Here is a 58,723-nt window from a genome sequence, read left to right as displayed (position 1 = left end):
TCTTGTTTTATTAAAAAAAACAACACAGAATATGAGATATTTCCCACATAATACATGATGGACGGATGTGACATTGTTTTATATCAGAGTCTTTTATATCAAGACATTTCTCAAAACCAGAATATGATCAAGGTGACTTTTGAACACTGGAAATAAATCATGTACTCATCCTGGCAGTAGCCCCCGTGGCACTCAAAATTTCCCTGGAATTTTCTGGTTTCATTTATCATTCCATATAAGAATTATCATACGATTATTGACATTTTGTTTGGTTTTGATTTGAATTATTTAGTTTAGACACCACACACACAAACAAATGATAACAGGATCCTTATGCCCGTCTGTCCTATATTTCAATGAACAAACTACAGCGTTCTAGATTTGGTCATAACATAATATATATGGAGAATTAAGGACAGGATCCATCACAAATGTTTTTTCTCTCTGGGAAAAGGAAAGAGAAGAGAGGTGTTGTGTCATGGTTTGCTATGGCAGACACCTTTTGTTAGTTTTGTTTGGAGTTTTTGCACTTCCTGTTTTATTTTGTAATTTGTTTCCTGTGTCAGTGTTTTGCTTCCTGTCTTGGTCCTGTGTCTGTGTGTTGATTGTCTGCCCCGCCCTAATGTGTTTCACCTGTGTTCAATCACCCTTGCCTCCTTTGTCTATATAGTCCTTGTGCTCCCCTTTGTCTGTTTAGTTCAGGGTTTGTTCGTGTCGTCTTTTCATGTCTGTATTTTGGTTAATAAGCCTGTCTGCACCGTTCCCCAAAGTGTTGGCTGCATTTGGGTCCTACTTGCCTCTAAACCCTTGACTGAACCAACGAACCAAGAAATGGACCCAGCGGCCTACGCCAGCTTCATGGCTTTTTTGGGGATGCGTCGATCCTCCCAGCCAGCGCCCCTGTCGGTTTCCAGGCCCCTTTGTACGCTAGCTGATCCTTTTTCTGACTCTGACCTGGAGGACTCTGACCTGGAGGACCCTGACGAGTCCCCTTTCTGGGGAACTCGCCTTGCTATTTTCAGGGGATTTCGTGGAGGCCACAGGCGAGGAGATCATGCTTCCCGTCGCCATGGGGAGGCTCGGCCTCGGCCCCAGCCCCAGGTCCCCAGTGTCATGGTTTGCTATGGCAGACACCTTTTTGTTAGTTTTGTTTGGAGTTTTTGTCTTTGTTGGTTTGTCTGTTTAGTTCAGGGTTTGTTCGCGTCGTCTTTTCATCTCTGTATTTTTGTTAATAAGCCTGTCTGCACCGTTCCCCCCTGGTCCTGTGTCTGTGTGGTGATTGTCTGCCCCACCCTAATGTGTTTCACCTGTGTTCAATCACCCTTGCCTCCTTTGTGTATATAGTCCTTGTGCTCTCCTTTGTCTGTGTTGGTTCGTCTGTTTAGTTCAGGGTTTGTTCGCGTCGTCTTTTCATCTCTGTATTTTTGTTAATAAGCCTGTCTGCACCATTCCCCAAAGTGTTGGCTGCATTTGGGTCCTACTTACCTCTAAACCCTTGACATGTTGTTTGACAGGAAAGCCAGATGAGATATTACACAGGGACAATAAATGACAAAGAAACTGACATTGATTACTAAACCTTGTGGCCCAAACAGCACTACAAGGGGCACGGGCACAGGAAAAAATAAAGTGGGTGGTCAATATGTTGAATAAGTTTGGTGTAGAGTTGTATGTGAATTTGTAGTTATGGAAACTAAACTACTAAATAAATTTCAATTGAGTGTTTTAGCCCAATTCAAAACTGGGTCATTGCTGTGTGTATGGAAATCACATGCAAACATCTCATTTCTGTATGGCACATGGAGACAGTGCAGCATCCTGCAGGAAAGGATGTAAATAAGATGTGAGCAAAACAAGCCCCAACAGTGAACACCTGACCCAATCTGTGACCTGAGCGTACACCAGATCATGGTCCAGGCTTAAAAAACTACTGGAATAATCATAACATAAACCATGGAATACAGATCTTTCATTATTTCATCCTGGAATATACAAGGTCTGAGGCTGACTGCTTTTGCTGTAGAGCAGAATCCCAGACATTACCAAAGTTGCAAACTCTGACATCATTGTTCAACAAGAATATGTAAAACTGCATGTAAGACTCAGCACTTCACATTGTGTATGATGCTGGTGTCAAGTCCATTAAGTTCATCTACACCACTGCTCCTGAAAGGTGTAATAACTGTCAAGACCAAGCTGTCAGCCATCTTGAAAATCTACTACACCATTCAGGATCTGCTTATTTCAGATTCATGTGTAAAACAGGGTCAGAATTCATACTTGTAACTACAGCATCACACACCGTGAGTGTGGAAACCGTGAGTGCTGAGTTTAACACACACTCTGCTTTTTATCTTTACACAGATCTATCTTTGTCTTACCTCGCCAGTGATATCATTTGTTCATAGTTTTGAATCACATGCAATCTAATTTTTTAATAATTTTTCACATATGCATGCTGTTAAAATAATTTGCATTTTCATTTTCACATACTTGTATTTGTGTGTAGGACCATATGAAAATGAAATTTCTGTTCATTTATATAATATACATAGTCCACACTCCAGCCCAGTAGGTGGCGGTAATACACCTAATTGTTAGATGTCAAGAGCCTTACAGAAGAAGAACGTGTTTACGTCACACGGGGGAGCTCATGATGGCGGTTGATTTGACTCCTCGGTTCAGAAGACTGAACAGCCAAACAAGAAGTTTTCGTGAAAATATACAACCTGGTAAGGTGACGCTTAGTCAGTGTGAAGTTAGCTCATGTCCTTTATCTCAGTACAACCAGACAAACACATTTCCGTGCTGTACAAAAGAATTGGCTCTATCTCTAGAGTGTACCATTGACAGAGGAATGCGTTAGCCCTCGCCGCCCTGTTGTTGCTGTTAATTCTGGGAGAAATGTCTTAATGTTTAAAATGTTTTTGGAGACGCTGACACTCAGGGACTTTGCTTTATGAGTTCGCATATAGATTCTACAAACCTAAAAGTAGCATTATTCCTGATGCTGAAGTGCTCCCTGAGAGTGTTACACCATTATATATAGTATTATTGAATTATTATAATGTATGGAGTTTATCGAGGTGGAGCTGCTTTGAGCTACTTTATATACTGTTGGGTAGTTTAATATTTTATCTCATATTACAAATGCATAATGTTTTATGAGCTCATCTTATGTTTTGGGTGTAACATCTTAATTTGTAAAGTAACTAGCGCTATAGCTGTCATCAATACAGAAAAAAGTGAAAAGTAGCAAAAAAAATAAAAATGTAAATATTCAAGTAAAGTTAAAGTAACTCAAATTTGTATTTTGTTCAATACTTGAGTATTGACCCAATATTAATGTTAAAGCTTTCATGTGTACACCTTCAATAATGTCATGCAGTAAAATAAACACAACTGAAGTAGAGACCCCTGGACAATTCTTTTTCTCTGTTTTTACACAAGTTAGAGGTCTTATTTTTCACCGTGCACCGTTCTCTGTGATTCATGTTCACCATTGACTTGGGACTGAACATGTTTACTACTAATCTGTATAAATACTTTTTTCAAGGTACACAAATGAGCTGAATGAAGTCCAGAACATTTAAATTCTGACATGATCTCTTATTAGGTTTCTCAGGGCCCTTTGGTGCCACTCAGCTGTGGCACAACATCATCCAGGCCCTGCAAACCCAGGTGGAGGTGCGCCGCTGTAGGAGGCATCTACGTGTTCATGCCGAATGTTTCACAGGCTCAGACGCTGTGGATGCCGTCCTCAGTTACTTGATGCAGAATGTGGTGTTTTGCACAAGTGAAGTATCTCGCCTCAAAGCTGCTCGACTCTGCCAGGCTCTGATGGAGGCAAAGGTGTTTGAAACGGTGGGCACAAAGCTGTTTCGCAGAGACAAGGAAGTGGCCTTTGAGGACAGCAGCTGTAGCCTTTACCGTTTTCTGGAATATAAAGTGTTACCCGGCTCCTCCATGAAGGAGTGCAGAAGTGACACAGAAAACATGCCACCAGATGAGCCAGAGATTAAGAGGAAAAAGAGCTCCAGGTTGGTTGTACATTTCATCACTAATTCTGCTCAGTATGGAGGACTTGTTGCAAAATGCTAAATCTGTCCATTGGTGAATATTCAGATACAAAGCAGAGCAGAGAAATACACAGATATTCAAAATATTTTCCCATTTTTGTTCATGTTTGAGTGAAAATTAGGTTTGATTTTTTGTTGAGTGTTTAATAATCACCAAAATGATTCTCTCTGCAGGCTGAATGAATTGAGAACAATTTCCAATCCTCTTGCTGTTGGACCATCAGACCGGAGGGTTGAGAGGCTGCTGAGGACCATCAACCTGCGACCTTCTGTGTCACCAGCTTTAAACACAGCCTCAACCTCTTCTGCCTTTCTGTCCAAGGCTGGTAAGACTGAGCTAGTCTCTCAGTATCTGCCAGTACGATGGGTTCCCTATACAGTAGAATAACCTGTACAACATTTACAAGATTGATTTGGTTCCTTCTTTGACAGTGGTGGACGAGGTCTGGAAGCAGCAGACACTGCTGCAGTTGCTGCAGATTGTGGAGTTGCCAATGCTGGACTGTATCCTGACATCTCCTTCCAGGGTTCAGCCTCAGGCCTGCAGAGCTCCTCTGGCCACCCAGGACCTGGTTATCTCTAACACATGTCTGGAGAGAGAGCTGCCCAACACCCTTAACTTGCCCCAGTTAGTGCTATGATTAATACTTAAAAGATTTTTTCCCATTGGACATAAACTCATCCTGCTAAAATGCACTTGCAAAAATTATGGAGAAAATAAAATTAGATTATGCTCTGCAGTTCAGATAACAAATGTTTATATATTATGTATGTCTTGTATTCCTACTGTGACAGTGAAGTGACATTTTCTTCTCTTTCATCACCTTTTCATTTCAGGTTGGATGGTTGGCTGTTGGCAGCAGCAGACTGCTTGGAGCTTTTCCCCGACCAGCTGATTGTGGTTGCAGGGGAACAGCTCAGCCAACAAGCCCCTGTAGAGGATGGCAACGCAGAGCAAATGGCAAGCCAGAAGAGGCTGCTCTTTGACACTATTTCCAAGTACTACAGTGGACAGGAAAAAGCTCCACTCCTCTCAAGACGCTACCTAGATATACATGCTGCGATTCTGAATCTATTGGGTCAGAGTTGAAAAGTTTTATAGTGATTTTATGATTTATATGTGTGTCATCTTGAAAGTTTAGGAGATACATTTGAGAACACATTCTGGTATACTTTACTGGCACAGTTTTGTTCCAGTCATTCATGAAGGTCAGTACTTTTTCTCTGTCGGTGAGAATCTTACCTGTTTGTCTTGTTTCTTCTTAGATGAAGGGAAGGTGCAGGATGCCATCAGAGCATCTCAGTTGTGCTTGCGGCTACTGGAGACAAGCGTGAGAGATGAACTGCGGAGGCTACTGGCCCTCATGGCAACAGCAGCTCACCCAGATGCCTGCCGTCTACAGAAACAAGTAGCTCGCTAGTCATCTTCTCCAAAACACACCATCAGCTCCAGCTTTTTCTCTACACTTTTAGAATGATAAAAAAGAAATAAAAGTTATTGAAAATAATTGAAAAAGCATATATGTTGCTTATACTTTCACTGAGTTTGTAGATTAGAGTGTAGCGCTATTTGTAGTATTACAACCACTGTGAATAAGTGGTTAACATGTTGGGATCTATCATTGATTTTCTGGTATGTTTCCTTTCAGATTGATAACAGGGCCTTGGTCTGCCGCACTTTTCAGAAAGCAATTGTCCAGAATCACGAGCTGACTCGATCCCAGAGCGAAACCCTGGTACTGTTCCTAATGGACAATCACACTGAGCTCTTCAAGGTACACTTCTGCTCTTTCAGAATCATTTTGGAATTTCGGTATCACAAACATGCATTCTTAAAGACAGTGGAGAACTTGTACTTATTCTGTAATCTTTGATGGAAAAATGAATTAGTGCTCCACTTTATGTCAAGCTCTTTATGTACTATAGGCTGTAGGCCTACAGGCAGTTAATGATAGGTCGATTTAATTCTTCACAAGTTTGGATTCGACCTTTTTATATTCCTTTCTCCCTCTTACTTCCTGTTATGAATACAGACTCCTACATGTCTTATTGAAGCCGTGAGGAGAACACTGACGACTATGCAGCAGGGAAAAGACCCTGATTCGATTGCCAGTAAGTCAAATACAATTACAACTGAATATACACACTCTGATGGATGTTACATGTTACACTATCATTGTCTAACAACTCAGAAATGATACATCTATACAGAACCACTCAAAATGTAACGTGTTTGTCCACATGGAGGCACTGTTGCTCCACACCAAAAACCAATCACTTCTTCGATCAGTGTGTGTTATGCTCCACTCAGTCACCCTCTTCACTGTGCTTTGCAGCATTCACCTTCTGCCAGCAGGTGACACCACAGGAGTACGAGGACCAGCGTGAGGCTACCACCCTGGAGAGTCTCAAACAGCTTCTCCATGACATTTCCTCCAGCAAGCGCATGCCTGTCAAGGAGAGGAGGAGGCTGCTCAAAGAGTTTGAAAAACATCACCCTGTGGTTTTCCTCCAGCATTTCTCCAGGACCTTCTGAAACACAGTTAGGGGGTATTGGTTTGACTTCCAAGGTGCACTTCACAAAGCCAGTCTGAGATGGCAAAGCGCTTACACTGACGAATGATACTACTTAAATGCACATTGTAGATCTAATAAAACCCAGTGACCATATAATTCAGGATGATTTAAAAACTGGAACACAGCCACGCCTCTAATCTCACATAATGTCTAGTATGTATAGATGGAGAGACACTGCGGCTATTCCTATAATAAATATAAATGGTGTTGCATGCCTGTCCAAAGTAATTTAAATCTCAAGGGGCTAAAGTAGTTGAGGTTTGATTGTAGTTAAGCTGTTATCTTTTTTATGTCCCATAGCACTGGGTCTATTATCTGACTGATGAACTGTTTGAGATATAGGTCTATTTGTTGAAGGAAACGGGCTTAACTGTAGCTGTGACTGGTTTTGCACTAGTTTATAAACAATGACTTGTCAGTTCATCTGAGATACCAAGTGTTTAAATAGGGAGTAGTCTGTGAGCTGTGTAAACTCTAGCTGTTAGTAGCAGCTGACATTTGTTGTAGATTTTTTTTTCAGTTCAACACTGGTGACACTGATTTTATGTTCTAGAAATGAATAATGTTTAAAGGATTGTTGCATTGTTCTGAAATTACCATGAAATAAGAGTAAGTTATAAAAATGATAAAAGGGATCACTGGAATAAAATAGTGTTGAGTTTCTTCAGCCATTTAGCTAGCTGTATTCAATGTACAGATAATGTTCTAATTAATTTACTTGTTGCAGGTATTTGGATAGAGCTAATACTTAATTATCCTAATTACCCTTATGAGTTCTAATTTAAGTGAGGTTGATTGGGGCTTTGGAAATGGAATTGTTTTCAGAAGTAATGCTGTGCACTTGATCAGGCATTAATATTTCTACATATAAAATGAAGAAAAACAATATTATAGCTACCATTTTGTTTCTTGTTTTGGGTTTTCAGTTTTACTGTAGCATGCTATAGTATTGTCGAAGAAAAATACTGAGTATACACAACACTAATGCAGCTGAATGAAGTGAAACAGTATGTAATGTGTTTTTGTTTGAGATGAAGCACAAAGTTTGTTTGTTTTTTTTTTTGGTGAAAAGTTTAACTTGAAATTAAATATGAAATGAAAGTAGAAAGGGTACAAAAGTGTGCTAGGCTAACCATAGCTCAGGTTAATATATTTTGATTTTATGGGTATTAAATGCTTTTAGTGGCAGTAACTTGGTCAAATATCTTTTAGCTGTAACTTTTTAGGATTTTACTTGAAAAAGGCATAAAAGATACTAATTTAATCTGTGGTAAAGCACAGTGCTCCAGTTGGATTTTATTCTTTTAACTGACGAAACTGGTCAAACAAAAAGTAATTTGCAGTCAAGTCTCATGTCTGTCAGCATCTTTTGTTTTTTCCAAACACTGAAATCATGTTAGATTGCACTTTATGATGCTGAACCATGCTTTACTTTCTGTTGAAATAACACGCCTAATAAAAGTTTAATTGATCTTAAGCAAAATGTTCGTGTTCATATTCTTTAGTGTGTGCATATCCTCCTAGGGGAGTCCATACACCTTCAGGTGTCCTTGAAGTGGTTATAAGGAGTGCACAAACCTGAGAAACAGTTTGGTCACACATTTCATGCCATGTTAGACCAAATTATGCAACCCACTGATTACGACTATCAGCTAAATAACAAATGCAAATCATTTCATCATACTTTACACATGTACACATAAATCATTTTTGTATGTTACAAAATGGTGCATATTTTTAAGATGGTGATTTTGTACTTTTTGTATTTGTGTGCTGCTGACAGACCTAAACACTACAGTTTCTACATTTGCATGTATTACTAAATACTAAATAAGTAGGGTGCACAAACTTATGCAAATGCCCTAATTACTGTTGTGTCTTTTTATTTGTAACATCCTGAAATAAAAAGTAACTGTACTAGCATTTCTAAAGTCGGTTTTCTGCAGGGCCTGTATTGACTGTTTTTCACTTCAAACACCAACATAACATGTAATTTAACCAAGGATCCACAAAAATTTGCATACAACTATAATTGTAATTTTATAATGAAGAAATTTGATGTGCAGTTTATTTTTGAATACTGTAGAGTGGTTGCAAGTGTGTAAAAAAAAAAAACACTCAGATGACGTTGATGCACCTGACGGCATTAAAAAACCCGGAAGTTGGGTTGTTCGTTCACTAGCGTACTAAGCTAACTCATTTCGTATGCTACTGGAAGACATGGGGGCTGTGTTTCACAGCCATTACTGACAGTGCGTCTGCTGAGAGTCCACATATCACAAGAAATAAAACGGAGAGCCCTTTTCATATCAAGGTAAGTAGCTGGATGGTGTCGGAGTGAAAGTTTTGGATTGAAACAAACGGTCTTTGACTATAATAACAGCGGTGACAGTAACGTCACTGTCTAGTTGCGCGTTGTTGGCTAGTTAGCTTGGGTATGTGACTACCGTGATCTGTCTGTGGAAAAAAGCCATTCATGGATTACAACGATGATGTCAGTGTTCTGACCTACAAAGGTAGATAATAGGTTAAAAGAAGGTTTGGAAAGATAGTTGTTAACGGCTAACGACAGTGTCACGGTGCTGTGCTAGTTTTGATGTGTGCGTACAGGCTAAACCATACGGTTAACTGAGCTAACATCAAGGTATTTCCCAACCAGACATGATGAGAGTCATGCGAAGCGACAAATATAACATTAAAATACTTCAATCCAGAGCAAAGATATGCTTTAATATTCTGACGTGAATATTGCGTCAAAATAAAGTTATAAAACTGGTATTAATAAACTGTTTGGTATCTGGCGGCTAACATGCTAATGACTGTGCTAGGCTAGGTGGGCTCTGTGGTGCAGGTGGTTTGGTGAGGTGAATGTCCAAAACACTGCACTCACAGTTTACCTCTTTTCATCTGGCCACTAGCTGGCAACTGGTGTCGATAGATGTCAGTTCGTGTAAAGTAAATTGACTGCCATCGAAAGATAACATTAAAGCAATGTCGGTACTTCTTCGTAAAAAGCCTTCAAACTTGTTGCCGACAAAAGCTTTTTTGGCTCACCCTAGGGGAAATATTTAACACAATATTGTTTAATAATTAAGACTCATGGCCGTAGAGCTGCATCTGGTATATACTGATCCCTCTGGCTTTGTTGCTGTAGCCCTTGTGTCCATCACGAAATGAATAATGAGCAATGACACAGTTATGCTACAGTGTTGACTGCTGGTTCCCCCATAGCTGAGTAAATCAGGCCAGAAATAACTGCTATGTCTATGAGCGCAGTTGCACATCTTCTAATGAGGCTACATTGTTTTGGGTGAGGCACAAGTAGATCTGGCTGTTCCAGAAAATGTACAAAATTAGGGAGACAAGGGGACTGAGAAAGCCTGCCACACTGATATAAACATCAACAAAGCTGACAGCATCAGATCCAGCCATGCTAATTGATAGACTCAGTAGTTTTATGTACCCTTTATTTGGCTGGTCACATATTGTTACAGCAGTTGGCACTGGCTGAGCTTACACAAACTTAAGGGAGGTACTGTATAGTACTGCATTGTAACATTATATATACAGTACAAGCAGGGGTTCTTATTAACTGAATTGGTCAGTGTGGGTGTTGACAAGAACCTACAAATTTGGATATGTATTCAATGTGCTTTGATCCATTTTGTACTGACGGCTAACTTTTTATGCAGGTATCTGTACAGCATTAATTATGCAAACTGTACAGTGTGCATCTTGTTGTATATAATAATGATATATATCTATATTGGTATATATTATAAAGCTTACTCAGCTGTGTTTCAGTGCAGTGAAATAAACATCAAAGTACCAGAAGCCCACTCAAGACAGATAAAAAAGGATGAAGAAGCAGTTCATTATTATTTGGCCATATTACTGTCGGCCATGTTCTTTTGTCTGACTTCCTGTTGCCTAACATGCTTTCAAGTCACTGAAGTATTTTGAAAGAGAGCCTAACTAGTGTGCTTGAGTTTGCTCTGAGTCGTGTTATATTTCTGGGAACAGCTTGGGCTATTATGGTGCTTACTCTCCTCAGCCAGCACAGACCAGACGCTGGTGCCACTTTGATGTGCAAATTTTCAAGCAGGTGCATTAGAGTGCATGTCTAATGGATTGTTGAAGGCTTTTGCTTAGCTAGAAAGGGTTAGGCTACAGCTGTCTCTTTCAGTGATAGCAAAAACTTATTGTCTTACTGGTCTAGGTCTATAACTCTTAGTTAAAACCTGTATATAAATGCTTACCTGTCCTGGACAGTCTCTCATCTGCCACTGTCACCTTAGCTGCCAGGTCAGGCCTGAACATGGAATCCATGCTGAACAAGCTAAAAAGCACTGTCACTAAGGTGACAGCAGATGTCACCAGCGCTGTCATGGGCAACCCGGTGACACGGGAGTTTGAGGTTGGACGACATATTGCCAGCGGGGGTCCTGGCATGTGCTGGAGGATCTACAATGGCACCAAGAAGTCCACCAAACAGGTGTGTGTAAATATCCACTCAATCCCTGATCAGACCAACTCCAATTCAAGTTCAGACTTAGATGGATAAATAACTGATGGTGCTTCTGCTGTTGATGAAGTCAGCTGAGGACTTTCCACACTAGAACTAACTGTCGCACTTGATATAGCTAATTTCAGCACCTTGTTTGTCTTTAATCCTCCAGGAAGTGGCGGTGTTTGTGTTTGATAAGAAGATGATTGACAAGTATCAGAAATTTGAGAAGGACCAAATCATTGATTCACTGAAAAGAGGAGTGCAACAGCTGACCAGACTGCGTCACCCCCGTCTCCTGACTGTGCAGCATCCTCTGGAAGAGTCACGGTGATTAACACACATATACAAACACACACTCACAAATACACACAAACACTTATATCAAGGGCAAATTGAATGAGTCATACCTCTGAGAGGGGGCTTGACATTCAAGAGAAAAAAATTGATAACAAATCTGTTTGTCTGCCTCTGTGTGTGCATATGTGAGCAGAAGCTTGTCATGATCAAAAGAGTCTATAGATTATTCCATGAATAATGTACGGCCCCTGGCAAAATAAGGTTGAGGCTTTCTTGTGCTTCCCTTTTTTTATACTACTGTTTTTTTGTTATTGTTGTTGTTGTTTTTTTGCTTCCACCCAGGGCAGTTCTCACTTCACAGTACTTTTCTGTCTCTGTTTTTGCCTATCGTCATGTTGATAATCGGCTCTTTCTGTTCAAGAATAACTTAACATTTAAAAAGCAGTTATTTGATGTTATTTCTTGTGTGTGGCCCTCAGAGACTGTCTGGCGTTCTGTACAGAGCCGGTGTTTGCAAGTCTGTCCAATGTGCTGGGCCAGTGGGACAACCTGCCCAGCCCCGTGCCCAACGACATCAAGGAGTACAAACTCTATGATGTCGAGACCAAGTATGGCTTGCTACAGGTGAGAGTGCAGACAGGTTAGGTTGCAACTAAGTATTTCTATTATTGATAAGTGACCACTTATTTTCTTGATTAATTCTTTGCTCTGTGAAAATGTCATATCTATGAATGTTTATAAAAATGCACATCACAATTTACCATATCACAGGTTGACATTTTAATTGCCTTGTGTTTCCCCGCCAACAGTCCAAAACCCAAAAAGAATCAGAACCTGTTGATTTTTAGGATTAGAAAAAGTTACAGAAATATGTTATCAAGCCGATTAGTTTTCGGGTTAGTCGACTAATCAATCATCAACTGTTTAAACTCAAGCTTGATGTGTCAGGAACTTTAAGATTCCTTTTACCAAAGGGCCTCTTTTGAAACCCAGTGGTCACACAACATACAATGCAGACACAGTAAAACACATAGGAAACTATAATAAAGAAAAACATTTGTATTTAGTGTATACATTATATAAAATTTTTTCACCCTTGTAAACCATCTTCTGTACACATTATCTATGACACAGTAATCACATTCATTGTCCAACACTAAGATAAATATTTCCAGCATGCATTCATTTGCTGTTGCTTCACAAAGTTAGTTTTACGTGCCCAATTCCACACCTCACCTTTCAGTGTCATGCTGTGGTTTGACATGCTGCAGTGTCAGTTAACTTTTTTGCCAGCCTGTATTTTACCCATCTCCCTCCTTTTTGTCCCTTTAACCCACATTGGTCGTAATTTCTGTTTAACTTACTTTTTCCATTGCTTGTATAAGTTATTTAAAGGAGGACATTTATAGCTGAGAGGCCTAGAAAATACCTGTAATGTTTATCATGGATTAGATAGGGTTATGGTTACACTATTTATTTTGTAATCCTATAATTATTACAGAATCATGGTCACCTTTTCATACGTCAGTTGAGACATGCCAGATCCAAACAAATTCCTGGCTGTAATGTGTTGACCCATTCACACTGATGGCAAATACAGGTTTATCCTGGGTGTTTGCCCTCGTTTGAAATGTGTATTGGTTTACTTTTGCTGCAGTGTTTGTCTATAATCCTGATCAAGCGAGTGAAGTGCCAAACTGTTTGCGCCTAAATACAAACAATGTGCTTGTATCTATCATACTTTAAATTTTTCCTGACATTTTCATTTTTCTATCTCTTCAGATCTCGGAGGGTTTGTCCTTTCTCCACAGTGGGGTGAAAATGGTCCATGGCAATCTGTGTCCAGAGAACATCATTCTCAACAAGAGTGGAGCATGGAAGATCATGGGCTTTGACTTCAGCATCTCCTCTACAAACCCCTCAGACGCAGAGGTATCTGCAGGAGTTTTGTTCCCTCAGTTCAGTCTGTCAGGCAGGGCTTCGACCCAAGCTTACGGCCTGCAAGAGGCTCTACCAAACTGATGTCTAGCAGTGCTGTCACATCTTTATGTTCTCATATCCTCTCATCCCCTTCAGCCCAAGTACACATGTAAAGAGTGGGAACCCAACCTCCCTCCACTCTGCCTCCCCAACCCTGAATACCTGGCACCTGAGTATATCCTGTCTGTCAGCTGTGACTCTGCCTCTGACATGTACTCGCTGGGTGTGGTCATGCATGCAATCTTCAACGAGGGCAAGCCTGTTTTCCAAGTCAACAAGCATGACATTTTTAAGAGCTTCAGCAGGCAGCTGGACCAGGTGAGTGGAGGTGTGCGAAATGTGGAAGCCTGAAAAATGACAGTGCAGGCAGATGTCTTGTCCAGAGTTGATTTGATTTTTGAAACAATTCTGATGACTATGATTTGACACACGCTCAGATCTGCCTCCCCAAGTAATGTGTAATTGATATTTTTTTCATAAATCAAGTCATTTGGCACATCACAGCTTCAGTAGAAATAAAAATTGTGTGCCATACCTCAAGAGTGTCAACCACTGATTTTTATTTTCTCTTCCTCTTATGTTCTACTCCATCATTTGTGTTTTTCAATTGTAGCTGAGCAGCATGAGTCCAGCACTGCTGAACAAGATCCCTGACGACGTGCGGGAGCATGTCAAAATGCTGCTCAGTGTCACGCCCAATGTCCGGCCTGATGCTGACCAGATGACCAAGGTTTGCACTGTTATTACATGCATGCAGATGCATTGAAATGATCTTGTTCACTGATATTGTTTTTGTGCATGTGTTGGAAATATTTTCTGGCTTTCGTTTGATGACGCATTTCTTTTTTTTTTCCCCATGTTTTGTGGAATTCAGATTCCATTTTTTGATGACGTGGGTGCTGTTACTCTTCAGTACTTTGACTCCCTCTTCCAAAGGGACAACCTACAGAAGTCTCAGTTCTACAAAGGCCTCCCCAAAGTCCTGCCCAAACTACCCAAGGTAAATGCCTGTAGATTTTGTAAAGGAAATGCAGTGTGCCCTGCAAATTTAGTCCTGAATGCACATGTACTGACAAACAAAGCTCTTAGTGTTCCCATATCAATTAGAACACAATTAGAAAAATGTTCATTTTTGTATAAACTTTAACACTAACTCTTACACACAGACTAACTATTGCGACACAATAGTTCTAGTACTGCTTCACGGAAAGATTTGCTTTTTCTCAGTTCTTTGTTGAACATGCAGTATTACAGTTTGAAGTCATCTTTAGCTGCTACTTCAACTCATTCTTATTTTGCGTTCTCACAGAGAGTGGTCGTGTATCGAATCTTGCCGGCGTTGACCTCTGAGTTTGTCAACCCGGACATGGTTCCTTTCGTGCTGCCCAACGTGCTGCTGATCGCCGAGGAGTGCACCAAGGAGGAATATGTTCGTCTCATCTTGCCTGACCTCTCACCTGTTTTCAAGCAGCAAGAGCCTATTCAGGTAGACAACCATGAAACACTTGGCATGTGCAGTAGGCTACCAACTGGTTGTTCTAGTGGCTGTACTATTATAATTAAAAGCATTTTTTGCTAAGCTAGCAATGCACTCAACGAGATATGTTCTCAGCTCATGTGTCTTTTAAATAATCCTCTGAAAAAAGTAGTTTTCTTTTCGCATGATGTTTTTTCTCCCCTGGCAGTTGTGTGATTGAGAGTTTGAAAGTGAGATTAACCAGTTAAATACAACTGAAGAGCATGCTGTTTGGGCTCAGTCTGTTACTTTATCAACACTTGTCTTTCTCTGTATCTTTCTTTCCATGCCTCCTCAGGCTAGTAATATGGTGAGTGGTCTTGCTGTGAATATGCTCCACTTACATTGGCTAGTGTATGCGTTGTGTTGTTGGTGTTGTACTACTAAAAGCTCTACTAAAGCCACTGCAATCACAGTCTGTGCTCATTTTCACTTACCACCGTACTCATGCGTAGACGATAGGATAGTACTCTCTTGCTTTTGACTCTTGTTTTTCTAACTGGGTCCCTGTGCTGTCCAGATCCTGCTGATCTTCCTGCAAAAGATGGACCTGCTGCTGACCAAAACACCGCCGGAGGACATTAAGAACAGCGTGTTGCCTATGGTCTACAGAGCTCTGGAAGCCCCTTCTGTACAGATCCAGGTACAGCTGCTCAATATTAACTCAATACGGTCAGTTGTAAATCCTTTACCAGGGAGGTGACCACCAGATCAACTGCAGATGGTGCAAAACTTTTCCAGTGGAAGTTGCCTTCATCATCATCATCATCATCACCATCATCAAATAAGTCATGACTGAAGGAGCTATTGCATACTTGATTTTTGACAAAGCCAGATGCTGGATCAAAAATATTTTTAGGCTTGTCTTAGACACCACCAGTTTGAAGCATAAGTAAATATTTTTAGCATTCCACTTGGAAACCTTAGAACATTTTTTTTTTTTTTTTTTTTTTGTCACCTGCTGATACTCTTCGTCTCTTTTTAGTGTTATCTTGAGAGAACAGTAAGAATGGATGCTGTATTTGGCATCATAAAAATGTCATATTTCATAACATCTTATCTGCGGCCGAGCAGGAGCTGTGCCTGAACATCATCCCGACATTTGCCAACCTGATTGACTACCCGTCCATGAAGAACTCCCTCATTCCTCGGATCAAATCAGCCTGCCTACAGACCTCCTCACTAGCTGTGAGTCTTTATCAGTTATTCTCTGCTCTCAGCTTGTACCCGCAAGCTATCTGCTTCCACTAAAGTTAGATTTTTCTTTAGTTATGTCTTTACTTTTGCCCTCCCCCTCTCTTACCTCATTTAAACAGTATATGTATTTTGACTTTGTCTATATATTTATTTTCCTTTGTCACTGTATAGGTACGAGTGAACTCTCTGGTGTGTCTGGGGAAGATTTTGGAGTATCTAGACAAGTGGTATGTCATTGATGAGATCCTGCCCTTCCTGCAACAGATCCCCTCTAGAGAACCAGCAGTTCTCATGGGCATTCTAGGTAAAGGAACTGGACTCTCTCTACTCCTCTCACCTCTTAAACAGTTGAGCTGCCTCTTGATTTGCTTAGTGATCGGTTATTTAACTTCCTTTATCCTCACTTTAGGAATCTATAAATGCACCTTCAGCCACAAGAAGCTGGGCATTCCCAAAGAGCACCTTGCCACCAAGAGCCTGCCCCACCTTGTCTCTCTTAGTATAGACAACAACCTCAACCTGAATCAGGTACTACGCGGCCAACACACCTTTTTTGAAATTACATCTCCCAGCAAATCGGTGAAAAACACATCTTATTTTCTTCATCTTTTTATACCGCATTGTGTTTTCGGGTTGTCCCTTCGTTCCATTCTCATCAACGTGATATCTCAGTACGCCTGGAGGGAATCTCTTCAGATTTGGGACAAACATTCACTTGGACTCAAAGTGAGCTGATCAGATTTTGGTGGTCAAGGTCACAGTGACCTATCAAAACACGTTGTTGCCAAAACGCACAAATTCATACACTAATTATGATGCAACTCAACATAAATGTCTAATAAAATAGAATGATTAAGTGATGATGTTTTATATCCAAATGGTCAAAGGACATCATAATATGAAATCATAATGTTCTGGAAAAACTCTTCGGGTCATTATTCAGCACTGACTCAAAAAGGGGAGATTGTGACCATATGTCCTGCAACTTGGCTGGAGGCATGAAAACTGTGAGGCGGTAATTGTAGTTTTTTGTGGTTAATGCATTTTGTATCATCTGCTTAATCGTATTTAAATTTCCTCTTATTTGCTATAATCTGATACATTCTGTGTTTCAGTTTAACTCGTTCATGGTGGTTATACGGGACATGCTGAGTCGCATGGAGAACGAACACAAGACCAAGCTGGAGCAGCTGCATGTCATGCAGGAGCAGCAGAGGTATCTGTGTTAATTGAATTCACCCTGTACAGTAGACTCTCACTTTGATTATTAATCAAGTAGACATAAATATTAATGTAAATTTTTAATACAAATTAGATAAGACGTCTGGGTTAATTGGATCTCCAATAGATAGCAATAATCAGTCGCTACTGGTCACATGAATATGATAATGGTATGACTAACCAGGTTTGCTTTTCATTGTCTCTTCTAACAGGAGTATAAACATTACAAACCCAGGGAACCAATCAGAGGAGACCAAAAGCCCGCCAAGCTCTGGCAACCAGGTGAGAGGTTTATTCTATGTCATCCGAGTAACAGATCAAAGATCATGGGCATACTTACTGTGAGAGAAATATCTTCTTTTGCTTTAAAAGATCCTGAAAAGGCTGAAAATGTTTAGCCATGTGTGCTGCAGTGCTTCCATTTTCCATCTTGTTTTTTCTTTCAGATTGACGATATCTTTGGCAGCACAGGGGTTAATGGGAAAGAGAATGGATCTGCAGCAGCAGCAACCTCACAGCCTAATAGAGTATGGGAATAATTTCACACCTCCTTTACACAAAATTTCACCTTTGCTTATTTAGCATGTAGTCCAGTCTGTTCACTGTCTCTCTTGCTTTGAACTGCCCTAGATGTCTCTGACTCTAGAGGAAAAACAGCGATTGGCTAAGGAGCAGGAGCAAGCAGCCAAACTGAGAAGCCAGCAGCCGTTAGCACCACAGACTCTCAAACCAGCCACCACCACCAACTCACAGGTAAAAACTGCATACTTCAGTGCACACAGGCACACAGTCATCCTCAAACACTAATGGCTTGTGAAGCTAAATCTCACCCTGTTTAATGTTGCAGACTAAGGATCTGACCAGCAGCCTTCTCAACAACATGACATCGCTAAACAGCCTGTCCTTGGCCAACACAGCACGACCAGCCCCAGTGCAGGGCACCACCATCTCTGCCTTCCCCTCCTCCAGCCCCATGGTTGGCCCCATGGGTGCCCCAGTCTCTAATGGCTTCAACCCACCCATGGGCTTCCACGCAGGAGGCATGGGGATGGGCATACGGCCCACAGGTCCTGGCCTCTATGGTGGCATGGCCACCACCACCAGCACCCCAAACTTTGGAGCACTCACACAGAATCAAGCACCCATTGGGCAGACAAATAAATCCCCCGACTTATCGGCCTTGGACAATCTTTTTACACCCAACAAGCCCAAAGTCACCCTCAACCAAATGGGTCCCACAGCCGCACCTGGACCCAACACCCCTTGGCTCAATCAGTTCGGTTCAGCCCAGAACGCTCAGACTCAGATGCAGGGTGCAACAGTAGGTATGGGAGGGGTACCAAGTGGGTTTGGGATGCAAGCAAACCCTTTTTTCAGCCCCCAAAACTTTTCTCAACCTGCCGCTGCCCCTAGCATGAACCAAAGTGGAATCAAACATAGTGCATCTGTCAACAATGATCTGAAAGACTTATTTGGCTAATTGTAAATGAAAAGATGCCAGGTTAAGTATATTCTTTTAATAACTTTGGACAGAAAAGCCTTCAATTCTCACAGAACAAGACACTGATTGAATGTGAAGATTTAAAAATCGTTTCAAGGATGTTGCAGTCTGTGTTTTTAATCTAACCTGGTTTAAATTGTGAATCTTGCTCAACATCAGCCGGCAAGTCATCCTGCACCTGAATTCCATTTCTACTTGACCAGAAGGACAAAAAGCTTTGGGAACTACTTCTTCTATGCTGTGTTCTTTAAATGTTGGGGGTTTCCTACTGTTTTGTACTTGACATTCTTGGGAGTCCCAAAGTCATGGGTTGAGGTGAATCCCAACTCGGTTTATTCAGGAAGGTTTTGTGTTCATATCATGAATGACTGAGTGGATTGAGTGTATTTCACTTCCTGAACAAGTTGCATCAGAATCACCCTTCAGAATTGGCAGAACAAAGGATGGAACAAAAAAAATGGCTTCCATGCCACGCATCTGCTCAGTTTCAGGCTTCTGTACCTTTATCCTTCCTCCCGACTATTTTAGGATTTGCTGCATGTCTAAAGTGATCAGAGGGTTGGCTTAAAAACAAATACTGCATACACCAAAATGTCTTGAGCCCCCTGGGAGATAGCTTGAAGTGTAGCACCGACAAGCCTGCAGTCACTGATCTGCATCCAGGAGGCTCCTCCGTGGAGACAGTCTGAAAGGGGGTGTGGAAAACCGACAGCCCAGCAGTTGCGGTTTTAGTGGGGCAAACAGAGTAACCCCTCTGCAGTCCGTCTCCATGGTAACTGTTCCTCTGCAGCACTTCCATTTTGAGAACAGAAATTGGACTTATGATCCAGTCTGGTCTTCATTGTTTCCCCCTTTGGACTCATTCTGTTAGTGTTTTCTTTTTTTTCTCCCATCACTTCATTTGACGTTTAAGCAAACATGTTGAAAACATAAGGGTTAGTTTTGTCTGGTCAAAGTTGCTGACAACCATTTCACCTCCTTTTAGTAACAAAAAATGATCAGTTTCTATAAATGCAGTATGAATGACTTGTGTCTGATAGTGGCTTAGGATGTGTGTAGTAGCTATTACAGCAGTGTCCTTTTTAACAAGACGCTAATGCTGAAGGGGTGAAAAAGGACCACATGCACTGCTTAGGCTATTGTGCCTTACATGGGTACATGTGTAAAGCCACAGACAGCTTTCATCTGTAACTCAAGTATTAATATTTTCCCTCTTAATCAGCTGTCTGAAGTATGCTTTTCAAATTACTTGCTTTATTGCATGTTACTGAACTTGACCACTTTTTTTCCCCCTAATGATTCCTAAATATTCCAGTGACCAATGATGTTTTATTTCACACATCCAGCTCCAGGATTGGCTCTGGTGAGGTTTGTGAAGGAGCTCTGAGTCCTACAGTGTACCATTTCTGTTGATCAATTTGTACAGTGAAGAAGATATCACTATATATTTTGATTTCAGCACTTTCCAGCTGTCAGAGGATCTGTGCTGGTGACATGTTATGAAGTGTAAATATATAGTTATTTAAAAAGCTATTGCTCTGTGAGGGCGTTGGCATTTCTATGTTCTTGTGATAATGGTTAAGAGGCCTTAGATGAGTCGTGTGCAATAATCCTTATTGGTTGTTGAGGGTGCATATCGATTGGTTTAAGCAGCTTTCGGTGTGTCCATACCTTCATCTCCACTGACTTACAATAACTAATAATAGGACTGTCAGATCTTCTAATCTGCTAAACATCGACGTGTACTCATTCTAAATCTTACATTTTTGAAGGAAATGACACCATTTTAGGGTTTTTAGATGCACCTTGGTCACACTGTTTCTGCTGACAATGATTGTTGTTAACATGCTGAAGTGTAACGTCTTTTACTGAACTAACTTTTGTTTCTGTGTAACAATGCCACCCATACAAGGTGAGCTTTCTCTCCGGCCGCATGGCAGTGTTAACGCGCTTGTGAATTTGGCTCTTCAGGTTCTGTTCACTTCCTCATTTATGTCACACGACTAGATGACTGTGATTGGATCTTTTTTTTAGTCTGTAGATCGACATATACTGTGTGGCAAGTTTTGATTTGGTCACAAAATGGGATGTGATCTTTGGAGCGTGTGTCACATATCCTGGCAGAACCCCAAAGCAGAAAACTAAATCTTATTCTTCTACAAGATTGTTTGTATACTACTGCTGTCATATATGTGTAGTGTGGCCCGTGTTTTATGTGTTAAGGTGCTGGTTTCTGAGGTGGTTCAATGAAAATCTGTACATATAAAGGAAAGTACACAATCTACTCTCGGAGCATGGTCATTATTTGTGCAACGATATACAAACACTACTTACAGAAAAGAAAAACAAGCCAAAGTGTGCTGATTACATGGCAGTATTAAGGGAACATTTTGATATTAACATGCACAATTTAATAGGCAGTATATCACATGAGACATCAAAGTTAACTTCCCTTTGGTTTTAGGTTTAAAGTGGTATCTTGTTGAAAGGTAAACATTGAAAACAGTTAAAGTGCACTGATCACTGACTGAATCTTTGGTTTGAGGTTAAAAATGAACGAAAAAATTAAGGGAAGAAATGCATTCACAACAATTTAGATCAGATGCTTTTGGAAAAGGACAAAGTGCATTATACTCACAGACACTGCTGAATTAAGATTTAAGTCTTCCCTGACACCTTTTAGTAAATATCCTGTTTAAATAACTGGTGTGTAAGATTGTCCAGACAGCAGACAGAGGAGGCAGCTTGTGAAAAACATTACTGAATGTTTCCAGTATGTGACCTGAGGCAAGCAATTGGTAAAATCAACATTAATTTATCCCGACCTCCGATTCTGTCACTGGTTAAGTCGTCGCACTGACCTGGCGGTGCATGTGGACAGGTTTCTCTGCATCATGGCTGCAAAAGACATGAAATATCAGTCTGAACCTCAGATCTACAGAACAATCCTTTACTGTAATATTGTGACTTATTGTGTCCCTGTTTTCAGCTCACCTGAGAAGTCCAGCTCATAGCTGAAGTTCTTGGCGGTGAATCTCATTATGCCTGATGGGTCCTGTTGGTACTGGAGCTCGATGTCCTGAGTGGAAATGCTGCAGTGACGATATCCCTGCACGACACAGAGAGCAACACCGAGGAAATGCACGTAAGAAACGTACCGTTAAAGTCTGGCTAGCTCACAAAATCAAGAACATAATAGCTGCTTACATGGCTGTCGACTCATATTCTTGTTAGTCTTTATCTTATTGACTGTTATTTACACATCAACAAAAGAAATTAGTGTCTTACTTTGGAGTAATCTTTCCATATTCCACCGATATCTTGGAACTGCCATCGCGGCATCGTGCTGGAACTGAAGAGCAGAAGAATGAAAGCTGAAAACACTTACAGTGGCATACGCATATTTTACAAGTACACTCTTCACACACTGCTGTTCAGTGAACTGAGCTGGCCAGGCTATGCAGATTTGGTGTAGAGCTGATAAAGATAATATATTGTATACTTTTATGTAGTAATCTGTTTCACATCAAGGTTTTTATTGAGGGGTTTGGCTTTTGCTTTTTAAGAACCCAATATATACCTTATTAACAAACTAAATTCATAATTAAGGGATTTGTGAGATGTTTGAAATTTAATTTGTAAAGCAGAGGGAAAGTCATGTACCCCTTAAATCATACTTAATTTGTTCATTAAGAGCTTTCTTAAGTAAGGTGCTTTTAAGGGCTTTGGTTTATGCCCATTCAAATAAATGGACAAATAAGGGATATTTTGCTACTGGTTAAGGTGTCTGGCATGTTTTCAGGAGTAAACTGAGGATTGCTGTGTTTTGTATATTCAAGTGTTCTGGTTTCATGGTGAAATGTTTCTCCTGACCTGCTGTTCTGTTGGTTGCCGTAGTTTAAAGTCCTCCTCACTGTTCTCGTAGTCCCGATTCGGTTATTGACTTGACACATTCCTATATATATAGAAAAAAAAAGAAAAAAAGTCTTGAGAATGTGTCCGTTTTGGTTCAGCAGAAGAGCAGCTTAGTAGTTGTCTGTGTGTGCGTGTGCGTGTGTGTGTGTCTGTGTGTGCGTGTGTGTGTGTGCGTGCGTTACTTGGAAAATCCAGCGTGTACGAGTATCTCTTGATCTTAAAGTGTAGCTGGCCCTGTGGGTTCAGCTGGTATTGTGTCTCAATGGCAGTGCTGTCAAACGAACATATCTACACACAAATACAAACAGGCACAAATAAATCCACTGTCGAGAGGAATACACATAAAATACACATCCCTGAGAATGAGATTGTGTGAGCCGGCTGAAAGCAGCTTCACCTCAACACACTTCATTCTGAATTCATTACAAAGAATTAATCATCTTAGAGGTATTTTCAATTTGACCACTAGATGCCACTGCTGACTCTGACATTATTTACCAAGAGACAAAAAGGAAGAATGAAAGTTGAATATCTTTATGAGACAAAGTTAAGTTTCTGCTTCGACTACTTGAAACAGTTGGATGCCCTACTTACATGTGCTTGGTATTCTGTCCATTCCCCCTCATCTCCCATGAATTCCCACTTGTAGCTTCCATCAGCGAGCTGGGAGGAGGAAGCTGAGGGTAAGACTAAAGTCGAGTACAGGCTGCAGAGAAATGAAGACACCATCACGCATGTTCAAACCGACATAGAGGGGCTTTTAAGGGGCTTTTAAGGGGCTTTTAAGGGGCTTATCTGCAGTGAGGCTCCATGAGGATTCGTATATTGCTCAGAGGTTTTTTTACTTTCCTAACTACCGTCTATTCATCTAGCCTCTATATACTGACTTAAAATTCTGTTTGCTGAGGGTGTTTATCAGTGGACAGCTCAGTAGATTAAGGCTGATCTATTTGGGGTACAGAAGATGCAAACAGTTGATGCAGGGAAGAAACATTTTTAGAATCCTCTTACCTCCCGGTGCTGGAAGTGAATTTTGGTCGCCTGCGTACATTCCTGCACAAACCTGTGATGCAGTTTGTTTGGGTCATGGCTGCAGAGTCAAACACCATCAGTTAGATTTAGCTCGGTAAAGACACATTCATGGAAATTAACTAGCTCACACAAGCAAATTGCATACTGGAGAAGTCGAGTCTGTAGCTTGTAGAGCCCACTGTGAAGGTGAAGGCTCCCTGAGGGTTGAGAGTGAACTGATGCTCAACGTCTCTACTGCTGATTGATGACGACAACATGGTGGAGCCCTGAGGAAGAGGAGAAAGGGGAGGAAGACTAATCAAGAATGCACATGGAGAATTTGTCAAAAAGCTAGACCATCAAATGAACCTGAGGCTTCATGCCAAAGATGCTCCTCACCTGAGATCCATATTCACGCCACAGCTGGTCGTCTCTGAAGTACCAACCCACGTCCTGTGTTTGGCCCTGAGGTACGAAGCTCAGTCTATGAACGTTTAGACCTGTGTTGTGAGTCTGCAACTTATCAAAGTCAATGAACACCGGCCTGTGAAGACACACGATTCAGTTTCAGACGTTTTTTAGCGGCGTCAGTGATGTAATAACTGACATTAGCCAAACCTTATCTGCAGCTTTACGATCCAATATTTCCACATTATACCTAAGTGCTTCCTGAATACAATACCTGAACTTTAAAGTGATTTTTAAAGTTAAAATCACATCACTGACCCATGGCTAGTGTTGATGGTGATTCCTTTAGCTCCAGGTTGGCAGTAGTGCGTCTCGATCACATGGTCATTATCAATTTTGAGCCACTGATGTCCATCTGACAGCTGCCACTCATAATGTTTCCCACTGACTGTAAAATAGAGGAACAAAAGTTCTTGTTATAGATGTGTGTTCTCTAAAAAAAAAAAAAAACCCCTGACAAACACAGGTGTCCAGCTGTAATCCAGCCTGAGCCCGGTTAATGTTTGACACTGACTGTTTATGTCTTTATCGTTTACTGGTGCAGGTGTGGCGATAATTACTGCTGAATGTACTTGTATCATAGAAACATTCAAATGGCAACCTAAATATTTTTCCGTACATTACATACAAGAATTTTCTCTAGGCAACGAATGAAGAAGGGAAGTATGTAGAATGAGAGCGCACCATAACCTGGGCTGCAGTGGTAAAGGATGGGTGAACCAACCTTACTTCAGCTACTCACTCAACTCAAACACTATATATATATATATATATATAAATAAAAATTACTATAATTAATTTGTTTAAACTTCTCAAATAACTGAAGAGTTTTACTTAGATGGAAAATATGTGTTTTGTTTTTCTCAGATATTTCAGTCTTTTGTGGTTTTTAGAGAAATGTAATTACTCACTGAACTAAACTGACTATATTCGTTGCTTTCAATTCATTGTTAGTCGCTGAAGTGAAGAGAGAATCAGCTAAAAGGCTCAATCGCAGGCCTACAAGTTAAAACAGTAAAAGTAAAACAGCAGGAACTTCACTTGTCTTGTGATACAGACCTGGAGTCTCCTGGAAACCCCCATCATCTTCATTTTCCTGTAAGACACAGATAGAAAGAGTGTAGAAGGCACGAAGACACCCTTGAAAACTTTAAGGCAGATAAAAATCAATCAGACTGATCCAGTAATCTAGACTCACCATGCTCTGAGGAAAATACACTGTAATAACAAAAAGGCAAATTAAACAAACAGCGATAATAATGTCTTTACTTGCGGTTTAGATGAAAACTTTATATCGTTTCATTAAAGTCTCATTTACTTACTCGTTCTCGGACATCGATGTTAAAGGTTTCCTTTCACAATAAGCGACGTCTTTCACTTTCGTTTTCGTGCTCAGGCCCACAAGAGTGACGTCTGTGATCACAGTGATTTACTGTCATTACAGCTACTTTCTTTGTTTTGGTAGATGCTAATTACAACATTAATCACAGTTTGATATTTGTGCATTTGCATTTGGGCATGTGAGTTTTCGTTTGCATTTGTACCAGTCAGACAGTACAGCTTTACTCTACATACGGGGCACAGTAGATGAGTAACTGGGTGCAGGGAAACTGAAATTCACCTGTGTCTTACAGACTCAAAAAAAAACCCAGGATGTTTTTTGTTAAAATTTGCAATTGTGTTTTTTATTGTCCATTACATGATATTCAAAGCAGAATACATATGAAGCAAAAAAATAAATTTTCCAATACTTAGAGAAAAATAATATGAGCTGAAAGACTGTAGATCCACAATCACAGGGATTTGATTGAATAATGCAGCCACCTGAGTTACAGCTTCAGAGGTAAAAAACCTTGAAGGTCATGTGCAAAATGGCCTTCAATTTGCACTATATTTGGCTTACAGTCAGTCACAGCACAAAAGGCAGTGGGTAGATATGTAAAAAACATGTCTGATCATTTATGAAGTGTGTGTGTTTGTACCATAGTTTATTTTCTTCCTCAGATTTAGCACCCTGAAATCATCTCTGTGCTATGGCAGTGTGTAGGGAGTAATGTCGTTAAATGAGATGTATCAAAGTGGAGATCATGAAAAATTCAGTTTTTAAGACAAGCACTTTAAAACAATCATTTCTAAAAAGGCAAATAGTAAATAATGTACTGTGCACATTATCTGAGAGCAAGTTTGTCAGGCAGGGTGTGTGTTAGTAAACTTCAAAGTGTTTTGACACCATCTACTGTGGCAACCAAGTTACAAATAAAATAAAACACAGCAGCCTTCAAGATAATAAAAACGTATCCTCTTCTAATTTAAACACAATATTCAAAATGTCATAAGGCCAATATAGATCCAAATCCAATGAAAGCCAACAATAAAAAGTATGCACCCAAATAAATGAATCCCAGATTAATGGCATTAATACAGTATTGCACAAAGGTTTGTGGATCGTCCTGTGGAGGTCAAAATCCTCTATGATGCTCACACCAGCACACGTCTGACCTTGCGGATGTGCTTGGTCTTGAGGTTGGTTTGGGTCATTGCTGTATAAAAAAACAACAGTAATAAAAAACAGAATGAGTGTATGACATTGACTTTCTTCTTGTGGACTGTATTTTCTGCTTATAATAATAGGTTTAACAGCTAGAGGGTTTAATTCGTACACTTTCAGGTAACACACTTCACCCAGAAGCAGCTCATTAATTAACACGTTAAATTGATTTTTAAATTAATGAACTTTGAACAAAAATTGAGTAAAAATGACAAGTTGACGTTTTACTGGGGGTTATGTGTGGGACTATAGTCTTTATGCTAACCTAAGCTAACCAGCTGCTTGTTGCAGCTTCATTGATCTTTGCTCACAAACTCTCACCAAGAATGCAAAGTGTAGCCTGGTGTATCTTTAAGTCAGTGCATGTGTGTCTACAAGCTAGCATGTAATTCAACATACAGTAGATGAGGAATAAAATTCCTAATGATAAATTATTAATATTAGTATTTACTTGAGCACAAATTGAACAATAACCTTAAAATAAAATGTCACTATTTTCTCTTCTTACAGTATTTAAAACATAACCTAACCTCTGAAGTCTAGACTGTAGGAGTCTCCCTTCACTTGGAACACCATGCTGTTTTGGGGGTTTTGCTGGTACTTCGTCTCAATGTCATCACTGGTTACTGAGCATTCAGTCTTAGTGCCGCTCTGTTGAAACAAGATCATTCGTGGTTGAGCTTAGCATTATTATGTAATCACACATGAAGTCTTGGAGATGATCATAACCTCAACTCCGCAGATAACTTACCCTGCTTTTGAAGTTGTGCCACGATCCACTCTTTCCTTCAAACTGCCACTGTGGTTTGGTGCCCACAGAAACATTCTTGAGAGCTGAGACTACTTGAGAAACTCTGTAACAACATCATTTTTGAAAATATAATTATTTGCTATCTTACTTAGAGTTAGATGAGAAGATTGATACCACTCTGATGACTGTACGACAAATATAAGGGTAACCAGGTGCTGGCTGTAGCTTCATGTTGTAGCTTCAGTGGTATCAATTTTTTCATCTAACTGTCAGCAAGAAAGCAAATTAACAGATTTTCCAAAAAGTCATACTGTTCCTAAAATTGTCTTCATAATTTTCAAATATTTATTATTAACTAAAATGAGATTTGATCAGTTTGGTCAACAAATAAAATCCAAACTCACCCTGCCCCTGTTTGCAGTTTTCGGTACAGTGGTCGACGAGTCACTTTCCTCTTCTTCTTTTTACTCACCTGTCGCATTTCTAATAAAAGACAAAACAGAACAATGAGGTTAGCAGCTGAGAAGGAACCAACAAGCAGCTGAGAAGGAACCAACAATATCATATATATATATATATAAAAATAAAAATTGGAAAACAGTCATAAAAATGAACGTGCTGCGAGTGTATCCTTCACCTCTGAATTTAATTTCAATGGTATCAGAACCGATGTTGAAAGTGAAAGAGCTCGATGGGTTACTCTGAAACTTCCGCTCTATGTCAGAGCTCTTCACGGGGCTGGGATTGCCCTTCGAATCCTGTCCAGAGCAAAAAAAAAATATATATATATATATATATATATATCTTACAAACTGACAAAGACAAATAAAATCGCAATATATTCAGGATTTTGGTTCAAAGCTGTTGCCAGTCACTCTTTAAATTTTGGTGTATTTGTGGACACACAAACAAAGCTGAGAAGCCATTTACCTTGTCTCCATACTTATTCCACTTATTACGCAAAGTGCAATACCAGGTCCACTCGGTTTTGCCATCGTCCAAACGTCTCACTCTCAGGCTCTTTCCATACACTCTCATCCTTTTAAAATCTATGCTCACTGCCCTACAGAGAGACAGATAAAAAGTGTAGAGTGGCTCTGCTCAAGAAGGATAAGACTGGTTTAATTAAAGATTTTGTTTTATCGACAACTTCTATTAAAAGACCAAAACCAATCATGCTTTTTCTGAGGTTCTCAATACTTTCCTAACCCCTGTCACGTGTTTGTTTTCCTGGGCTTTGGGATATGTGAAGCATTGTGTGACCTGGTTTTGAAAAGTACTGCATAAATAAAGCTTCACTTACCCACTGACTGGACAATAATCAAGCAGACATTTTAAGCTCTTACCCGCATGGTGTGTTGTAGAGTTTAATGCTTTTGGTATGGGGCAGGCAGTACTGAGCCTCGATTATGTGATCATTATCAACATCCATCCAGCCAGTTCCATCATTCAGCTGCCATTGGTGGAATCGGCCATCAGTAAGGACCGGATCTGGTGAAAAGAAAGAAGACACAATATTGTCAGGAACATTTGACAGGAAAAGACGGAGAAACCTCAGAGCAACAGGGTGTGGTCCCTGAGGGGAGAGATCCCTCCTTCAGGATCAACAGAAAGACGTACAATATGTGCCATGTATACAGAGTAGACCGATTGAACAGTATTAGCATTACAATATGGAGAAACAGAATTCACAATGTAAAGTAGCTAAGATATAATATGAAAGAGTTTCAGGGAAACACCTTTCTCTTTCTCTTTCCCTCTTCCTCACCTCTAGATGTTGATTTATCCGAAGCCCTGCTGCCTGCATGAGACCCATCCCTTCCACCACTGGGGTGATTCAGTTTACAATTCGACCCATATTTGCAGTTTCCGTTCAGGGCATACTTGCAGACGTGCCTGTAACGGCACCTGTTTCCATCCCGACAGCGGCCACTGTTGTAATACTTGCAGGGCTCCTTCACAATAGACTTCAAAATGAAAATATACAAAGGTTTTCATCACTAGAGGTAAATATACTTATGTGCTGTGTGTCCACTCGTCACTTCTCATTGTGTTTATGAAATAGATGCTGTTTCCAACATCGTCTCTGTCAATAAACAAACCTGACAATCGTCCTCTACATCTGAATCCTCGTCACTGTTTGACCTATCGCTGATCTGATCGTCAGAGTCACTGGCCACAGAAAAGGTGTCATTTTCAGAGTCTAGGAAAAAAAAATAGCACAACATTGGGAGAGAATGAGACACACAATCATATGTTTACATGTTTAGTGGACGCTTTTATTCACAATATCCAGTGTTTGATATACAAATGAAACAATGTGGCGTTCAGCCTAGACATGTGTATACTTCACACACTGTTCATCTACCACCTAATACAGTCCTGCACACAACATTGATAGACACTGTATGGCCAAACGTGTATTAATGCTATCGCATACGATGATATTTTAGACAGCAGTGTGCCTCCAACTTTGTGGCAACAGTTTGTGGAAGGCCCTATGCTGTTTCAACATGACAATGCCCCCCATACACCAAGCAAGGTCTGTAAAGAAATGGTTTTTCCAGTTTGCTTTGGAAAAACTCGACTTGCCAGTTCAGGGCCCTGACCTCAACTCTGATCGCCAGGAATTTTATGCCAATAAATAAAGGTTTTTCTAGATCATGGCACCCTTATGATAACACCTAGAGAGTAGTACTGTCCACATGTACTGTAAACAGCCAGTCGGTGGAAATTATAAAGTGGTGAAATATAATGAAGGTACTGATGATTATTGATGTGCTTAAGACATAAAAAGCACTCGGAAATTGGTAATATCAATGATTAGCCTACATTATAGTTGGTCCTGGTGCACCAATGTATAGGAGTAGCCTATCTGGAGTTTTAACCACTTACTGTTGGGTAGTTAAGTTTCCAACCAAGGGGTCAGGCCCCTATAAAGGTCACAATATAAATCTAATGCATGTTGAGATGATTCATGGGGCAGGAAAACATAAGTTTCTCTAATCTATGCATTTATGGGATGGTTTACTTCTTTGGCTCTCTAACAGTTATTTAACTGAAACCATCTGAGAAGGGGATTTCTCTTGTCAAGAACTCAGACATCTGAATAGTGACAAGGGTTCCCAAAATAGACACAGATTTTTGTAAGGGGTCACACAAGCCAAAGAGGTTAGGAGCTGCTCATTATAAAACAACATTTCCCTCTAACATGTAGTGGAGAAGTATCATAAAATGGAAATACTCAAAAACAATTGTACTTGAGAAAATGTAGATGTTACTTTGCTCCACTGGTGAAAAGAGGGCAATATATATATTTTGTAATAACCCTGTTTTTTTAATTATTAGAATCTGTAGTTATTCATTTCTTGTATTTATTATATAAATCCACAACAATTCCCCAAGTGTATTGACTTTAAATCCCCCCCCCCCTCACAGCGTTGCGCCGGAATACTCTGCTTCATGCTGCCTCGGCTGGCTAATTAAATTGCATACTTTGTGAAACCATGACATACAAGTTGGAAAATAGTTGTTAAAAGTTATATTAATAATCATAATGAGAAATTAAAAGTAAAGCATGATTTTTATAATACAAGTTTAGGCTATAGTTGAACGTAAGCCCTGTAGGGGCTTCATGAAAAACGAAACTGAAATTGTAAAGTCATTCTACATAAACAATGATCAACACTTCTGATAAATCTGTGTATCTGACTGAGAGATCAGACTCGCGTCATTCCTATCATAGGCTATTAAAAAAAGGCATTTATTAATTATCCTGATGGCTTTGTTTTCATTTGATCTACTTTGACTCTAAATGTCTCATACAATAAATACACACAGTGGCCACAAGAAGCTCGCAAAAAAGTTGCGTGTGGTTTAAAGGAAAAGGGCAGCGAAACACACACATGAAGCCAATAAACCCGCAAATCAACAATAAACACACAGTCAACGCTGCAGAGACAAACACAAAGCCATGATGTGTAAAGGCTACTTACCAGGACCTGTCGCCATTCTGTACACTGCAATATAAAAGGTCTACTTTCGTTTTCATTCTCAATACTTCAGACCAACCACTCCCATACAATGTGAATTTTTTCCCAGAGAGGCTGGTTCTGCTGATGGGCCCCCCAAATTAAGTATTACTGTCCACATGTACTGTAAACAGTCAATAGGAGGAAACTATAAAGTGGTGAAATATAATGAAGCTACTGATGATTATAGATGTATATGATATAATATATCATATACATATGATATAAAAAAACACTTGTTCTATCGAAAAATTTGGTAATATCAATGATTAGCCTACATTATAGTTGGTCCTGGTGCACCAATGTATAGGAGTTTTAACTACCTACTGTTGGGTAGTTAAGTTTCCAACCAAGGGGTCAGGCCCCTCTAAAAAAGATCACAATATTAATCTAATGCATGTTGAGATGATTCATGGGGCAGGAAAACATAAGTTTCTCTAATCTATGCGTTTATGTGATGGTTTACTTCTTTCGATCTCTAAGTTATTTAACTGAAACCATCTGAGAAGTTTAGAGGGGGGATCTCTCTTGTCAAGAACTCAGACCTCTGAATAGTGACAAGGGTTCCCAAAATAGACACAGATTTTTGTAAGGGGTCACACAAGCCAAAGAGGTTAGGAGCTGCTCATTATAAAACAACATTTTCCTCTAACATGTAGTGGAGAAGTATCATAAAATGGAAATACTCAAATACAAGTACCTAAAAATTGTACTTGAGAAAATGTAAATGTTACTTTCCTCCACTGTTGAAAAGAGGGCAATATATATATTTTGTAATTACCCTGTTTTTTTAATAACTAGAATCTGTAGTTATTCATTTCTTGTATTTATTATATACTACTACTACTTACACTTTGATAATTTGATACATTTGATATATACAAATGTAATGTCTATACATCTTTTTTTTTTTTTTTTTTAATGTTTGTTAATCAATATAAAAATGAAAAAGGTTTATTTGTAGTGTGCTAAAACCTCCACAGCGCTGGATGGCGATAGTGAGCCGTTTCTGCCACTGGTGCCTCCCTGTTTACAGGCGGCGATAGAGCGCTCAGCTATAATACAAAAGAAGAAGAACGTAGGGTCCCTCTGAAGGAGGAACGACCTACGAAGGGCACTTCACAAAAAGCCTAAACAAAGAACGGAGAATAGGCGAAAATGGAATTCCAGGATCACGCTTACACCAGCACCACTTATGATAAAGACAGCCCCATGGAGTTCACATATAAAAGTAAGTAATGACGACAGGAAATGACAGGAAGATACGTTTTAATCGAGCTAGCCGCACACATTAGAGTTAGCTTAGCACCTAGCAAGTGGGCTCCACCGTGAAAAGTTACTCAGCAAGCACGCCTTCATTCATTTCATTCAACATTGAGAAGTGAATGTAAATAACTTACAGTTTTCAGTCGGCCTCCGATGTCAGTGACGTTTATATCTAATGTGCACTAGTCATCCAAATAAACACAGACCAAAACCAAGTTTATAAACTAGTTGATTGATTGTGACGTGACACCTGTTGCAAAGTTAATTTAATGGTTCTCACCTGAATTAAAAAGGGGAAGAGTACATTGTTTTTAATAAGAAAAAATGAAAAAGCCCATTGAATACACTTCTAATAAGATAAAAAAAAAAAATCAAGCAAATAAATCACAGTTTGCACACTGTAGTAAACAATATGATATGTAATTTTCTCAAAGGGCTTATGTTTTATTGAATTGTGGACAGGCATTTTTTTAAAACTACACTTTTAAGCAGCTCCAGTGAAGTTCTACATGTTTTTTTCCTTTCTTCTCTCTCAGTGAGTTCAAAAGAAGTTGAAGACTTTGTGAGACTGAGGGTTTCAAATAATTACCTCTTCTCTGGAAGAAGAAATACTTCCATGTGGGCATGGAGGTAAACCGTCAAGTCAATTTTCTCTGAGACTCTAGTTTGTGATGCAGGAATACACAGTTACTATAAGAGGATATTTTACTTTCAGATGAGTCTTTGCTCAAGAGGTTCTATACCAAGGGAATATAATTTTTTTCCCTCCCATACCTACCATAATTTTGCCGCATTTTGCTCATCATGTTCCAGTGTTGAAACTGTGGGTTGTTTATATTAATTTAACAACCTCTTGATAGTATAGCTCTATTTCTGTGCTCTGTTTTTAATTTATCTTTTTGCTATTTTTTTCTGCTGATATCAGAGGAAGCTCTTTTAACCTTGAAAACTTGGCGCAATATTAAAATACATTTGTAAAGCACTAAAATCATTATATTTTCAGGTCCATCCTCAAACATATGGGATTGCAACACAAGATGACCCATAGTCAAGCATCCAAAAAATGGGAAAACATGAAGAAGCGGTACAAGGTATTCATAGTTTTGATTTATGTCAGAATTTTTTCATTCATGAATCCTTCATAAAGCATTCTGACAGGTTTTGTTCTTGTCTTGATGACTTGATCTCTGTCTCCTCAGGAGCTAAAAAACCCTCCAGATGGGGTGAAAGTGTTCCCTGAAACGTGGACTCATTTCACCCTGATGGACGATGCTATAGAGGGTCGGCTGGAAGGCAGTGCCCCCATCCTCAAGGCTTTACCCAGCGACAAAGACAATTGTGATTTCTTATCCATCTCCAAACCCAAGAAAAGGAAGGTATCCATGGTGATATCCTCCCCTACAGCTTCGGTAGCAGGTGGGCCAGAGATCGAGGTTTCATTAAATGGAGACGAGGATAGGGAGGAGGAGATGGGTGAGGGATGCCAGGACATAGATCGCATCATGCTGGAGGTGGACAACGAGAGGAATGTGATGGAGAGAGAAAGACAGGTGATGGAAAAGGAGAAACAGATGATGGAAAGGGAGCGGCAGGTACTGCAGAGGGAGAGGGCAGCACTGGATCGGGAGGTCGCTGCCCTGGACCGAGACCGAGCCTCGCTGGAGAGAGAGAGGGCGATGATAGAGCGAGAGAAGGCGGTGATGGAGAGGGAGAAGGCGATGGTGGAGAAGGACAGAGATGCTGTGTGCAGGGACCGACTGGCTCTGGAGCGAGAGAAGGCCAGACTGGAGAGACTATATGCATCAAAAGAAAGGACTGAGGACGTTACAGAAGACAGCAGCAACATGAAAGACACCGATGTCATGGACAGGAAGGAACGGTTCCTTCATTTGTTTGAAAAACTTATAGAAAACTTATAGAATCTTTGGAACTGCACTTCCTTATGATGTACCATTGGTATATATTTAATTTAAAAACAATTATTTTTGTTAAGCAATAAAATCCTCTCTTACATGGATTTTTTCTGCACAAAACTGCCTCTGAAGAAAAACATTTTTGTGTTCACCTCAGCTGCATCTGCACACAGTTTACTGCAGTTCAAAATCCACAATATACTTACACCTATAAGTTGTCAATGAAAACGTTGAGCCACTTCTGGTTCGGAGAGGTCGTCAAAACAACTTTATTCACTTGTGGTTATTCCATACAGAGCACACAATAGCAAGCTATTAGCATTATTCTTAACCCCATCCACAATCAAAATCAACAACCCCCCTCCCAAATCAAACAATAGTCTTTAGTTGATCGACTCTAGACATTAGAGTCTTCGGTATAGGCTATTGTGCACGGTTAAAACATCACTTTTTGAAATGTAATATACCAAATATTGCAGTTCATGTAAAAAATCTTTTTTCAGAATATATATTTTTATATTACAGTACAGACTTTACAACAAATGATTGTGTTTAAATGCGTCTTTTATTGCATTAGATACTCAATTTACCTTTCGTTAAGCTCCAGCTTCAATAAGTTTATGCTAGTATACATTTCCAAAAGTGTTAGATTCATCATTAATAATAATATTATTTTTTATTTTTACAAAACAAACATCTTTAAAAAATATTACTGATTGTTTTTTTTTTTGCCAGTCTTGAACAGACACTGAACAGAAACATACATGTTGTTTGAGGGTTTTTAATAAACTGATTTCTCCAAATGCCACCTATTGTTTACACTTAATCAAGTTGCAGAACAGTCTGGCTTTTGACAAAGTTCTGCTGCGTATGTGTGTGTATTTGTATGTGTGTGTACATGCATTTTCTTGTTGGTGAGGGAATATGACGATCGAGACGGTTTCAGTGTGTGTGTGTATGTGTGTGTGAGTGTGTGTGTGTGTGTGGTTGTGTTATACTTGGCATGGAAGTCTGAACAACAGGAAGGAAAAAGGTGCAGTAGAGCAGTGTATATGTGCTTGATCAACATAATCCAACTCATAATTTACGTGCTTGTGGAGGTTTATGAAACATACAATTCCAAACAAAGTTTAATTGATCTATAGTATTTGTCAGCAGCATGATTGACAGTTGTATGCCGTTGTAATTGATTGACTGTTTGAAGAGTGAAAAAATAGTATATGTGTCTGCGTGTGTGGTCTTGTGTGTCAATATGTACAAAGATGTGTGCATGTGGTTGTATTTGTGGGAGTCAGTGTGCAAGAGTGTAAGAGTATGTGTCTGTGTGGTTAAATGAGATCCCCGATGGGTATACGGGGCAGGCAGATGTAAGCCTGCGGGGTCCTGCTGAGGTTGATGGGGTTGCCGTCCAGACGGATGTCCTCCAGTGCGTTCCTGATGTAGTTGAAATCTTTCAGGTTGCAGAACGTGTCCTCGTGCATCGTTTGAATATTGTTACGCTGCAAGAGGAGATGGAGGAGGATCCATGATGAGATACATCCATGCATTGAGAGAATGAAAGCACATAGGGAGTGTTGACTAATCAGAATGAATTCTAAATGTTTTTTATTTTAACACAGCTCCACCCAACATCATAATGAGTAGAAGTCTAATCAGACAGGATAAGTGAAAACACCTGTGCGGTTGTACTGAGACCTATTATCATTTCTGACCCCAACTCACCTTTTCAGCGAAAGATTTTTCTATTTACATTGTTTTCATATCAAACTGGAACCAGAAAGAGTTTTAACCCCAAGAATGCAAAGAACCTGCACTATACTTTGAACATTTTGCTATCATTGTTGACCAGTGATGGGGAGTGATGACACATGAAGCAGATATACCTGTAGGTGTAGAGATCGCAGGCTGTCCGGTAGAGGCACAGGGATGTAATCAATGAGGTTGTCTGTTAGGTACAGGTACAGCAGGCCAGTCATGTCCTAGAAACAGGGACAAAGGATATAGGTCATTATTGGCCCTGACCCTTAAAACAAATGTTTTTGATATATATGGATCCCTTACATGTTCAACCAATGCACTGCAAGACTTAAGAATAGACCCCACAGCGCTGTCTGGTGCGCAATCTATGTAATGGCTTTGCCATTTTTTTACTGCAATATTTTATTAGTTGTTGGCAATTATGCGATTTAAGGCTTTAGTGTGTGACAGGAACTTTAAGTTAAGAAGGTGCACGTACTTTGAACGGTTCTTTGTGAATACCCTTGGTGCCAATGTTGTTGTGGCTGGCATCAATCAGGGTCATGGTCTCTGGGAGGGCAGGCAGCTGTGAGATGTGATTTTCTCGGATCACCAGCTCCTCCAGCTCAGGAAGACCCATAAATGCTCTGTCCTCGATGGTTGTTATCTCATTGGAGGTTAAGTCGATCCTCTTCAGCTTGTCTGGAGGGAGGCGAGACAGGACACTGAGACACTGATATCAGCGTTTACTGACGGCTCACTCCAGTCCCGGTCAAAGGAACAGGTGTGATTGAATGCTTGACATTCACCTTTATATGTCGTTCTGAACATCCCTGGTCTAATATTCATACATTTTCATTCAAACAGGAAACATACTCATGGAAGCGAAGTCAGACTTGTTGATCTTGGTGATTCTGTTGTAGCGTGCGTAGAAGTGAGTGGTGTCTTTGGGGAGAGGTGGTACACTGTCCAGCTTCAAGTCATCACAGTAGACTGAACCACCAAGGCACGTGCACAGCAAGCAAGTGGGCATACCTGGAGCACACGGGAAGAAGAAGAAGGAGGAGAAGAGGAGAGGAAAGGAGTAAAATATAAAAAAATAGGAGGCAGAATGATGGTAGTTTACTTAATAAGCCTTAACCTCATTCAAAGCCTCAAGAGGTTATAACCCACAGGGCAAAATCAATCAAATCAGGATTCAGGATATCAGGATTTTGCAGACAGGTTCCAAAGGGAACTGAGATTTTACATCATTGCTTGTCTGAATTCTGTGGCCGTGCTGTTCAGTACTGACCTCGTCTGTCAACCACAGGCTCATCAGGCTCGTCAGGTTCACCCGGCTCTGGCAATCCAGAGCTCACTGACCCTTCTACACCGCCAGTACCCTCCTGAGGGGTTTCTGGTGTAGTCGGAAGCAGCCCCTCCTCTTGTTAGAGACAAGATTAGGTGTTAAAGAAACAGGTTAGATTAGCATGGACATGGAACAGGAAGTCTGGCAATCAGTGGCCCACTGTTTGCCGCAGTGATAAGTTACATACAGTAGCTATATTAGCAGTATGCTACTAATATACTGTGTTTGTGGCATTTAACTGATGAATGGAAGTTAAATGAAAATATCTTTGGTGTTAATGACATGAAGTGTGATCTGCTGAACATGATTGTTAGCAAAGAACAAAAAACACTTTTTACGGAAGTCTTTCCAGTTAGGTTTGGTCTTAGTTTTAGGTTCCTCCATGACGGGCAACCAGGATGGATAACCACAGTGGACTTGGTATAAATATTTATGTGAAAGTAGATCTTGCGGTGAATAAGTCAAATATTCTCTCAAATGACATTACTATTGCTTTTTGACAGACAAGGTGCCAATGCTGGACCCAGTTCCCATTATAAATCTTGACCTGTTCGTAAACAAACAAAAGTCATTTTTCTCACCAAAATTAAGTGTTTTTATCTTCAAGGTCAAAGAACTACATTTACTTCCTCATAAAACATTTGCACAGCTGATTTCTTTTGTCTATTTTAAATTTGTATTTCTGCTACGTCCATGCATGTGTGTCCTTGTGCACATCATACAAACAAAAAGCAACCCACTCATAAAAAACATTGCTCTATAGTGGTACTAATGGTCAAAATGGTACCTTTTAACCTTGGCCAGTTTATTAAAAGATTCAAAGATGGCTCCCTGGCCCTGCACCATCACTGGCATCTTGTTCAATTTAAGTATTCACTTTTTGGCGTGTGAGATATGGATGGAGTTTTTACCCCGCCATTAACATATCTCACACAAGGCTAGAGTAGATACTGACCTTTATCAATGTCAGGGACCAGAGTTACCTCAGGGACCTCTGTGTCTCCAGAGACACCAGACCCAGAGGCTCCGGAGACATCTACGTCTCCAGAGGCTTCAATATCCCCTGAGGCCCCTGAGATTCCTGAAGCTCCTGAGAAATCCCCAGAAGCACCCGATGCCTCTTGGGGGATAGTGTCGGGAATGAGGGGCAGCTCCTCCTCTTGTTAGAGCCAAGGGTTGGGGTTAGGAGGTACGAAGTTAGGTGGGTGGGGGTGAGACAGACAATCAATCAACCAATTAACCAATCAATCAATCAATCACACTCACATTTTAGATGAGACAGGATGTTAGAAATGAGTAACACAAATACAATGGCAATCAATAGAACAAATAATTAAGATCAACATTTAACTACATTTAAAAAGGAAGCAGTTAAATGGAATGTAAGATAATAAATCAACATAAATCAGAGTGACAGGTTATTTCCACACAGATCAAGAAATAGTGTTTCCACAATCTGCTCTGTAAAGGTACTAACCTCCAGATATCAAAGTTATCCCAGAGTCCCCAGACTCACCAGAGTCCCCAGAAACCCCAGAGCTTCCGGAGGCCCCTGAGATCAAGAGATCTCCAGAGAACCCAGAACCAGACTGGTCCCCAGATTCTCCAGAGCCCAGGGGGAGTTCAATGGAAATCCCTGAACCTCCAGAGCCAAGGTCCCCAGAGGCTCCAGAAGTTACAGATCCCATGATATCCCCAGATCCTGAGAGATCCCCAGATCCCCAGAGATCCCCAGATATCAAGATATCCCCAGATACCAAGAACTCTCCAGATCCCCCAGAGCTGAGGAGCTCCTCAGAGGCTCCGGAGACTAGTACAATGTCACCAGAACCCCCAGAGCCGCCAGAGACCAGTAGATCTCCTGAGCCTCCAGACCCAGAGGCCCCAGAAGCTCCTGAGGCCCCAGACCCTACGGAACCCCCAAAATCCCCGGAGACATGAAGGATGTCAATGGGCCTCAGACGCAGCTCCACCTCTTGTTAGAGACAAGATTAGGTATTAATAAACAGACATATGAGACTGAAATGGATCATTAATCAGGTTTGGAGTTCACAATGATGATTAGGTTCAGTAGTAGGTGACAGATGGACACAATGAACATGACACATTTAAACATTAAGAGCTAGTTAAATGGAAGACATGCACGTGGAAAAGATGATTTGCTGAAGATGAAGACAATTAGTTTTTTTTGAGAGATTAGTGTTTCTTTGTTTTGGATGTTTTTGTTCATTATGGGTAATGCTGCTTCCACAAATCCATATGCCCAGAGAAGAGCGAGGCCGTCTGTCAATCTGTGTGAACTTTGTATATCAAGTGACTTTATGGGTGTGCAGACCTAAATGTAAATGTTTTTTTTCAGACCTTTCTGTGTGTCTGGGCCCATGAGAACCCCAGATCCCCCTGAACCCTGGGGGATGAGCTGGGGTGTCAGAGGCACCTCCTCCTCCTCTTCCTCTCCTTCCTGTTCCTCCAAGGAGGCCTCAGGTACAGGGTAGTTGTAGTCAGGTGGGGCCAGTGTTCCAATCTCTATCTGAGGGAAAGACAGCAGCAGTGAGGCAAAAACGTAAGAAATTCTGACTTTAGAATTGATTCCTAATATTCCAGCAAATAAGAAAACTTTATGTTGATGTAATTGTACACAGCCAAAATACAGGCCATACAGACATTTTGCTGTATTCCGAAATAAAATAGCTCACCTACACATTTCAACATTTGGTAAACTCTAAGATAACACGCACCCGCACAAAGTTATGAACTGAAAATTGGAGGTCAATGTGATGTTGGTGATCTATAATCTATGAATAATATACCAAATCATACATCCTGGTCATTAAAAAGTCTACCAATAACTACATATTATACAGATATATATCTATCATTATAATATACAGAAAATGGACTCTCCCTTATTAAAATGAATTTTGTAAATGTAAATGAAAATTAACACTATGTATTCATCCATATATCATGGAGGGCACTATAAAACCTCCATAAGATTGCATTAAGTAGTCCCAGAGTTACAGCGTTTTAGGAGACAAACAGTGCTCATGTATGCATGGTGTTGACAGTCAGGTGATTTGATACATTTCTGTAAACAGGAAAATCAAATGTTAAAAATCCAAATCTCTCACAGTACATCTGTTATTTTGTCAAAATCTACAGTACAATCCTTGGTGTAAAGAATTTGACATGTCAACACATTCGTCTCGCAAACAAGCAGTTACAGCCGAACCATTTAGACTGACGGGTCACGGATCACTCAGGGTAGCATCATTCATTTGGTAATCAAATGGCTTTATACAGAACATAAGCCAATGTAACTTGTGGATACTAACAAAACATTAGTAACTTTGACACAAAAGCTCTTTCATAACATTTTGTGAGGAGTATTAAAGTGTCTATGGTATCTTTCGCTCCTGAAATGACCTTATAAGTAACAACATTGAGGGAGAGAGTCAAGTGCAGAGTGAAGATCAGATGAACCTTGCCTGCTTATTGTTGAAGATTGATAATCACATACACAGTTCACCATAACTGACATCATGCTTCCCAATCTCTGTTCATAGCTTGTATTTGGCCCATCCTACGCATGGATGCCGCCCTTTAAACTGCTTTCCTCTACCCCCTCCATGCCTACCATAAACAGTGATGCAGTGGTTAATAGAAACTTGCAGTAAACATCTGTGATCACTGCTGGGAAAACAACAAACTATATGAGCAAAAAAATTTGTTTTATTTTATCATGAAAAATGTTAATTTAAACTACAAGAGATGCTATCCTAATATTGTTCACGTATTTGACAAGTTTATCACCCTTTGCACTCCGGTAAAAGCAAAGTCCCCTCTTCCCTTAACCCTGCACAGGATAACTAGGTAAACTGATGGATAAGCAATCGAGACAGTCTGGTGGTCTGAAAGGGTGACATCGTCGTTTCAAATCTGTTTTGGGATCTTGCGTATTCCTTTCTTTCACCCTTTCTCTCTGTTCTTCTTTTATCTTTTCTATGATTAGTTGAAAAATGCAAAAAAGGCCAAAAAGAACATTCAACTATAATCAAAGGTGATAAAGTTCAACTGACATGTCACTGAATCAAAAATCAAGGGGGGATCAGCACAGGCCCATCCAACCCAGGATTATAGCATAACTGCTCTGTCTCCACCAGTAGGTGGCAGCAAAGTGTCCAGATTGACGTATACACACTAGAGACAGCAAGGACTACTCAGATGCAAAGTCTAAAAGAAGCCATAGAGGACATTTCTGGGGTATAGACACCTTAAGATGACCACAGTGATTAGTCTTTGCGCCCACAACCAGACGACGGCGCTTTCTGCACGTACATCTTCTGCATGTGAAATATCTTAGCAATAAGAACAATCATCTCACCAAGCGTACATGCCACAGGGAAAAATAACTTAATATTCAGTTACAAATGGAAGAAGACATTTTTTTTATGCGATCTTAATTATGAACTGACTTTTAAATCACTTTTTTTTGTGATATTTCGTCAGGTTTTTGTCAACAAAACTTTGACATTAATAAGTTTCTTAGTCTTTTTAAAAAGGTTTTTCAGATCATTCCCGTATTTAGTTAACCACTTTCTTTCACAAGTGATGGTGTTTGCAGACATTATTTTGTGCCCTTTAGTAAACTTAAAGTCTAGACAAACTGCAGGGAGTACACCCAAGGACTAAGAAATAAAACCATGTAAACGCTCCTGTCTACTTCATTTCAAAATATCACATTACTCTATAAACAAAGGTTTAGCACTTTCGTTTATCAAACAGTCTAGCATTTAAGTTTTATGTTGGGAAATAAATTAAAAGACAACTCTGCCAAAACAACAACGATTTATGAATTACAGCGCTTTTGGTTCCGTCATTAAAAGCTTCAGGTATATCCATCTGACATTATAATTGCATTTACAGTCATTGCAGTTGTACTTTTTGATGTTTTGGTGTTTGATGCAGTTCTATCATCCTCCAGACGAGGGCAATGAACCCCCACACACCACCACAGGTAATACCTGACACTCTCTCACGCCCAACAAGGCTGACTCAACCCTCTAAAAAGGGAATGGTCCTTGTGGATCCAAGACACACATGGTAGCTGCAAGAATCCATATTTGAGTTTTAGCAACTACTTTCAACCAAAGTAATCAGATGCCAACAAGCCAAAAGGTGTCAAAGTAAATGTACTGTATGTCCAGAGAATGAAGTGAGTAGAACCTTTATGTCACCGCAAATTGAAGTGAATAAAAAAGTAATGCAGTGACATTAAATGCAGCAATGAGGAGATATCTAGCGCTGAATGTCACGTTTTAAAGCTTGGCAGACACACAGTTTGGGATACAACAAGGTAGGCCTTTGACTTGTCTTGCACAGAGTTAGCTCACTGCAGCTCTCCCCTTCATTTCCCCCTTTCCCCAAAGCAAACATTTACACCCGAGGGGAAAAGAAGAGGCGAAAGGCTGGCAACCAAAAATATATAAAAAAAAAAATCTCTGGAAACAGCATGGGAATACAGAAAGCACAGGGAGAGACGCCGAATGTGAGCATCAAGCCAAAGCCAAAACGATGTGTCGCCGCTGTGTATGTTGTATATTAATCAGTAGATGCATTCAGCAAAGGATGTGAAGTTTCAGCTATACACTTGGTTCACCAGCTGCAGCCTTTAGCCTACAACAAACAAAACGGCAGAGTGATTTGCAAATGTACTGGTCACACCCCACCAAAAAATGAGCAGCACCAGGTCACCACCCTTCTGATGGTTCATCTGCATACACTGTACAACATGTGCAATGTAATTCATGCTAAGTCTTGAGTCCAATGAATAGCCATGTGGTAAATTTTGCATGCTAAGGTGCTGGTAGACATGAGCAGAGCCAGGCTAGCTGTTCCCACCTGTTTCCAGTCTTGATGCTCAGCTAAGCTAACTGGCTGCTGGTTGTAGCTTCATGTTTAACGCACAGAAATGAGAGTGGTGTCAATATTCTTATCTAACTCTCAGTAAGATAAATGCAGTGACAGCATTCCCCGGTGTTTTCAAGTAAGTAACAGACAAGATTATGATACTAATTATCAGTTTGTGGCACAAATGAAGAGCTACAGATGGCTGACAAAATAACTGCTCACTATATGGCCTACAGTAAAACAATCCAATACGACAACAGCACAAACAACAGTTTCGGGAATCAAAAATCACCAGTCAACGATGTATATAGCATACACAAATATTATTTTGTCCAGCCCTGGAACAAAGCAAGTTCAAAATTCAAATTACCAGCTGCAACGAACTGAGCCAGCCTGCTCTGAAGATGTTTGACTCAAGGAAAAATGATGAAAGACAGACTGAATGTCTGGGTCAAACAAAGATGCCTAAATAAATCTAAAGTTGGTGATTAAAGCATTTGCAGAGACTTTTGAGCGCAGCAGGCTGAGGACACTCTGCTTGGATAACGTCGTAGATGAGCTTTACTTCTCTCTAAAGAGACAAGCCTTGAGGAGAGAGAAGAGACATACAGTACTAACAAAGAGCTGGAAGTGGAAAGCAAAGACTCAGCATTCCAGAGGCATGGAGCTCATCATCGCTTCACTGCTCCCGTGACATTTGATGTGTGTTTGAATAAAATCCATTTACTCTTTACTTCTTCTCAAACAACCAGAAGATCTGCCCTCTCACCCTTAACTCTGTTGTCAACAGCAAACAACAAAGTGACAGATCTTTGCAATGTTCTGTTTCTCAATGCTGCAATTATAAGTTTGTGTTTATTCAGTGCGGACAACCAGATGAAAAAGACTCTTGTAACTCTAATTGTATTGTTTCTCTTTTTCCTGCTCCCGCAGACTCCCACAAAATCTTATGCAATGTGCTGTGTCATATCCAGGCTTGGTAACAGAGAGACATTATCAAAGCCATTCCCCTGCAACACATGACAGCGTTCCCACACTGAGCACTGTCCGGTGTAACACTCAGCTGTAAAGCTTTGCACACCACAATTCAAACATTTTAAATCTAGGCAAAAGGTTGTGCTTGTAACTTTTTGCGACCGTGGATGAAAAAATAATTTCACTGCTTTACGTTGTTAGTTCTGCTAAATCGGCATTGGATAGTGGGATAGGTCTTAGATAACAGCGGTAGTGTGAGTGCAATCCACATCAGGTTTGACTTAAGTCGCTGGCTCAGAGGAAGCAAGTTGAAAATCCTGTGTGGATGATTCGCCTCGTGCCATCTCGACATCGCCTTGGCCTAATTTCCTTGTTACAAAGAAGTATAAATGGGAACACGAAATTTGGCTTTATCTTGCCATCCCAGCATGCCCCGCAGGGTTGCCACATCACACTCAACTTGAGCTGATTTAGAGAGGGCACTTCTGGAATCCATTTTTCATGTTAGAAATCCTCTCTCATCTTTGGAAAGCTGTTGCGCAGAGCAGAATCTGAGTAGAATGAGAAGAGACGTGAGTCCCAGCATGCACAGCAGTCCTTGGGTTTTTCTCACTTTGAAGCAGGTCATTCCCTTATTTAACAGTGACAGCAGGTCACACATAGAGAAATTATTCCATAACAGCTGTCTCACTTGAAGCCCGTTGACATCCACTTGCTAAAGCCTCATGTAGAAAGTATAAGTTGTAAAATAATACATGCAAATGATGCTCCATCTATTTTTCTTGTACTTTTTTTCTTCATCTGTGGCTGTCAGGAATTTATATTCTGATGACTGAAAGCAGAATGAAATCATGCAGGTTGCAACTAAGCAATCTGCACACCAAGATAAAAAATAAATAAATATGTAAAAATGTTAGTATGCTGTGTGATTAAAAGATGTGTCCTTCCTTGATCTCTTTAGGCAAATAAAAACCATGTCCATAACTGAGGCATGAATATTGCTTGATTGCATAGATAAAACTACTCCACATGCAGATGGACCGCAGATTCTGGGGCCTGTCAGTCCAAGTGTCGGGGCCAAGGCATGAAAGTGAAATATTTTGGCCACAATAGTGCATAAAGCTGTAAAGCAGCTTGTCCACTTTCCAAATGGCCCCTGTTGCTGTCAGTGTGATGCCTATCTGCTCCATGAACCTAGTGACCTCTAATCAAAACCAGCCAGTTCGCCAGTGTTACACTGTCACAGCTGTGATTTGTGAAATCTGAAGGGAATCTGGATTTGGGCGGAATTTGATCAGCCTGTATGGTTTAAACTCTGGAAACCATTAAGCAGTGAAGAACACAAAACTGACTGTGTCAAACAACTAAAGTGATAAAGGTAAATGTTGAATAAATACTATGTGAGTCACAAATGGCATCAGTTAAATTTGCAATAACAAATTTTTGGCTACTTGAGTGCAGCAGAAAAAAGCAATAAACACAACACAGACATATAAAGCCTTTTAGCAGCTAAATCATAGACATCCTGGTCTGCTGCTTGGTGCCGTTTCATAAAAGATCTGATGATTTTGCTGACTTTCTGCTTAGCAGAATAAATGGCAACCTGCCATGACGCATGACAGCAAAAACAAATCCTCAATGAATTCGCTGATATTATCTCAAAACTACCAACTACCATGGTCTTGGACCCATACAGTTTCTTACCTGAGGATCATCAATTGTCAGCCCATCTTCGTAGTCATAGATATCCTGGTTCTCCAAATTCAAATTGTCTAGATCCACATCATAGTTGGCACTGTCGTATGAGTCCAAGTCCACTTGTCGGGAAAATCTGGGGCTGGCCACCACCACTTTGAGGACGAAGAGTCCCAACACGAGCCGCACGAGCATCCTCATTGTCCACCTTGACACGGACAGAGAGATGTAAAATCAAACAGGGAATGTGCCATTAAAAGATTTACAGTTGTAGATGCCTTACAGGGCACTGCATGGAAATTAAAGTAATTCCCATGCAACAAGCAAAATTTGAAATTGAAAGGGGAACAGACATGCAGAAATTGAAATTGAAATACCAAAGTGGCAAACTGTGAGGAGCTGTTTTAGATAATCACCTTTAAACTGATGTGCGTAGAACGGAGGACGTGTTATGTATTAAAATATAGTTCCACATAGCTGCACTTCAACAAGGCAGGTCTTTATGATATTGGCTCCATAAGCAGTCTATAATATTGGCAGTATAACATCTCTGTAGTGCTACAGACCAGGGCTTGACTTTGGGTCAGATCACTAAGGTCAGTGAATTCATTACTGAGGTGCAGACAGCTCAAGGGATCGAAATATGAGGGCCTCTTGCCTCAGTCGGCCAGATGCTCCAGGGAGCAGCCATCTTGGCTTAAATCAGTGCTATCATGTGGCGTGTCAAAGGTCAGAAGTCAGAGTTGATCTGATAAGGAACCATGGGAAGGTTGGCTTTAGTCTGCAGGGCTAAACGCCTCTAAGAAATCTACTTTCAGCTCGTAGGATTTTTCATTGATGGTTTTAAACGCATTCAAAGGAATTAAAATTTCAAGTCCCTTCTTTTCAATAAAACGCTGTTAAAACTACATTTTAATTTGTGTGTTTTTGGTTGGGGCTTCGATAATTTTTCCCATTCACACCAAAAAGGCTTTGGCTGAAACATGCAGCAAAATTCTTGGCCATGAATTTGAAATGAGGGCTCAGACAAGAGGGCCCTTTTCTAGTTGAATATAAAATGAGCAGGTATGAGTTTCACTGAGTGCAGATCTACTATGCATATCCCTGACCTAGATAGCAGCTCATTATCTCAGCAGCAAAGATCTGCCAAGCTTAGTGAGGTTGATTCAGTTCATAAGTGTGAATCCCAAGTGGGAAGGGTTAATAAGATTAGTATATGTTAATTACAGTTTAATTAGCTGTCATCACAGACATTAGGCTTAGGAATTAATCATCTGTCAGAGGGGAATTTCATAGCAGACTATTAGCAGGTGTAGCCACATCGCCACAGGCGTGAGAAGAGTTTTAAGAGAGTCCTCTAGGCCGGGGCAGAGAAATGGAGAGCAAGGGAAGTGAAGGGAAGAAGCGAAGAAAAGAGCAAGATGGAGAGAGAGGTGGACAAGATGTTGGCCCTCAGGGTTAGATGGAGAGAGTGAGGATAAGACTGAGTGGGAGAGAGTGAGAGAGAGAGAGAGAGAGAGAGAGAGAGAGAGAGAGAGAGAGAAAGAGCTAACTCGACCCCTCGCCCTTTACAGAGGGTCTTTATGAGGCCCGGTCGCTGCCTGTCTCAGCACTCAAACTCCAAATTCCACCGAGGTTTGTGGACAGGATGGCAGTGAGTTACGGCTGCAAGGAAAAGCTTCATTCAGCAGTGAGGGTGCTCAAACACACACACACACATACACACGCGAACACACACACACACACACACACACACAGACACACACACACACACACGTTCATGCACATACTTGGAAAGACACATCCTCTCACAGATACACACTGTGTCTGAACACACCTATCTTTTCAGAGAGAGAAAACTGAGAAACCTCTGCTGCTATTTTGGGATGAGGACAGATATAAATTTAAAAAAAAGCACCCCCCCAGGTTAATTAAGTCATCAATCTAAACTTTAAATGAGAGGGATACACTAATTATGCAAATCAATTCCTTCGTTGCCCGTTTAAAATGTCTAACATGAACTTAATGCACCTGATTGAAAAAAGGTGAGCTGACTTGTTAGCATCTCCACTGAACTGACTTTCTGTCACGAGGCTCTGAAATCCAGCATGGCTACACTGAAAGAAGGACTATGCTACAGACAGAGGTGTGCTTTTATACAGGCCATCACAGTGTACAGTGTGTGGAAACTGTGTATGAGTGTAGCCTCCAGACTACCTCCGTGTTATGCTTGGCTCCGCGTTGGGCATTCCTGATATCCAGTGATTCTACCTTTTTCCCTCAAAAGCCACAAGCAAACTTGACAGACGTCCCTTTGCTAATGGTTGTAGAGCAAACTGGTGCATTTGTATCACAGACAATTTATAAAGGAATTTGAAAATCCTCCACTAAAGCAGTTGACAAACATTTTAAAGCAGAAAGATATTTCATGCACATAATTCTGTATTGAGAGAGGATTTATAAAAACAGTTCCCTACAGCAAATAAGATTTTCATCACTTCTTCCTAAATTTTCTGTCATATTTTGACTGAAAAAGTACAAGAATCTCGATTTGCTTCCTGATTTGAAATCAAAAGCAAACAATACTGTAGCTGTGGCCAAATAAATCAATATCACCAGGGTTGTCACAAAACCAAAAAACACCTGTTGGACACTCACACCTGATTCACATCTGCTGAAGCTCATAAAACTACCTGCCAACATTTCAAAATCAATATCAGTGCTCAAGGACAACAAAGAAATCCACATTTCAGACACCTGCAAACCTCCAAAGCAAATCCCTGAGTGAAAATAAGCAGCTGCATCACCAACCAATTAGTCAGAAGCTCCAAGGCAAACCCTAAATAGCAGCATTTTTGGAGGGGCTAGTTAAGCCTGCCTGCCTGTCTGCCTAATCCCCTACATCAGAGAGCCATTGAACCAGTATGAAGATAGCACCAAGAACGCTTACCTCTGTCTCCTGCTTTCCCGAATGGTCCCTTCAGCCGTGATGGAGATGCTGAGGGCTCAGGGACCTGGCCAATGGTGAGAGGTCGCGCAGGGTGCCTTGAAGAGGGAGGGTGCATGTGTGAAGTGTGTGAAAGGTGTGTATGTGTGTGTGTGTGTGTGTGTGTGTGTGTGTGAATGTGACAAGTGCGTTTGTGTGTGTGTATGTGAAGGTCTGTGTGCTCTGGCAGACCTGAGTGCCCTGCCGCTTATGTGTGAAGGTAGGCACTGAGACTGATTGGACTAGAGCAGATTGCTTTTGGTCGCTGGGACTGCACCCACCCCACACTGTACACCCATATGCACGACCCTCTGAAACACAGACGCACACACACAGACACACACACACACACACACACACACACACGCATGCACGCACACACGCACACACACAGACATCAGACACAGACAGCAAGAGAGAGCAAAAGCCCCCCCAGTGACAAAATACCTTTTTATCCTTTACAAGAGTATCCTTTATTTTTGTAAGAGTGTGGCTCTGAAATATTTGTCCGCCTTTTCCTGGGGTGAAACTCTGGCATCTGTTGCTTTCATGTATGGGGGGGATCCTCGGGGCCCTTGTACACAATGGGACCTCTGTGAGGAGCCCCTGTTAGCATGGTGCTGAGAGGAAGTCCCCGCTTGGAGGAAGGCCTCTGCCCTCCCTTTTGGTTGAAGCTGCTTTCTCTTTGCAGCGTTGCTTGCTAAATGTTCTGCTATAACTACAGATCTGCATTCTGTTGCAGGATAACATAGTTTGACTGATCAGGGGTCAGAGCAAGGCAAGTGTTTCTTTTTCAGTTCTGTACAGATCCAGGCATGCATTCAAAGAGATGCACACACTCATAGACAGTCATTACTGTCCATTGATAATACAAAAAAAAGAACACACAGGAAGCTACTGGCTAGGTTTACCCTGTCAGCTTGATTTGGCCACAACTTTGTCTCAACCTGCCCACCTCTCCCTCTCACTCGTATGGAATCTCTAGACCTTTTGATGAGTGAGGACGTAGCGGGACTGCCAGAAATCGTTCTGCACCTGCCACATCAGCTGGGATTTGTATTCAGAGCTTTTCTTCTGCCAAACATTCTCAAAAGGCAAAGAACTGAATGACATTTTGCCCAAAATGTCTTGACACAATGATTGGTACCCACAGTATATGACAGAGTGCATTGTGCAGACCCTGAGGAGTCATGTGATAATTGACAATGAAATGGAAATTTTAAGCCAGCAGAAACATGGATCATGTGTTGAAAATGTTTGGCCTTATTGACTGGCCTTATCTGCAGCCTTCAAATATTTAGGGGAGAGGAACAAATGACTGGGAGTAAGAAGCACTGATTTGTGCATTTTATTTCATGGTAATGCAGTTTCATCAGGTGAGTGTGAATGAATCACTTCAGACAGAAGCACAGAGATCTGTGTCAAAGCTACACAATTCCTTTAATGGGAGTCTACTCATTGATTCATGTTCTGTGGATGATGATCTACTGTATGTTCATTGTCTAATGATAAGATTAGTTATAATCTGATATGAATAAAATGTGGTGGAAAAACTCTTATGGCAAATATAAATAACAGGCTACCACAAATATTTTGATTATTATTTCTCACAAATATGAAAATTTAAAAAGATGTAAAGAGATGTAAAAAAAAAAGAAGACAAAATTACATTTTCATTTTTAGACATTTTATTAAAATCAAAGACAATTAAAATTAAATCTCTTGCTCAACTAATTAAAAAAAAAAAACAATATGACCAGAATTAAAAACTGTGTTGGCATTTCTTTTTAAAAACAGTTATCACATTTCTTTTGCATACAAAACATTAAGGAATATTGGCCATGAATATTCACAGGACTTTCAGGTTTATACTTTTTTGTTCTTTTTTTCTCAAACAATATTAAATAAAAATAAATTACCTACAGTATATATGCATAATTGTAGAATAGAGTAATTTTCTAAAGTTAACAAGAACACAAGACCATTCATTTGGTTTCAAGTCTACAAATATAAAGCAGTCAAAGGTTTTCCTGAAACAATAGAAAAAAAACAAAACAAAACAAAACTAAAGTGATATTTCCCTATGCATTCATGAGGTCTACTTCCTGCTCAAGAAAGGATAATGACAATGAGTCCTCAAAGATGTCCACATGCCATAAATACATATTATCCCCCTTAATCACTGTCATGCTATGCTGTAATAGGTTTTGGTTCAGTATTCTACATGCAGATGTTTACACCAACATAAGGCACAACTAGTGGTCAACAGATTGCACCGTCAATTAACGCACCTAACCAATCAGTTCCTTATTGACCTATTGGCTGTTTCTTTCTGATTTTATTCAAATTCTACTAGAAAATTACAGTTTTCTGGAACTGAAAAAATAACTTCTCTTCAATAAAATAAGTTGATGCCAACTAGTGTCAAATATTTCACAAGCATGCAAATATTACTCATGTTTCCATTTTTGACATATGGTTTCACAAGTCTCATGAAACCAGCATCGTCAAGTCATAGATTGTATAATTTGCCAACACCATGATGATTTTCCTTTTCTTAGATGACAATGGACCTAAGGAGACGGAAGCAGAGGATGACATCCCTGGGAATCGGTGGCTTAATTTCGTTGCCATCCAGTCGGAGGTAGCGCAATCGTGGAACACTTTCATTGATGGAGTCATCAATAGCGTCGACGGAGACAGGGCACACATTGGAGCCAATTACACCTGTCAAAACACAAGGGGAGTTAACGTTACAAGACTTATGATACTATTGTAGAATACCTCTGTCATAAACAGTTCTATTCAACAGACAACTGAAATGAATGTCTATAATTAGGGAAAATGCCATGGACTCACGTTTGATCTTGTTGTGGTCGAGGTGAAGGTGTTCAAGGCCGGAGGGAATGAGGGGCACCTCAGTCAGCTGGTTGTGGGACAGCTGCAAGTCCAAAATGCTGGAGACGTTAAACACATTTTTGGGAATTCCACTGCTCCCAAGTTTGTTGTGGTTGAGCCTCAGAAATGCCACTTTCGGCAAACCTTTGAAGTAGCTGGCTGGGATCTTCTCAATGCTGTTGCCATCGAGGAAAAGCTGAGTGGTGGTGGGTGGTAGGCCAAGAGGCATGCTTGTCAGCTGGTTCTTGGCTAGGTTGATCTGTACCAGGTTGTTTAGACCCTTCAGGCTCACCTCAGTCACAGCATCATCCATCAACTTGTTCCCCTGGAGGTCCAGGAGGCTAAGCTTTTCAAGACCAATGAAGACGCCAGTAGGGATCGTGGAGATGCGATTACGAGAGAGACGTAGATGCTCCAGGCTGGCTGGCAGAGAAGACGGCACAGAAGACAAGAGGTTGTCATCCATGTACAGGTGCACCAGGTGAGACATTGTACCCAGGACACCCTCTTCCACTCCTTCACTAGTGATTTTGTTGCGGTTTAGGTTGAGCCAGCGCAGCTGTGTGGCATTACGAAAGGCATCAGCTGACAGCACTTCTATTAAATTGTTCTGCAAGTACAGATACCATGTGTGTGGAGGGATTTTAGGGATGCTCTTCAGGTCTTTATTGTCACAGTAGACAGCACGAGGGAAGTTGGGGGGACAGCGACACTCTTTGGGGCAGGCTTGGATCTGGGCCATATATTCCTCATAAGGCATGTCCTGGCCGATAACTGGCCCGACCAGGCACAAGATGCAGAGAAGGCTCAGGAGAAGTGCCATTTCACTGTGCAATCTATGATAGAAAGGAAGAAAAAACAATATAAGAACAATATAAGAGACAAACAGCTTTGTAATGTAACAGATTCCTTAAGGCATAGAGACAAATGAATGCTCCATATCTAAGGTAAAGATGAGCAGATAAGACATTATCATTTACAATTGATTGGGGGCTTTGAGGGATTAGGACCATACTGTAAACGATGACCCATGCAACTGTTTGCGCTGGAAAACCTGTGTCTGTTTTGTAATTCTAGTTTAACCGCTGTCTTGGTAAGGCCTTTAACACTGAAAAAGCTGACTAAGTGTTCACAAATGTAAACTGTGGCCCAATTTAGCCACAACCAGCGTTTGTTGCCTACTCTACCACTAATGTCATTATTACTGAATTCCAATCGCATCTGCCAGAGCTCTTTCCGGGTCATTTCTTTGTGACAGGTAAAGCTCCAAAGACAGGATGCAGAGCCAGGTCAACTTTAATTGCATTACTTGAAGACTTTGCATGTCCGTTGTAAGAGGTACACTGTTCATCAGGCTTTGATTGCAATGAATATGGCTAAGCACGCCACACAACGCCAAGCACAGCACAATGCATATGCATTTATTTGCAATGAGAACTGCAAATAAATGCATATGCAAACATGCACACATTTCAGCTAAGCATTGAACATATTCAACTGAAGAGAGCTAGATTGCTTCCTATTAGGGATGACAGTTCTGGAAAAGGGCTATTGGCCTAGTAATAACCACTAACAGGGGTAAATTAGAGAGATGCAAAATGCCTGAAACAACAGAAGCAATGAAATGCAGAAGTACAAAAGCAAAAAAGAAAAGAAAGAAAGGAAAAAAGAACAAATTCCAATGTCATCTTCTAGCCATCCATCTCCTAATCCTCTACTTGATTCCTCTCAGCCGCTCATCTGGTGCTTGTTTAAAATTTTGATGCACTCCACGTTTGTCTGGAACTCATTTTGGGTAGGCCATGGTTTTCCATGGATGGGCGCACTTCAAAGACAAACCCAGCACACCTGTTTTGAGAAATGTGCCCCTGTTTTCTAACTGTATAGGGGTCAAAGCCTCTTGACCAAACTTTGGAGTACAAGGTGTTGCGTAAATGGTAAAAGCGTGATTCATGATTCCACACAGATAAAGCCCAGTCACTAAAGTTGCAAGACAAATGTCTACCAGACCAACCTATACCAACCCTGTCACTCAGACGCATCGATGGCTTGGCCTCTCAAAAACCCATCTTACCTTAAACTCTGTAAATTTCCTCTTTCCTATGTCCTCCTTCAGCAAGTTGTCGAGCGTTGTCCCAAATGGCAAGGCTCTACCTCTCTCCTCCCTCTATTTGTACCACTAGCTTTTTCATTCAGCTCGTGCCAGCCTGCAACTCATGATGACACCAAAGCTTCTTTTGGCCAATCAGATTCTGCAAGGATCAAAGGTCATAATCCCATGGTATACTGTGCTAAGCCTTTTCATCCAAGACATGGCCCACTTAGGAACAGACTAATGCAAGCCTACCTGTTCCTTGTTTGCTGATTTCCACATGTACAACCCTTCCTCCCTTGCATGCGTGATCTGTTTTTAACTAAACTCACAAATCCCCAAGTGTCCTTTGCCGACCTTTGGGCTAATTTTATGCTGTTGCTGTCCACAGTGTGATCAGGATTAATTAATCTGTTTGATGCAAATTAAAAAGTCTTACAGTGTTTGCAGTTTACAGAAGATATGGGATAAACAAAAAAGTACACAAATATAGTTCCGTACAATTGCGATGTACAGAAGATCCAAGTCTCCAGGTGCAATAAATGTAATTGAATATTAGACACTTCATGTATTTCTGTTTTATGGTCAATAAAACAGTTCAAGGGTTGTGATTGTGATTGTGTCTCATTTTACATTATTAAGAAGGTAAGCACATTGTTTGGGCTCTACAGGTAAAGCATGAAGCACAAAAATGACGCACTGTACTTATGTACAAAACACTGTCTGCAGACATGAGAGGTAATGGTGTTATGGGAGGGAGGTCAGGCTTAATCTGGGGGGATTTTACGGCATGCTGGCAAAGCAAATTGTTTTTGCAGAAGCTAGCTAGCGTCAGGATTGGTGACCTGTCAGCATGCCAGCATGACATTGTGCTAATTTCCAGCACTGACGGCAAAGGCTTGAATACAAGGATAATCCTAGCTGACTTGTATGAGGATAGCAGCAACACTTATCTCTGATCAGCCATGCAAGCCCATTAGAGCTCCTCCTGTGTTTACCCTGGTGCATTTGTGCACAGTGATCATTCCTCTACACATGTTTGTAATCTTGTATGATCAATTACACAGCCATACGTTAGTCCCGAGTACATTTATAGAAACTGTTGTTTAGATGAATGGACACTTGTTTGTATACAGTTCCTGTACTGCCCTAAGCTGTCCCAGCTGGTTAACCTAAAGTGACTCTTCTCTTTTTTTGCCTTCTCCACACCTTTATCTTCTTATGATAGCATCTTTAGTTATTTACAGATATGCCTAATTCTTGTTCTTGAAGTGTGAAGCATATAATAGTTTTTGAGCTCATAGTAAAGAAAAAAAAGTCCTGTCTCTGAGCATCATGCACTTTGCTGTCAGACTGCAGAGGCTTTTGACCTTAGAATTACTTGGCATGCAACTCAGTCTGTTAAGCAACAGGACAGCAGGCTTGTAACCTCTACACTGACAAAATGCTTCCTCTCAGCCTTTCTATTACTATGGACCAGCAGCCCAATAAAAGCTTTGTGGATGAAATTGTCCATCTGATAAGGATTTAATACAACAATTACCATTCTATAACTGCACAGAGGGTAGGCACATCTGTCTTTTTACAGGCACTTGAATAGTGAGAGTAACCAAACACTTATCCAAGGTGTCAGAAATGTGAATGAAGTTTAAAAATACAATTAATGATGTGTGAGGAACCAAGGATTAATGAAACTAACTGGAATTTATTTGCCCACACAAGGGATGGGATGCCCTTCCATTCACACAACAAAACAATAGTCATCAATAATGTATGCCAACACTTACAATTAAATATCCCAGCTGCTGAAAATGGTGAGTCAGGGCTTCACAGATCTCTGCAAAATGGAACATATATAACTTAAAACAAATGTTGGCTACAATCTGTCTGACAGGCTAAGGAGAAACACATGCAGAGGAATATGATAATGCTAATTTCCTGCCAGGGGCTTTGTGTCTGAGCCAGCTATGTTAATTACACAATGGGTTGTCTTTGCGCGGCATCGGTTTTGCAGGATCGGCTCCAGTTGATGGCTTTGCTGAAATCCACTTGATGACTTTGAGACATTTGGAAGGGTTAGCATTGCTTACTGCATACAGAGCTGAGAAAGTAACTGTGTTCATGGGTAAGTATTATGTGGAAAAAAACATGTCTAGCAGCAAAAGTGACTTTCCAAGATGTGTGTCATTTGGAAACTTCCAACAACCACAGCTGTTTTTTTTTTCTACATTCATTCATTTCCAAGTGTAAACGTGTTTGTAAAATAGCTGCAAATTGATTGATTACAAAAATGTCTATCTATCTTAATCCTGATATGAATTCATAAAATAAACTGACTGGAAGAAAAAAGACAAAACTACTTTTCACGACGGATACACCTACATCTTAATCTGCATGTCTTCTCTTCTTTTATTTGCAAAGCTGCATTACCACATTAATATATTACCTCTAAGTTTTGGAAAGCTGGCAGGGGTGCACCACATCAAAGGTAAAGATCAATCCAGTCAGATGCAAACCACTTGAAAAATGCACTGCACCTTTCACTCCTCCTCTCTCAAACAGATTTATTACAAAAGAAAGATAAGATCATCTTTACCTGCTTCTCCAACTGCTGTGAGTGGTCTGCATGCAGCCAGTTTCCTCTGCTCTCCCAGTGATTAGCTCTGATGATTGTCCTCAGCTTTGGTGTCTCTGATGTGGTCAAGACTGAGCTAACCCGATTATTCTTGTGTTGTTATTGGTTTGAATTCCCCAAGGCTGCACCTTGGACATACACCGGTTGAATTGAGAGGATGGAGTATGAATTGTTGGTGGGAGGACGATTGTGTGTGAGTTGGGATGTCCCTTCAGAGTTTGTGTTGCCTACTTTTCTGCCAGCCCAGCAGTTTTTTTTTTTCTGCCTCTTTCGTTTTGTCTCCTCTTTTGTGAAGAATTTGAAGTCATCAGTGTGCTGTCGAGGGTTAAACTGCTGTCACCCCACCCAACTTAACCATTTGGTCTCCAATGGAGGATTTCCTCTTTACCCATCGCTCTGGGGGATGGGCGCATGACCAGTTTATGGCTCATTTCAGCTCACAGGCCTTTGGGGTGTGTTTGCAAGGCTGTCAGGTTATGTTAAAGAGGAGCATAGAGGGGTTTGCACTCACACCCAACTTTTTACAGGAAAATTCCCTTTTTTACAACCCAACCTTTCTTTTTGTAGTTTTTCCCATTACGGCTATCAGTGATAATATATTTCTCACTGACATCACCGTAGAGAACTTTTACACAAGGTCATTGCCAGAAACAGCTTCACAATACAACGTTGTCTATTGTGGTTGAACACGAGCCTCAGACCACAAATAAAGTGAACCACTTATTTGGAAGTAAAAATCTAACTTTATTATGTTTATAGTGACTCACCAGTGAGATATCATGGAAAATTTGAAGGAGGAGACAACCATTTATTCGACTCATACAACAATTGGTATTTATCCAAAGGAATCCCAACCCATATGCAAAGACAAAGACCTAACTCAAACTGTATGTGTGCTCATTAATAGTGCAAGTATATCTGCCCACTGCCCTGTTTTTCCAAGGTTACTGTCGAGTTTGAAGGAAGGTTGTTCTATTTTGTTGTTTTAGTCATGTCTTGCTCTAGGGATGGCAATGGTTGTCGAGCAGTAGGTCGGTCCACCTGACTCAAAAAACTACAGGATGGATTACTGTGAAATTATGATACCGACATTCATGGTTCCCAGATGATGAATCATAATGATGTAGCCCTGTGGCTATTATTTTCATTCATTCATATACAGATATTAAAATGTTTGTGTTGCTAATAAATAATAGTTCATGAAGTGTAAATATGTTTAAAAAGTCATTTCATATACAGTTAAAAGTCAGAGATAAAAGGGTGGTGTTAGTTTTAAAATCCATATGATTGTCGGCACAAAAGATGGGGGACCACGTTTGTTTGTGGGGTAGTGAAGCATCTCTTTAATCTCTCATCTTTGAATTTATGTAGCCTTAGCCAATCCTGTCCTCACCTTGTTCAGGTAGGAGGTGCTTAGCATCACCGACGTGCCGCAGCACATTAGCGACAGCCGAGGCTGTGTTATCGGCATCCGAGCTGGATAGCTGTACACTGTAAAGTAAATAAAATACTACTAACTCCCAAGACGGACGGAGAGTCGTCCCCTGGTTTATGTGTGAGAACTCTGAGAAGCTGCCAGAGGTAAATTCGTGTGTTTTAATGTACTTTGTGCTGTTGTGTAATTTGTAATGTGTTAAAGACGAGCTGAATTGCTAATCGCTGC

At 40.5% G+C, this 58,723-nt stretch overlaps 7 protein-coding genes across 11 annotated transcripts; 3 read left to right on the top strand and 4 right to left on the bottom strand.

Annotated features, from left to right (window-relative positions):
• The first annotated feature begins 2,622 nt into the window (after positions 1–2,622).
• On the top strand, positions 2,623–8,405 carry depdc4 (DEP domain containing 4). Its single transcript, XM_023408199.2, has 9 exons — positions 2,623–2,732; positions 3,617–4,040; positions 4,254–4,405; positions 4,512–4,707; positions 4,917–5,158; positions 5,346–5,488; positions 5,729–5,854; positions 6,113–6,191; positions 6,416–8,405. Exons 1-9 carry the CDS (start codon positions 2,654–2,656, stop codon positions 6,613–6,615), a joined length of 1,641 nt encoding a protein of 546 aa, XP_023263967.1. The 5' UTR covers positions 2,623–2,653; the 3' UTR covers positions 6,616–8,405.
• Positions 8,406–8,821: 416 nt separating this feature from the next.
• Positions 8,822–21,162, top strand: scyl2 (SCY1 like pseudokinase 2). Its single transcript, XM_023408193.2, has 18 exons — positions 8,822–8,970; positions 10,955–11,151; positions 11,336–11,493; positions 11,943–12,087; positions 13,246–13,395; positions 13,540–13,761; positions 14,057–14,173; positions 14,318–14,443; positions 14,753–14,929; positions 15,480–15,602; positions 16,034–16,147; positions 16,328–16,460; positions 16,566–16,684; positions 17,272–17,372; positions 17,590–17,659; positions 17,824–17,904; positions 18,008–18,130; positions 18,225–21,162. Exons 2-18 carry the CDS (start codon positions 10,975–10,977, stop codon positions 18,855–18,857), a joined length of 2,769 nt encoding a protein of 922 aa, XP_023263961.1. The 5' UTR covers positions 8,822–8,970; positions 10,955–10,974; the 3' UTR covers positions 18,858–21,162.
• LOC111656478 (uncharacterized) lies at positions 21,161–25,676 on the bottom strand. Its single transcript, XM_023408209.2, has 13 exons — positions 25,595–25,676; positions 25,471–25,490; positions 25,332–25,368; positions 24,531–24,660; positions 24,204–24,348; positions 23,971–24,091; positions 23,805–23,883; positions 23,388–23,499; positions 22,976–23,081; positions 22,752–22,833; positions 22,167–22,230; positions 21,873–21,987; positions 21,161–21,776 (listed from the first exon to the last, which is right to left on the bottom strand). Coding segments are annotated over exons 1-13 (1,074 nt in total). The 5' UTR covers positions 25,596–25,676; the 3' UTR covers positions 21,161–21,714.
• Positions 25,677–26,217: 541 nt separating this feature from the next.
• Positions 26,218–31,776, bottom strand: LOC111656475 (uncharacterized). The gene is made up of 10 exons (XM_023408205.2): positions 31,567–31,776; positions 29,674–29,774; positions 29,340–29,538; positions 28,918–29,062; positions 28,502–28,634; positions 28,209–28,329; positions 27,976–28,054; positions 27,572–27,674; positions 27,351–27,471; positions 26,218–26,812 (listed from the first exon to the last, which is right to left on the bottom strand). The coding sequence occupies exons 1-10, from the start codon at positions 31,580–31,582 to the stop codon at positions 26,751–26,753; spliced, it is 1,080 nt and encodes a 359-aa protein (XP_023263973.1). The 5' UTR covers positions 31,583–31,776; the 3' UTR covers positions 26,218–26,750.
• A 919-nt stretch (positions 31,777–32,695) lies between these two features.
• Positions 32,696–35,562, top strand: LOC111656481 (uncharacterized). Of its 2 annotated transcripts, XM_023408213.2 has the most exons (4): positions 32,696–32,833; positions 33,405–33,498; positions 33,872–33,959; positions 34,068–35,562. In XM_023408213.2, the coding sequence occupies exons 1-4, from the start codon at positions 32,761–32,763 to the stop codon at positions 34,785–34,787; spliced, it is 975 nt and encodes a 324-aa protein (XP_023263981.1). In that variant the 5' UTR covers positions 32,696–32,760; the 3' UTR covers positions 34,788–35,562. The 2 variants fall into 2 exon arrangements, with proteins under 2 accessions (XP_023263981.1, XP_023263982.1); XM_023408214.2 differs by lacking the exon at positions 33,405–33,498 and having other exon boundaries at positions 32,701–32,833.
• Positions 35,328–49,656, bottom strand: epyc (epiphycan). 2 transcript variants are annotated; one of them, XM_023408196.2, is made up of 10 exons: positions 49,400–49,656; positions 46,459–46,657; positions 40,231–40,399; positions 39,347–39,844; positions 38,825–39,028; positions 37,813–37,944; positions 37,395–37,553; positions 37,018–37,220; positions 36,665–36,760; positions 35,328–36,280 (listed from the first exon to the last, which is right to left on the bottom strand). In XM_023408196.2, the coding sequence occupies exons 2-10, from the start codon at positions 46,648–46,650 to the stop codon at positions 36,110–36,112; spliced, it is 1,824 nt and encodes a 607-aa protein (XP_023263964.1). In that variant the 5' UTR covers positions 46,651–46,657; positions 49,400–49,656; the 3' UTR covers positions 35,328–36,109. The 2 variants fall into 2 exon arrangements, with proteins under 2 accessions (XP_023263964.1, XP_023263965.1); XM_023408197.2 differs by lacking the exons at positions 37,813–37,944; positions 38,825–39,028; positions 39,347–39,844 and having other exon boundaries at positions 49,400–49,654.
• A 1,449-nt stretch (positions 49,657–51,105) lies between these two features.
• On the bottom strand, positions 51,106–57,334 carry kera (keratocan). 3 transcript variants are annotated; one of them, XM_023408208.2, is made up of 4 exons: positions 57,022–57,334; positions 56,213–56,262; positions 52,295–53,169; positions 51,106–52,162 (listed from the first exon to the last, which is right to left on the bottom strand). In XM_023408208.2, exons 3-4 carry the CDS (start codon positions 53,154–53,156, stop codon positions 51,993–51,995), a joined length of 1,032 nt encoding a protein of 343 aa, XP_023263976.1. In that variant the 5' UTR covers positions 53,157–53,169; positions 56,213–56,262; positions 57,022–57,334; the 3' UTR covers positions 51,106–51,992. The 3 variants fall into 3 exon arrangements, with proteins under 3 accessions (XP_023263976.1, XP_023263974.1, XP_023263975.1); XM_023408206.2 differs by lacking the exon at positions 56,213–56,262; XM_023408207.2 differs by lacking the exons at positions 56,213–56,262; positions 57,022–57,334 and adding an exon at positions 54,408–54,500.
• Positions 57,335–58,723: the final 1,389 nt, after the last annotated feature.

This window comes from Seriola lalandi, unplaced genomic scaffold (assembly GCF_002814215.2).
Source record: "Seriola lalandi dorsalis isolate HSWRI2012SDOR001 ecotype SW California unplaced genomic scaffold, Sedor1 jcf7180002054357, whole genome shotgun sequence".
Taxonomy (NCBI): Eukaryota; Metazoa; Chordata; class Actinopteri; order Carangiformes; family Carangidae; genus Seriola; species Seriola lalandi.
This window is presented reverse-complemented; position numbering and strand designations above follow the sequence as displayed.

What these genes read in the sequence shown, in the direction of transcription:
- depdc4 (XM_023408199.2), top strand. Translation starts at nt 2,654, where the DNA reads ATGATGGCGGTTGATTTGACTCCTCGGTTCAGAAGACTGAACAGCCAA. An exon ending in TGCGATTCTGAATCTATTGG is followed by an intron (nt 5,159 to 5,345) that starts GTCAGAGTTGAA and finishes GTTTCTTCTTAG; the next exon opens with ATGAAGGGAAGGTGCAGGAT. An exon ending in AGACCCTGATTCGATTGCCA is followed by an intron (nt 6,192 to 6,415) that starts GTAAGTCAAATA and finishes TGTGCTTTGCAG; the next exon opens with CATTCACCTTCTGCCAGCAG.
- scyl2 (XM_023408193.2), top strand. Translation starts at nt 10,975, where the DNA reads ATGGAATCCATGCTGAACAAGCTAAAAAGCACTGTCACTAAGGTGACA. An exon ending in TCCTGCCCAAACTACCCAAG is followed by an intron (nt 14,444 to 14,752) that starts GTAAATGCCTGT and finishes GCGTTCTCACAG; the next exon opens with AGAGTGGTCGTGTATCGAAT. An exon ending in CCACCACCACCAACTCACAG is followed by an intron (nt 18,131 to 18,224) that starts GTAAAAACTGCA and finishes TTAATGTTGCAG; the next exon opens with ACTAAGGATCTGACCAGCAG.
- LOC111656478 (XM_023408209.2), bottom strand. An exon ending in GGCAACCAACAGAACAGCAG is followed by an intron (nt 22,231 to 22,751) that starts GTCAGGAGAAAC and finishes TCTGCTCTTCAG; the next exon opens with TTCCAGCACGATGCCGCGAT. An exon ending in TATGGAAAGATTACTCCAAA is followed by an intron (nt 21,988 to 22,166) that starts GTAAGACACTAA and finishes TGTGTCGTGCAG; the next exon opens with GGATATCGTCACTGCAGCAT.
- LOC111656475 (XM_023408205.2), bottom strand. An exon ending in CTCTACAACACACCATGCGG is followed by an intron (nt 28,635 to 28,917) that starts GTAAGAGCTTAA and finishes GTCTCTCTGTAG; the next exon opens with GGCAGTGAGCATAGATTTTA. An exon ending in CATTGAAATTAAATTCAGAG is followed by an intron (nt 28,055 to 28,208) that starts GTGAAGGATACA and finishes GTCTTTTATTAG; the next exon opens with AAATGCGACAGGTGAGTAAA.
- LOC111656481 (XM_023408213.2), top strand. Translation starts at nt 32,761, where the DNA reads ATGGAATTCCAGGATCACGCTTACACCAGCACCACTTATGATAAAGAC. An exon ending in ACTTCCATGTGGGCATGGAG is followed by an intron (nt 33,499 to 33,871) that starts GTAAACCGTCAA and finishes TTATATTTTCAG; the next exon opens with GTCCATCCTCAAACATATGG. An exon ending in ACATGAAGAAGCGGTACAAG is followed by an intron (nt 33,960 to 34,067) that starts GTATTCATAGTT and finishes CTGTCTCCTCAG; the next exon opens with GAGCTAAAAAACCCTCCAGA.
- epyc (XM_023408196.2), bottom strand. Translation starts at nt 46,650, where the DNA reads ATGAGGATGCTCGTGCGGCTCGTGTTGGGACTCTTCGTCCTCAAAGTG. An exon ending in GATAACTTTGATATCTGGAG is followed by an intron (nt 39,029 to 39,346) that starts GTTAGTACCTTT and finishes GGCTCTAACAAG; the next exon opens with AGGAGGAGCTGCCCCTCATT. An exon ending in GTCTGACTTCGCTTCCATGA is followed by an intron (nt 37,221 to 37,394) that starts GTATGTTTCCTG and finishes GCCTCCCTCCAG; the next exon opens with ACAAGCTGAAGAGGATCGAC.
- kera (XM_023408206.2), bottom strand. Translation starts at nt 57,053, where the DNA reads ATGCAGACCACTCACAGCAGTTGGAGAAGCAG. An exon ending in CACAGCAGTTGGAGAAGCAG is followed by an intron (nt 53,170 to 57,021) that starts GTAAAGATGATC and finishes TTTCTATCATAG; the next exon opens with ATTGCACAGTGAAATGGCAC. An exon ending in CGACCACAACAAGATCAAAC is followed by an intron (nt 52,163 to 52,294) that starts GTGAGTCCATGG and finishes GTGTTTTGACAG; the next exon opens with GTGTAATTGGCTCCAATGTG.